This window comes from Anas acuta, chromosome Z (assembly GCF_963932015.1).
Source record: "Anas acuta chromosome Z, bAnaAcu1.1, whole genome shotgun sequence".
Lineage (NCBI taxonomy): Eukaryota > Metazoa > Chordata > Aves > Anseriformes > Anatidae > Anas > Anas acuta.
Window position 1 is genome coordinate 57366601 of NC_089017.1, and position 72089 is coordinate 57438689.

General features: G+C 43.2%; 1 long non-coding RNA gene and 1 pseudogene across 1 annotated transcript; one reads left to right on the forward strand and one right to left on the reverse strand.

The window, feature by feature from the left end:
• The first annotated feature begins 15087 nt into the window (after positions 1-15087).
• Positions 15088-31538, forward strand: LOC137848575 (kinesin-like protein KIF27; annotated as a pseudogene).
• A 28688-nt stretch (positions 31539-60226) lies between these two features.
• On the reverse strand, positions 60227-62762 carry LOC137848327 (uncharacterized). The gene is made up of 2 exons (XR_011091288.1): positions 61936-62762; positions 60227-60526 (listed from the first exon to the last, which is right to left on the reverse strand). It is a non-coding gene; the product is annotated as an uncharacterized lncRNA (long non-coding RNA).
• Between the last annotated feature and the right edge of the window lie 9327 nt (positions 62763-72089).

Sequence of the window (72089 nt, forward strand, 5' to 3'; positions counted from 1 at the left end):
ACAGTGGCACTACAGTGTGAACTCTTCAATTTTCTTCTCTTTTCTGACAGTAAAGAGGTAAAAGACAGACAAGGTGAGCTTCCACCTTTTTTCATTCTATTATGGAAGGCTGTATGTTATACATTAAAACATTAACATTAATCAACATTAATACATTAAAAATCCAACATAATGTTGTATCACAAAATCACCTGAAGTATTTACCTCCTTAGAACTGATAAATTTATAATTTCTTTCTCATATCTCATGTTTTATAATGATGATGATGATGATGATGATGATGATATTATTATTATTAAATAATAATTAATATTGATATGATTAATAATATTCATTTAATAATTATTTAATAATAATAAGAAGAAGAATAACAATAATAACAACAATAACAATAATAGTGGATTCCAGGACAGCGATTCCAAAACTTTTGTCATGAAGACTGGTTTCCCATGTACATGAGAGACGCATAAAGAAATCGCAACTCCTTTTCACCAAAGTAACATAATTTACTTGTAGGTATTACCTTTTCTATGTGAAGGTATATTTTCCTAGGCTACAAGCAAGGAACTTCTCCTCTGTTCCTGGAGCACCTCCTGCCCTCCTGCTGCACTGACCTTGGTGGCTGCAGGGTTATTTCTCACTCATCTCTCACGGCTGCTGTGCTGCTGTTGCACAGCTTTTTTTTTCCCCCTCTCTTGACTCTGTTCTCCCACAGGCCCACCCAGCATCGCCTACTGGCTCAGCTCTGTCCAGCAGCGGGTCCGCCTTTGGAACCAGCTGGAGCTGGCTCTGATCTGACATGGGGCAGCTTCTCGGCTCCGCTCACAGAAGACAACTCTGCAGCCCTCCTGCTACTAAACCCTTACCACATAAACTCAACATAGCTGTTTCCATCTTACTGGAAATTAGTGATGTTGCTCCTTATAAAAGTTTGAGTTCGGCATTAAAAGCTGTGTCCTGGTGCACGTGTCTGTGTGACAGGAAACAGTTTCTGAAGCTCAGGATTCAGTTATGAGACTTACTTGCTCTGCTCCTTCCTGTTATATTCTATGTTACAAGGTAAAATTCCTCACTAAATCCATTCCTCTACTTTTGTTCTTTTGTTTGTTTGTTTCTTTGTTTTGTTTTGTTTTTGTTTATAAGGGAAGAAATCCAGGTACAGAATTTTAGTTATTCTGTGCTCCAAAAGCTGATCAGGAAACTTGGACTGAATGAGAGGCATTTCCCTTTTCTTAACTAGGTAATGATTCCCACTAACCATTTTCACAGAATCACAGAAGAGCGCGTCAGGCACCTGGGAGATAGCAGTGAGGGCCGTGGGTCAGCACCTTCCCTACCTTTGCCCCACAGCCAGTAAGGCCACTCTGCAGCAGGTTCAGGAAGAGTGGGAAGATAGATAGCCCCAGGAAAGAGACCGTGGCAGAAGCAGAAGACATCCCACCCAGGATGTCTCCTGCCACATCTAGTGAGGCAGATCCCTGTCAACAGGGAGGCCACAGGGTGGCCTCTGTGAGGGGAGATGAAGGGCTGCCCCGTGCCAGGCACAGTGTAGTTCCAGGCACTTCCAACAGCCCCAGTGCAGGCAAGAGTGAGCCTGTGCGGGATGATGACAGCGCCTCTGGAGAAATGTCCGGCAGAGGGCTGCCACAATGACAGAGCGGGCCTGGACTAGAGCAGCCCAGAGGTGTCTCCTGACCCCCACCTTGCTGTGAGCTGGTGTCTTGACGGGAGGCTGCCGGGAACAAGGAGGCTCCACAGCAAGCACTCAGGCTTTGTGACGTGGGGCGGCGTCAGGCCACAAGACCATTGTGGCACGGCAAGCCTCCCCATGGTGACGGTGTGACTTATATGGCCCGAGCCCCCGTGGTGCTCACTCCCAGGAGTGCAGCGCCGTCAGGAGGCAGCAGCTGCCCTGGGTGCCTGTTTCTTTGTCTCTGTGAGAGGACAAAGGGATGCCGAAGGAGCAAGAGGCGAAGGCCTGCTCCCAGCCCAACAAAGGGCTGCCGAGCGTGAAGCACCACCACCAGGTGCGGGACAGGGAGGGAGGGAGAGGGCAGACACAGGAGAGAGAGTGCCAGGTGGCGGAGCATGGTACCGGGGCGCGAGGCCTGGCCCTGAGTGTCTGCGGTCCAGGCCCAGGTTCTCGTGCCCCAGGGGTTTCTCTGGGGCAGAGCTGAGGCCCGGGATGGCTGCGACTCGCGTGGGTCGGGCAGCACTCTGTCCGAAGGATGTGGCACTGAGGTGGGGCTGGGTGTCCAGGCACCACAAGGGATGCTGGTGGCAGCGCAGCCACCACCATCCCACACCTCCTTCTCCCCACAGGTGCAACCCAAACCGCCACAGGCAGGACCGCTGTGCAGCCAGACCCCATCCTCGTCCATCCATGGGGTGAGGCTGCCACAGCTCCACTGCCCACAGAAGTCACAGGCCTCTAGGAAGAAGAGCACACAGGTAGGGAGCCCAAGTGAGATGGGTCCAGATGCCTTCCCAAGCCCTGGGAGCTGCTGACAAGGAGGCGGCACGTGCTGGAGGGGGCAGGTGGGCAGGTGCTGGAGGTGGGCAGGTGGGAAAGGACTACGGTAACATCACCTTTCTCCTTGGCTTCCCTTGCAGACAGACAGCCTGAAGCTGAGGCAGGCACTGCCCGGCAGCAGTGCCACCGGTGAACGGAGAGATCCTCTACCAGCCTTGCCGCCTCTGCCAAGGCAGGCAGCGACACTGAGAGCTACACATCGGCATTCAGTGGGAGCTTCAACTATCCCCCGGCTGCCCAGTCTGTCAGTAGCAGGCTCCACCTCTTCTGTGCCATGCAGAGACTGCATCACGAGCACCAAGGCTGTCAGACTCCCCGAGGTCGTCCCACGTCCTCAAGGACACGTGAGAAACCAGCAAATGGCAGCAACTGCCGAGAGCCGGGGGACAGCCCTGCAAGCCCCCGCATCCATTCTGGCGCCTCTGCAGGCCAGACCCCAGCAAGACAACAGGCCAACCCCAAGCCATGCTGCAGCCAGGAGCCAAAGACCCAGGGGGCAGCTGAGGGTACAAAGGCACTACGCCCCTCCCAGCAGTGTGGCAACACCTGCAAGGACAGCCCAGGTGCCGGCCACCAAGACTGAAAAGATGCCAGCAACATGGAGACGAAAAGATGGCCATGCTCGAGAGGACACAAGAGCTGCTGCTGGGACCTCCAAGCCAGGAGGGAGGCAGCAGAAGGAAGCCACCTCGAACCTTCACTGGGACCCAGACGCAGCCCACCAGCAGGGGCCTGGCTCACCCCACAGCACTGGCAGAGATTCTGCCAGAGAGGCAGTCAGCCACGCACACAGCGCATCTCTTGCCATGTCAGGGCCAACCAATGCTGAGCCAGCAGATGCTGCGCAGGTTGCAGGTCCTGCCAGTGAGGGGGACAAGAATCCTATGGGTGCATCAGCACCCAGAGATGCTAAATCGCCTTCTCCCCTGGCTGCTGCTATGCCCGGCCCTTCCACAAGCAGCCAGAAAAGACTGTCGACATTGAAAGACCGGGTCGAGATCAACTGGGATATCTATGGGTGCTCCTCCTTTCGGCCAGCAATGCAGACCATTCCGAGCGGGGAGAGGGAAGGCCGCCAGTTGTCCCGGTGGAACGAGTCCTGGCCGAGCAGCGTGAAGGTTCCGAGGTTGCGAAGGATCTGGGCAGCAGACGACGGTGACACAGCTGACAGCACTGCAGCCAGTGCATCGGGCAGGCAGGAGGTGGCAGTGAGGACTGCGGGCCAGCGCCTTCCCTACTTTTGCTCCACAACGAGTAAGAGCACTCTGCAGGACATTCAGGAAGAGTGGGAAGAGAGCCCCAGGACAGAAGCTGTGGCAGAAGCAGACGACGTCCTGCCCAGCACGTCTCCTGCCCCATCTGGTGAGGCAGATGCCAGGCCTTCAGCTGCTCCTATGGCCGCAGTTCCTGGGCCCGAGGAGCTCCCCCCTGCCTGCATGCCCAAAGGTGGAAAAGCTTCAGCCTCTCCCCTGGCTGCGCACCCTGTGTTGGAGGCCAGGACAGCACCTCTCACCCCATCAGCATGTGAGGAAGAAGAAGCAGCACCTTCTCCCCTGGCTGGGGGCCTTCTGCAAGAGGTAAGCAAGGTATACCTTCCTCGTCCCACAGTCATGGAAGCCACAGACCCCTGTCGGTGGGCCTCGAGGCCCCTCATCACTTATCCATCTGGCATCGGGGGCATCGGGGCCCGGAGCATGGCCAAACAGTGGCCCACAGGGCTGTGGCTATTTCTGTCTTCCGGTAATCTAACTTATCCCTCTTTCTCCACGGAAATGGTGAAAATTCCTGTATATTTGATTTATATATAGCTTACTGGTCAAAATGTCAAGGTGATTAAAAAATAAACAAAACAAAACTTTGAAGATCATTTATAATTTTTCTCTGCTCATTCTATTGCTTATCTTTATCATTAACCAAATTACCTTTTTTTCCCCACATTTTTAATCCGATGTGTTTATTTATAGATAGTCTCTAAACCTATGCAGATTATATTCTTTGTAATTGCCTTTCCAAAGAGACAAAAAGTTGAAGTGCCTGAGTTCTATAATGATTAAATCAATAAAAGTAGCTAAGTAGAAAACAAAATTCAAAAGATTGATTTAGTTGGTGATAAAAACTTGAAGGATAATTCCTTTCTATTAATAAACTCGGATACTTGTTAGCAGATAATGCTTTAACAGAATGTTTATTAGTTTACATTCTTTTGGGGGGTATTGTCAAAAAGCTGACTTGACTCTCTTGATGAAATTTAACAGAACTGCCTAGGATTTGTAATACAGAGCTCAGTCTGTTTGGCACTTGTGAAGCTGTACCTTAAGCTGTCTGTCTTGTACGTGATAAACTGGAGAGAGTTCAGCAGAGGATCAACAAAAAGCCTCACTGGGTAGCACACGAAGTACAAAGATATCCTAAGAGATTTACATTTGTGGAGACTGAAAAGGAGAAGTCTAGGGACAAGGAAGAGGTGCAAAATGTGCTCTTTAACATCCTGATAGGCATCCAGAGTCTTCTGAGCAAATAAGATCAAATGAACAAGCTGCAGCAACAAAAAGGAGGATTTTCACCATGAGGATGGTTCAGCACTGGCACAGTCTGCCCCGAGAGGCTATGGGATCTCAGTCCCTGAAGGTCTTCACAGCTACAGGAGAAAAGTTCCTGAGCAACCTGCACTAGCTTTTGTGTTAGCCCTGTTCAGAAAAGGATACAGAACTAGAGCAATCCTCCTGATGACCCTGCCAACTGCATTTATTTCAGGATTGTAGTATGCCATACAAGACCAGCAAGGTATTTTCAGAACAGCAAACATCATCTGCAATAGCTTTTGTGAAAGGGGGACATCTTAGTAAAGAGTCTGCTTTGGTGGAGTTTGCCCTACGCATTTCAGGGCCTGGTGTCTATAGATGTGAAAGAGGAGCATTTCAATTTTAGTTCAAAGCTTTACTGTCAAAATTGCAGGCATTTTCCTATTTTGGTTGTCCAGATAATTTCTTAATACTCTACTTGTAGCAAAACTATTCTGTCTCCTAATCCACCAGTATGCCATGGGAATACTCATTTTTATATACTTTTGAAAATACTGTTTACCAATAAATTACAGTACTATGAGTAGTTAAAGGAACTTTGATCTTTCATCAGAAATCAGAAAATTATTTTTTTTCAGAGCTTCACAGAAACTGCACAGTACTTTCAATACAAAAATAAGGTGAAACTTTATCTACTCCTCCTCCAGCAGAAGAAAATAATTAGATATCAGTAGAAAACCATTGAAGTATAGCTGTATTTTCAATCAGGAGTGTTTTTAATTCCATTTATTTCTTCTCAACACTGTATCTAAGTAGTTGTTCTTGGATATATTTTTTTTGCATAAAAATGAAGCCAATTGCAGGAAACAGACCCTCGGACACTTTAGAGCAACACACTGCTGCAAATCATCACCTTAAACGGGTTATTTTCTTTGTAATACCTTAGTCACCTAGGTTGATTAAATTACCTTTATAATATTTCTGAAGAGGTTATATTCTATGAGGAAGGAACACCTTTATACATTTTTAAAAGCTTTTATATTTTTACTTTTTTTGTGTGTAATCTTTGCAACATTTTAAAATACAGTGGCACTACAGTGTGAACTCTTCAATTTTCTTCTCTTTTCTGACAGTAAAGAGGTAAAAGACAGACAAGGTGAGCTTCCACCTTTTTTCATTCTATTATGGAAGGCTGTATGTTATACATTAAAACATTAACATTAATCAACATTAATACATTAAAAATCCAACATAATGTTGTATCACAAAATCACCTGAAGTATTTACCTCCTTAGAACTGATAAATTTATAATGTCTTTCTCATATCTCATGTTTTATAATGATGGTGATGATGATGATGATGATGATATTATTATTATTAAATAATAATTAATATTGATATGATTAATAATATTCATTTAATAATTATTTAATAATAATAAGAAGAAGAATAACAATAATAACAACAATAACAACAATAACAATAATAATGGATTCCAGGACAGCGATTCCAAAACTTTTGTCATGAAGACTGGTTTCCCATGTACATGAGAGACGCATAAAGAAATCGCAACTCCTTTTCACCAAAGTAACATAATTTACTTGTAGGTATTACCTTTTCTATGTGAAGGTATATTTTCCTAGGCTACAAGCAAGGAACTTCTCCTCTGTTCCTGGAGCACCTCCTGCCCTCCTGCTGCACTGACCTTGGTGGCTGCAGGGTTATTTCTCACTCATCTCTCACGGCTGCTGTGCTGCTGTTGCACAGCTTTTTTTTTTCCCCCTCTCTTGACTCTGTTCTCCCACAGGCCCACCCAGCATCGCCTACTGGCTCAGCTCTGTCCAGCAGCGGGTCCGCCTTTGGAACCAGCTGGAGCTGGCTCTGATCTGACATGGGGCAGCTTCTCGGCTCCGCTCACAGAAGACAACTCTGCAGCCCTCCTGCTACTAAACCCTTACCACATAAACTCAACATAGCTGTTTCCATCTTACTGGAAATTAGTGATGTTGCTCCTTATAAAAGTTTGAGTTCGGCATTAAAAGCTGTGTCCTGGTGCACGTGTCTGTGTGACAGGAAACAGTTTCTGAAGCTCAGGATTCAGTTATGAGACTTACTTGCTCTGCTCCTTCCTGTTATATTCTATGTTACAAGGTAAAATTCCTCACTAAATCCATTCCTCTACTTTTGTTCTTTTGTTTGTTTGTTTCTTTGTTTTGTTTTGTTTTTGTTTATAAGGGAAGAAATCCAGGTACAGAATTTTAGTTATTCTGTGCTCCAAAAGCTGATCAGGAAACTTGGACTGAATGAGAGGCATTTCCCTTTTCTTAACTAGGTAATGATTCCCACTAACCATTTTCACAGAATCACAGAAGAGCGCGTCAGGCACCTGGGAGATAGCAGTGAGGGCCGTGGGTCAGCACCTTCCCTACCTTTGCCCCACAGCCAGTAAGGCCACTCTGCAGCAGGTTCAGGAAGAGTGGGAAGATAGATAGCCCCAGGAAAGAGACCGTGGCAGAAGCAGAAGACATCCCACCCAGGATGTCTCCTGCCACATCTAGTGAGGCAGATCCCTGTCAACAGGGAGGCCACAGGGTGGCCTCTGTGAGGGGAGATGAAGGGCTGCCCCGTGCCAGGCACAGTGTAGTTCCAGGCACTTCCAACAGCCCCAGTGCAGGCAAGAGTGAGCCTGTGCGGGATGATGACAGCGCCTCTGGAGAAATGTCCGGCAGAGGGCTGCCACAATGACAGAGCGGGCCTGGACTAGAGCAGCCCAGAGGTGTCTCCTGACCCCCACCTTGCTGTGAGCTGGTGTCTTGACGGGAGGCTGCCGGGAACAAGGAGGATGGACAAGTCAAGTATCTCCAAAGAAAGGAAGCATGCAGAATTCATGAGAAAAGCCACAAAGCAAATTGCCAGCTGATTCACAGGATGACACCTCCTGGGGTTTTCGAGAATTATGCAACAAAATAACCTTTTTGGTTACCCAACTTTTCTTGGCTTAAGCAATCGTTTAGAGGAATACTGATCTTCTTTTTAATAGTAGTAGTCTTCACTTGTGTAGTGGTACAGTGTGCATTTTGGTGCTGTATGAAGGACTAGATTATGATACCTGGAAGTGTATCTGAAACAAGCACCAAGTCAAAACTGGTAAGAATTTAATGAAAACTTTTAATCAAGAAGGATTGTAATAAGCCAAAGAATTTGCTTAGGCTCAAGAAAAGGGGGGACTTGAGACAGGGAACAAGATAAAGACTGGTGATTCCTAGGTCTGAGCTAGCACCATTGTATGTTAAGGACCCGAAAGACGAGGAAGTAAAAGACTGTGTCTTTTACTTTCCGCTGGCTCTTTGCTTGTAATACAAGCTTCACCATTCTAACTTGCAATTTAGGCAATCTTAAAACAACTGAACCATGACAGTAAAATATGAACTTCTTCGTATTTTCAAAAGTAGTCTGCAATTTCATTAGCAGAACACACAAAGCATATTCTTTGAATGTGACTTTAATGTACACAGGGATTTTTGTTATTTTTAAAGCTCATCACTTTTTTATTACATTGTATGATGCCCCAAAATATATTCAGAGGAAAGATAACTAAAGGTAATTATACAAAAATACTGAGCGCTTCTTACAAACGTTACAAACATATGGATTTGAAAAAGTTAGAAATTCACAGGGACATTCACCCTTCTACATTTCGCTACAGTTTGGCTGGGATGGATGTTTCCTCACAGCAAAACATGTCCTGGACTACATGCTTCTTTGTGTATTAGACACAGAATAATCTTCCCCATGCTCATTTACAGTCCAACCTGTGCAATACTCACGGTCACACCGCCACAGCATACTTTTGAGTAATGAACCTCTAGGCTTATTATCCTGCCTGCAGAGCTAATCCTCAATTCACTCTGGTAGCAACAGATGCATATGTGACCAGCATCTACGTGTTACAAAGACATGGCACTACCTCAAGTGTGACGAAATAGAACCATCAGTTAAGAGGAAGAATGAGTCACGCTGAGCCTTAAGACGAAACACGGGGCCAAGAAGGCTGCACTGTGCGTGTGAAGTGGTGGTGGTGGCAGGGTGAGGTGTAAGACAACCAAGATAATGACAATGATTAAACCATTTTTGCTCCTACACTAGAACTACTTCATTTTAAGTTTGAGTTGTGGTTAGTAGGACATGGAACAATCAGAAACTTTTAATAGTTGTTTGTTGGTCCTTTTTTTTTTTTTTTTTTTTTGGTCAAAGCATAGATCACATTAGGAAGCTTATCTTCTTACTACAAATATCTAGGTCTTTTAACCTTAATAAAGAATGATTTTAGTTAACTGGAAGTATGGACCTCCTCACTGACAATCTTCCAAGAAATAACTTCTATGAAATCAAGTGCTGGCAGCAAAATCAAGTTGATTTTGCTGTGATGAAAAAAGTGATGAGCTTTAAAAATAACAAAAATCAAGTTGATTGTTTAAAATACTGGCATCTAAAAGCATAGCATATTACACATTTGTTAATTATAATGCCATTCAGAGTCTTTCAGATAATAAAATACCGTTTTCTCAACCACAACAGTGTGAGACTGTAGCTTCTGAAATTATGCTCGAATCCACAGAAAACCAAACATGAAGTTAGAACAGTGTTATACCACTGCCTCTATTACAAACTGATGTTGTCTCTCCTTTGCAAGTGTGGGGAGATGTAATACCTTCCTGGATAAGAGTTAGTTCAGTAAAAATATGAGTTTTATGTCTATCTGATATACTTTTGTCTGTTTGCTACCCCTCAAATGATCTACTGACGAACACAAAAGCATTTTAAGATCATGTACTTACATTTAGTAGGTGCCATTAGTTGATGGGGTGACTCTCCAAAAAAGCCCTTCAATTTCTTCTTCAGCTCTCTGCTGGTTTTCTCTAGAATAAAAGAAGTCTTTTTCCAGTTGCTGGACTTTTACTCCATACTCTTTCAAGGTTTCTGCAATACCTTCACCATCTTGTTCTAGGGCAAGTAAAACTAGTATGAGAATCAAATCCTCACTTCACTTCTCTGTGCCAAAATCATAAGTTCTTGTGCAACATGACTGAGCACTTTTATCTGGTGCTTTTTCTTGCTGTAAAGATGCACCTGTAATCTTTTCTCTGAGCTTCAAGTTTCAACATATTTCGTGTCCAGCTAGTAAGAGCATGAAGTCTCTCAACTTTAACTAATTTCCTCAGCTGGTTAACTATATAGTTATTTAGCATTACAATATTTGTCAATGTATGCACACGTGTGCATATGTGCACGGTCTTGTCTGCACAAAAATCCAAATGCATCCTGTTCTGTCATTTAAAGAGTGACAAATATGAATTACTTATGATGTAGATATGATTGACCTATACTTTCTAGATACGGAGTTGTGGTCTGATCAGCTAATCTGAATATCAGCATCAAGTAGATTCACAGCTCAATGGCCGTTTTCTCCTAAGATGACCAGCTTCATTTTCTCTTCTTTTGAGAGAAATGGAGTTGAGTAACTTTGTGTGACGAGAATGCTCTTTTCTGTAACCTTTTTGTCTCCTGTAAACTTAAGAGTAGAGCATGATTCTTTCATCTCTGAAAAGTGAAATGACATATTCCTTTTAAATCATTATTTTGGGGAATGGTCTCTGCCATGCTATTGTTGCATGTTGACATACCTGAGTATATATGGAGCACCTATACAATTTTGGACTGGAGAACTTCTGGAGTTAAGTGGTAAAGAGAGCCTGTGGAAACTTCTGCGGAGTCTCATGTTCTTTTGTAATAGTACTTAATAAGGAACAGATTTGTAGTTATCTAGGAGATAACTAAAGAACTTGTTTCAAACTCTAAAGATTCCTTTTGAACAGGAATTTCAAGAAGTATGTATTATCTCACTACACCTCTGTCAGAACATGTCAGCATATCTAGATGTCTGTTTTCTATGAAGTTTGTAATCAGAGATGGATGTCATCACTTTCAATACTCTGCTGTTTGACCAAACTCTGCATGGAAAAACTGCAGTTCGACAAACATAGATACACCCAGGATCTAGCTTTAATGCTAGGTAAATGATTTGATCTTTAGAATGGTGTCACAGGGATGTATATGTTGCTTTTAGCTACAGGCAACAACAGAAGGCATAAGTGTTACTTGGTTCTGTCTCCCCCCAGCGTATCCTCTGTGTCTGGCTGTAAGAACAGGTGAACTTGATGTTTGTGGACGGTACCAGCTGAAATGCTGGGTTCACCTCCCTGTGGAGAAAACTGCTTGCTGAATCTCCAGTGCATTGCAAACAAAATTAAACTTCTTGTAAAAGAAGAGATAAGGCTGCTTACCCCAAACTGGAGCTTGCATATGTGTATCTCCTAGACCTGTTGCTAGAAAACAGAGAGGGTCTGGTGGGAGATGTGGTGATTGGTGGCCGCCTTGGTCATAGCGACCATGAAGTGGTTGAGTTCAAAATTTACGGTGACAGAAGGAAAAGTGCCACCAAAACCTCATCCCTAGATATGGGGAAGGCGGACTTCAGGCTGCTCGGGGAACTAGTCAGCAAGGTCCCCTGGGAAGCTGCTCTTGAAGGCCTTGATGTCCACCAGTGCTGGTCATTCTTTAAGCGATGCCTCCTAGAAGCACAAGAACAGGCAGTTCCTAAATATCGCAAGTCAGGCAGGCGCGGCAGGAGGCCGGCGTGGCTGACCAGGAACATTCTAATGGAGATTAGGAGGAAACAGAGAGTGTTTCGCTACTGGAAGGAGGGCCAGGTGACATGGAAAGAATACAGGGATGCTGTTCGTGTTTGTAGGAAGAAAATTCGTGTGGCTAAAGCACACCTAGAGTTGAAGCTGGCTGTGTCTGTGAGAGAAAATAAAAAGGGTTTTTTTAGATATGTGAATGGAAAAAGGAGAACCAAAGAATGCATAGGGCCGCTCCTTGATAGGGAAGGTCTCCTCACAGACAATGACATAGGCAAAGCAGAGACGCTTAATGCCTTCTTTGCCTCTGTCTTCAATGCCGATGATGGGCTTCGGGACCCAGGGTGCCCTGAGCTGGAGGACCGGGACGGTGGGGATGACAAACTCCCAACCGACCCTGAACGTGTGCGGGATTTGCTACTCCACCTGGATCCCTACAAGTCCATGGGTCCGGATGGGATTCATCCCCGGGTGCTGAAGGAGCTGGCGGACGTCATCGCGGAACCTCTCTCAATTATTTTTCAACGATCCTGGGAGTCTGGAGAGGTCCCGGTAGACTGGAAGCTGGCAAATGTTGTGCCGATTTTCAAGAAGGGTCAGAAAGAAGACCCTAGCAATTACAGGCCTGTCAGTCTCACGTCAGTGCCTGGTAAAATCATGGAGAAGATGGTTCTCGAACTTATTGAGGCGCACCTGGGGGACAAAGCAGTCATTGGTCCCAGCCAGCATGGGTTTGTGAAGGGTAGGTCCTGCCTAACTAACCTGATTTCCTTTTATGATAAGATCACCCGTATGGTGGACCAAGGGAAACCAGCTGATGTGATTTTTTTGGACTTCAGCAAGGCTTTTGACACGGTTTCCCATAGGATCCTACTGGACAAAATGTCCACCATACAGCTAAATAAAAACATCATACGATGGGTGAGCAATTGGCTAACGGGCAGGGCCCAAAGGGTTATGGTGAATGGGGCTGCGTCAGGCTGGTGGGCGGTCACCAGTGGGGTCCCTCAAGGCTCCATTTTAGGGCCGGTACTTTTCAATATTTTTATAAACGATCTGGATGTAGGAATAGAAGGTATTTTGAGCAAGTTTGCTGATGACACCAAACTTGGAGGAGTTGTGGACTCTGTTGAGGGTGGAAAGGCCTTGCAGAGGGATCTGGATAGGTTGGAGAGCTGGGCGATCGCCAACCGCATGAAGTTCAATAAGAGCAAGTGCCGGGTCCTGCACCTGGGACGGGGAAACCCTGGCTGCACGTACAGACTGGGCGATGAGACGCTGGAGAGCAGCCTAGAAGAGAGGGATCTGGGGGTCGTGGTAGACAACAAGTTGAATATGAGCCAGCAGTGTGCCCTGGCAGCCAGGAGGGCCAACCGTGTCCTGGGGTGCATCAAGCACGGCATCGCTAGTAGGTCGAGGGAGGTGATTGTCCCGCTCTACTCTGCGCTGGTGCGGCCTCACCTCGAGTACTGTGTGCAGTTCTGGGCACCACAGTATAAAAAGGACATGAAACTGTTGGAGAGTGTCCAGAGGAGGGCCACGAAGATGGTGAAAGGCCTGGAGGGGAAGACGTACGAGGAACGGCTGAGGGCACTGGGCCTGTTCAGCCTGGAGAAGAAGAGGCTGAGGGGAGACCTCATCGCAGTCTACAACTTCCTCGTAAGGGGGTGTCGAGAGGCAGGAGACCTTTTCTCCATTAACACCAGTGACAGGACCCGCGGGAACGGGGTTAAGCTGAGGCAGGGGAAGTTTAGGCTTGACATCAGGAGGGGGTTCTTCACAGAGAGAGTGGTTGCACACTGCAACAGGCTCCCCAGGGAAGTGGTCACTGCACCGAGCCTGCCTGAATTTAAGAAGAGGTTGGACTGTGCACTTAGTCACATGGTCTGAACTTTTGGGTAGACCTGTGCGGTGTCAAGAGTTGGACTTGATGATCCTTAAGGGTCCCTTCCAACTCAGGATATTCTATGATTCTATGATTCTCTTCCTTGGCTTCCCGCTGCTCGGTTCTGTACAACAAGGCTTTTTGTCAGCTTCCCAAGTTTCTCGGCTCGGAATGGACAAGCCCTCAGTGCAAATGGGTGTGACTGAAATGCCAGAACTCTTCTCTTTGCAGCCACAGAAGACTTGTGTTTCAATCTGGGTGCATTTTCATGCAGGCGGAATTGGATGTGCTTAGCTGGTGAGTTCTGCCAGCTGGGTAACGGAGCCAAAAGGCTGCGTGGGAGTTCAGCAAGAAGGAAGTTCAGCAAACTTTCCTTTGCATGGCAAAGCCTCCTTGACTGAGAATCAGCAAGAGAAGAGCAGAAGATGTGTTTGGGATCCGGCAGCATTTGATACCCATCGAGGCTTTGGAGTGTTTCTGGTAGGCATTTGTAAAGAAATCCTATTCGATGCTTCTTCTTGTGCTTCAGAATTAACAGATGGGGGGCAGTATAAGGAGCCACGGTTGCTGAAATATATAACTAATAAAAAATAGTTCCATATGGGCATAAACAGACGGATTAAAATCAGAGGAATGCTTGGTGTGTAGTAATCACAACTATTTAAAATCATACCCACCATGTAAGCAACACGACAGCTTTCTGTGCTTCTGAAATTCTAAATACTTGGCCCTTGTAAGCAGAAGATGGCTTTCAAGCACGTGTGTGTCTATAGGTATAAATTCAGGATAAAAAGGTTTTGTTTGAATAATTTCTGTTGCCTATGCATCGGTACTGTAGCAGTGAGAAAATAAGGTTCATTGTAAGTCTATGCTTTATCAACAGGTCATTAACAAGATCTTACACTATTGTTGCTTCATCCGGCAGTATAACATCCAATTTGGTCTGACCACTTTCAGACCAAAGGTTAAGTCTGCTAGCTTAGAAGGTAATAGAAGCAAAATTAGTTTCTGCACTGGTTTAACAGTTGTTAACATATCTGCTTTTTTATCACAGTTCCTTTCCAGGGTGTAATGATGCTTGTGTATTCTTTGGGAAACTCTTCAACATTCTGTTTCATCAGGGAGTTAATTCTTTCTTCTTTAACTCAGAAAACATTTTTTCTTAGGTGCAGAAAATTGCAAATGAGGTGAACAGAGGAATTGTAACAGATCTTCCTGAATACTGAGTGGGGAGCACAGAGATGGAGGCCGGCATGGAGGAGATCCTGGTTAAAGTTGCAGTAAGGGTCAGACCTCTGCTTTCCAAGGAAGTACTTCATAACCACCAAGTATGCGTGAGATTAGTCCCAAATACACAACAAAGAATCATTGGGAAAGACCGTGTCTTCACTTTTGATGTTGTATTTGGCAAAAACTCAACCCAAGAAGAAGTTTACCCAGTTTGCATGAAACTTCTTCTAGTGTCTTTGGCTGAGGGGTATAATGCTACAGTATTTGCATACGGACAGACAGGCTCTGGGAAGACTTACACCATTGGAGGTGGTCACATTGGTACGTTGTAAAAAGTCTTTTTTTGTGTGTGTGTGAACAATGTAGTTCTGCAAATTAAGTCTTTAATACATAACAGATGATGCTTGAGAATTTTTAAGAGATAATGAAAAAATGTATAGCAAAAAAAGACATATATATTCCAAAGTTTATGTGATGGTTGTGTTCTAAACACAAATTCTGTGTTTAGGCAATGCCAAAAGTATGAGAGAAAAAAAAATAAAAAAGTGCTCTTTCCCATTCTCTATTCTAACAGGCAACTTACCCTACTTTCTGAAACACAGTGCTTTAGAAATTTTTGCTCCATTTATCCTACTTAGAAAGTATCTGCTTTAGGTAATTGTATGAAGCAAACTGACTCTTGGACTTTTTTCAGAGACTGACAAAGAGATTTCATATCTAAATTTCATGGAATAGAATCCTAGAATGGTTTGGGTTGGAAGGGACCTTAAAGATCACCCGGTTGCAACCCCCTGCCACGGGCAAAGATGTCACCCACTAGAGCAGGTTGCCCAGGGCCCCATCCAGCCTGGCCTTGAACACCCCCAGGGATGGGGCATCCACAGCTTCTTTGGGCAACCTGTGCCAGTGCCTTGCCACCCTCTGAGGAAAGAATTTCTTCTGACTATCTAATCCAAATCAACCCTCTTTTAGTTGGAAAGCCATTCCTCCTTGTCCTATCATTACAGCACCTGCCAAAGAGTCCCTCCAGAGTCCCTCCCCAGCTTTCCTGTAGGCCCCCTTTAGGCACTGGCAGGCTGCTGTAAGGTCTCCCCAGAGCCTTCTCTTCTCCAGGCTGCACAACTGCAACTCCCTCAGCCTGTCTTCGTAAGAGAGGTGCTCCATCTCTCTAAGCATCCCTGTGGCCCTCCTGGACTCTCTCGAATACTTCCACGTCCTTGTGCTGGGGGACCCAGAGCTCCAGGTGGGGTCTCACAAGAGCAGAGCAGAGGGGGTCAATCACGTCCCTCCCCCTGCTGGCCATGCTGCTTTTGATGCAGCCCAGGATATGGTTGGCTTTCTGGGCTGGAAGCACACATTGCTGGCTCAGGTGGAGATTCTCATCAACCAACACCGCCAGGTCCTTCTCCTCAAGGCTGCTCTCAATCTGTTTTCTGTCCAGACTGTAGTTGTGCTTGGAACTGTTCCAGCACAAGTGCAGAACCTTGCATATTGGCCTTGTTGAACTTTATGTGGAATTCAAATTTTGCTTTTTTCAAGGCAGATATCTGAAACTCTACTATTCGACTTACTTGGTATTTCCAAGTCAGTGTTCCTCAAACACCTGAGACTGGAAACTACTTTTTTTCTGTATTGGTTCGCAGAAGAATTCTTCAGCTTCTGCATGTATCCGATTTTGCTTTCTGACTCTCTCTGGAATCCTGTATCACCAGCTCTTGTTATCTTCCCTTCCATATGGAGAAGTCACAATTTGTTTGTCTGTTGTGCTGAAGAAGACAGAAGAAGTGGAGTAGCAGGAATTAGAAGACTCTCTGGATTTTTCTTGGTCCTTGATTCTGAATTTGAAACCCTGAAAATGATGTATTCATTCTTTCTGCATAAAGGATTTGCAGTTTTATCATTAATTCATGAGCAAGTTCAAAATATTTTTTTCTTCTAGCGTGATTTTTTACTAATTTAATTTTCTTTTAGTCTCATACCCGCAGAAAGTAGTAAAGTTCTGTATCATTTCCATGCATTTCTGATCAACAGAAAAGCAAATCTTTACATGAAAACTTGGGAAAACTGAGCTCTTCCTATTCCTTATATTGAGTGATAAACCTCGCAGACTTCTCTTTAGTTTTAGTCTTTGTAATTTGTGTGACAGAATGACTGCAAGTGTCTGTGACATCTGTGTTTCTATTGACATCAGTTTCAGAGGATGAAAAAGGCATAATCCCACGGGCTACTCAGGAGTTATTTCAGCATATTTCTGAAAACCATAACATCGATTTCCGTGTGAAAGTATCTTATAGAGAGGTTTACAAGGAAGAACTTTGAGATTTATTGGAGTTGGAGGCCTCTGTGAAAGATTTACATATCCGAGAAGATGAAAAGGGAAATACAGGTAGGATTTCAGCTCTAGAACTTCGTGCATTTGATTTCTGTTGTGTGCACAAATTACTGTTTCCACCTCTTGAAAAGAGAGCTTATCGATGACTAATACTAGACGAAGTCACGTTTTCAAAATATCAATTCAGTTTAGCTGATCTGAAGCAGCCTTCATTTGAGATTCCTATGAACAATATCAATGTTCCTCCAGAAGCAGCATCAGGCAGTAAGGTAGTACTGTTACTGTTTCTGCAAATTCAGCATAGAAACACAATTGTGCATGATTATTCAGTTGAATGAATGCTTTAAGATTAAGCCTTTGCTTCTCACTTCAAAGTTATATTTGTTAAGCTACTTATGCTGTAAATATCTGCTTCCATTCCACTAAGAACTATGTTCTTAACATAGGCTGGGAGTCACTTTTACGACAAACTTTCAAAATTTCTGTCTTATTTTTTTTTTAACTGACAAAGTAAGCTTTGAGCTAGGTTTGCTCATACTTTTTTTCTAGATAGCACTAGGTTGCAAATTGCATAAGACGATGTGTAGACACCTAAGTCTGTGTATTCTGTTTACGATATTGTTTCAAATGCTGTGACAAAATACACCCATATATTCTATTTCTGCAGGTGTCAGATGTGCTGTACTTCATGCTTTCCACCTACTGTTTTATTTTATTTGGCTGTGTGCTACGACCTTATAATAATGCAGGCTTGTATGCTTGTGTGATTTGTGTTTATAGATTGACTCTTCATAATTGCAGTAAACTTTTACTGAAAAGTTTAAAATTAATGTAATTATTCTGATTTTCTTTTGGTGTTTGAAGTGATTGTTGGTGCTAAGGAATTCCAAGTAGAATGTGCAGATGAAGTGATGAGCCTGTTGGAAAGTGGCAATGCAGCTCGTCACGCAGGCACAACACAAATGAACGAACACTCTAGTCGATCACATGCCATTTTTACTCTCAGTATTTGTCAGAAACAATCTGAAGAGTCTCAAAAAAAATAGGGATCCACAGGATTCATCTTGGAAATCAGTCCAGATGATTGCTTCAAAGTTCCATTTTGTGGATTTGGCAGGATCCGAGAGGGTGACAAAGACTGGAAATACCGGTGAAGGATTCAAAGAATCAATTCAAATCAATAGTGGTTTGTTGGCCTTGGGAAATGTTATCAGTGCTCTTGGAGACCCAAAAAGGAAAAGCGTACATATTCCATCCAGGGATGCTAAAATCACTCGCCTTCTGAAAGACTCCCTAGGAGGGAATGCCAAGACTGTCATGATAACATGTATAAGTCCATCCTCATCATACTTTGATGAATCTTTAAATCCGCTCAAATATGCAAACAGAGCCAAAAACATTAGAAATAAACCAGTTGTCAACTACAACCCTGATCAAGACCGGGTTGATGAAATGGAACTTGAAATCAGATTGCTCCGAGAAGCTTTGCAGAACCAACAAGTTGGTAATCAGTGTTGACATGACTTAAATCAAGAAAGAACCCGAATCAGTTTGCTAGAAGAACAGCTCACCCGGCTTCAAGTTCAGTGCTTCAGCTACAGAAACTGTTTGGACGAAGCCTTCCCATTCCTGGTTGATTTGAATGATGATGTTAGCTTAAAAAGCAGGAAGCTCTCACCGTGCAGCAAATTGACACTGGAACTGGCACCATGCAAGAGTCCCATCATATCACAATTCTTCAGCTGAGGAGAGAACTAAAGAAATGCCAGGTATTTCATTCTAAGTTGATTGTTTAGGTACCTATGAACAAATCAGGAAAGCTAATGTGTCTGTCTTGTAGCAGGAGGAGATAGAGTTCCAACAAGTTAGAATTTTATAAAATCAACCTATTTTCATTTTTCACACTGAATTCTGGTAAGCCTGTAGATTGTTACCTCACAATTGCATACACAACTTCTGGCTTTTCTTGGTTCTCATCATCCTAAATTACAGCTCTGTGATTTATTCTTCATTTTTTTTCTCTGGCTTATTGTAAAGCTCTGCTTCCCAGGTTCAAAACAGTGTAAGAGCTGGGTTTAAACTGAAAGCTACCCGGGTAAGCATGCCATCCACAGCTAGGAGGAGATGGTTAGGGAGATGCTAAAATAAACAGGGCAATAAAGGCTCTTGAGCAGCTCTTAAGAGTTGTATTTACTTGAAAGATATAGGTTGTACAGAAAAGATAGAGTTGTACAGAAGTATCTGTCTTTAGAATGGTAAGACATAGTGTGTCTCTACTTTGCATTTGGCTCCTAAAGCTTTTCTGGAAGGCCAACTACATTTGGAAGTAACCTTCAATCACTATTGGATCACTTACCCAGAAAAACATCTGAAAAAAAATAACATTATAGTTTCTTTAATCTTTAGGCTCTTCTTTGAGATGAAAAATGAGGAGGGCCATCCTTATTTTTTTGTTTGAGAAGTGTATTAATATTAATATTATGATTGATGCTGAGATTTTACAGCCACATCTCACAGCACACCGAAGAAAGTAATTGGATTTAAATACCCACTTTGTAAGGTAGTGTTGGTTATGGGTCCATTATTTCCTTTGGGAGAAAGAAACTTGTCAAAACAAAATCAATAGATGAGAAACAGAAGTAAAGAAACAACTGGTGGAAAGCACTTTTGAAGGGAGCAGCTGATTCCCCAGAGGGCCATGCTGCCATAACCACAGGGACCTTGACAGCCTAGAAAGGTGGGCTGACAAGAACCTCATGAAGTTCAGCAAGGGCAAGTTCAGAGTCCTGCACCTGAAGAGGAACAACTGCAGGCACTCGTGCATGCCGGGGGCCACCCCGCTGGCAAGCAGCCCTGCAGAAAAGGAGCTGGGCGTCCTGGTGGCCACCAAGTTGAACATGAGTCAGCCATGTGCCCTTCCTCCTAAGAAGGCTACTGGTTTTGTTGGCTGCACTAGGCAAAGTGTCACTAACAGGTCAACAGATGTGATCCTTCCGCTCAGTGAGGCCACAGCTGGAGTAGTGTGTCCAGTTGCAGTTGCAAACTGTGTTTTGTGGTGCGTTATGAACAGCATAGGCAGCCAGTCAAAAGAGGTGATTCTCCCACCATATTTAGCATTGATGTGGCCTCACCTTGAGTATTGTGTGCTCAGGGGCTCCCCAGTTGAAAAAGGATGTGAAGATAATTGAAAGTGTACAGAGGAAGGCAACAAAGCTGGTAGAAGGGCTGGAAGGCAGGTCCTCTGAGGAGAGACTGAGAACACTTGTGTTGTCCAGTCTAAAGAATAGGAGGCCAAGAGGCGATCTCATGGCTCTCAGCAACTTGCTGAGGAGGGAAGGTGCTGGTCTCTGCTGCTGGTAACTGAGGGAAGAATGCATGGGAATGGCACAAAGCTGTGGGGGATGTCCAGTTCACACTGGACATCAGGGAAAATTTCTGTACCATGAGGATGGTCAGACACTGGCAGCGGCTTCCTAGCGAGCTGTTTGGTGCCCCATGCCTGTCAGTATTCAGGAGGCATTTGGGCACTGCCCGCAATAACATGCTGTAACTTTAGGTTAGTCCTGAAGTGGTCAGCCAGTTGGACTTGATGATCTTTGTAGGTCCTTTGCAACTTTTCTACTCCATTCCGCTTGATTCTGTTCAGTTCCGGGCTCCCCCGTGCAAGAGATTCAGGGCCATCCTGGAAAAAGTGCAGCAGAGGGCCACAAAGATGCTTAAGGGACTGGAGCACCTCTCCAATGAGGAAAGGCTGAGAGAGATGGGACTGTTCAGTTTGGAGAAGAGGAGGCTCAGTGGGGGATTTTAGCAATGTCTTACAAATACCTGAAGGGAAGGTGCAGTGAACGTGCAGCCAGGACAAAAGGCAGTGGGCATATACTGGAACACAAGAGCTTCTAGGCAAACATCTGGAAGCACTTGTGTACTGTGTGGTGGCTGTGGCTGTGCACTGGAACAAGTTGCCCAAAGAGGTGGAGTCATCCTCTGAGACCTGCAAAAGCCACCTGGACATGGTCCTGGGCAACCTGCTCAAGGTGGCCTTGCTTGAGCCAGGGGTTAAACCAGGTGACCTGCAGAGGTCCTTTCCAGCCTCAGCTGTTCTGTGATTCCATGGTGGGAGAATTTGCCATATGTACGTCACAACTTTGCAGTTCCAATCACATCTTTGAACAACAAATAAATATCTGTATGTATTTAATTTTCCATCTTCAAGAATAACAATGCCTGCTTTTCCACGGGCTGAATTTTCCTTTTATTATCTATCAGGCTCTAGCTATGGATGAAGAAGTATTCAGACAGAAGGATCATGAGTTGAAGATATTGCAGAATCAGATAAAGACATTAATACAGGAAAATGAAGAGCAACTGGAATCTTTAAAGAAGGCTGAAGAAACACATAGATTACAGGTATTTTTCCTCTGGCATATATTACATGTATCTATATCAAACCATCCGTCCACTCTAGGAATGTACTCATGATTTCAAGACAGATCCTTCAGAATTTTTTTGGATGTAAACACCTACCAGTCTTACAAGCACCTTGTTTGAATTCGAGCTGTATTCCCTAATGAGCTGAGATCATCTAGTGGGTGAATCACAATACCGTGATTCCTGAAGTTTGTGTATCAGCCTAACTGTGCCATAGCCCTCCTGTATGATATTAAGTGATTCATTCACCCTCTCTTTGCTTCCTGCCTTCCTCCAGATCTGTATTGTTGCTAAGTTGTTTCAGGACGATTCATGATTTAGGACTTGAAAGGCTTTTAAAGATTGTTTAGAATCTCAAAAAGACCATCAAGTTCCTACAGAATGCTTTAATTGAAAGGCTGTGTAGAAACATGCTTTGTTATGTCTTTATTCAGTGTGAGAGTAAAGTATTGTTGCCTTTTGACTTTTTAAGACAGAATTTCATCCTAGTATTCTGAGAGTTTACTATTACAAGAAGCTGAGTGACACAGTGGAAACACTGCTTGCCTCCTTCCCTCTCTAGATCTTGTATATGCTAATGAAATTGTAATGGGTAGTAAGTGAATAGCATTTCAAGATCCAGGAGACCATATATAGGATAGCTGATAGATCTGACTTTATAGGATGATAGATCTGACCTTTTTTAAAGGGAACAGCATAAACATGGCTAGTTAGTACTCTTCTCCTTATTCTCCTTTTTCTCCTTTTTCTCCTTTTTCCTCTTCTTTGCTGATGGCTTGGGGAGAGTCAACGAATGAAAGGTAAGTCTACTGGTCACCATCTTTTCCTTCCCTCTGTAACTTTTTTTCTGTTCTGTCATCTCTGGATAGGCTTTTTTTGTGTGTTTTCCTTTTTTAACCCATACTGCATATTGTCAGCTTATTAGACTGAAACAATCCATGCTTATAATACACATAGATGCTTATATAGGATTATGCTTCTAATTGTATCCTATGGAGGATACGAGGCAGATGATATGAACAGAAACAGTTGTACTGTAGGCAAAAGATCGCAGCTCTCACCTTTACTTAAAAACAGACAAATCAGTATAATAATTAAATCAAATGCTTATGTCAAATGGCTTAAAGTTGTATGCACAGGAAAGTGTCGTTTCAATGATACATGATAGAATAAGAACTGTAAAAGTAAAAGTAGCATGTAGATGTTTGTACACATGTATTTATGTAACAGGTTACGCACTATGGGGTTGTATGTACAAGGGCATAAGGGACAGAGTCTTATAGGGATTAAAAAAAAAAAAAGTTGCAAGGTGGAGTTCCCCATTACTACTTCCACAATCATAAAATGTATGGTATTCACATATATATTCTTTTTGCTATGACACAGAAATATTATGTATTGTATTCCAACAAAATGTCAATTTGTGGGGCATTGTCTATGTATGGGGAAAGGACTTGCAGTCTAAGAAGATGAGAAAAACAGAATAAATAAAAATATATGATTCAAAGTAGGAGAATGCATACTTTAGTTAACTATCTCTAGCTGTTATTCAAATTTCCTGTTGGTAGGCAAGATTTTCGATGTATTCTGAAAGGAACAGAGAAGACTGAAAATTGTATGGTCTTGGCCTTATGGATAAATCAGTTCAGTGAAGATATGTAATTTTGAACAATGCACAGAGATTGCTGTAGGAAAGGCAAGTAAGTTCTTCAAACTAGCATTACCGACAAATTTGAGGCTGGGTAGAAAAGAAAGTAACGGTTGATACAGGGGATCCTGGGGTCACGTACAATTTTATGAATGTTAATTAATAAAAATAATCTTTCAAGTTGGACCGCTCCAAGAGGAAGAGGAAGCCTACATGTATGTACATTTCATTCTTTAAACTCAGACCATGTGCTTCATTTGAACATTTTTCTTGAATTACCGTTTTATTTATCCATGAACACACAAATAAGGCAAGCAAGGGCTGATAAATATGTCATCTACTTCTTGCTAGATGTCTAAATCTAGCTGACAGTTTATATAGGACAGGTCCTTTAGAGACAAAAATGTCTCAAAAAAATGATTGGAGTTTGGGGAGAGGTAAGATTCTACCTGTCATGGCAGAGAATTTTCAGTTTGTTGCAGAATTTGCCTGTGCACTGCAGAAGAATTTAGAGTTGGTGAATGATATACAAGAAGACTGACTGACCTTTATAATGAATTTAGAAAGGTATGATGCAAACCTGATGATCAGCAACTGTTTTTGTTTTTGTTTTTGTTTTTTTCATATGAGAATGAAAAAATGGTGGAACAGCAAATCCTTATTGATCAGCTAAAAGAAAAATTAGAGAAGTTGATGGTTGTGAAAACTTGGGACTTCTCAAGTGCTTGTGGAGATGGGCCTGCTGTTACGGCATCTGCAAGAAGGCCATACAGTGTCCCACTCCTAAAGAGTATGCCCTTTACCCATCTTCAGGGACAGAGACAGGAAAGGTAAGGTCTAGCTAAGCATTACATTTTTTTTAACAGTTATCGTTCAATAATTCTATTTGGCGTGACAAATTATGGTGACCTATTGTCAGCTGCTGTTTAGCTTTGAAGCATTTTAGCATTGAAGACTGAAAAAGTACTTTCGAATGTCTTGCGACACATGCTATGTCCCAATTGTCCAAAATCTATGGGCTTCCATTTTGAATCCCAGAATGGCTGGAGTTTGAAGGGACCTTTAAAAATCATCTAGTCCAACTCTGCTATGGACAGAGACACCTTTCACTAGATCAGGTTGCTCAAAGCCCCATACAAATTGACTTAAAACACAGAATTTATCACAGTCATAAAGCTGTAGTCTTTAGTGATCTTTTTGTGCAATGCTTAACAGTTCAGATAGGAAGCATTCCCAAAATGAATGATTATTCAGTACTGATAAACTGAACATTTTGGGTAATAAGTTGGTAACAGTACCTTCTTTTGCACTTGGGACAAATGTTCTAAGCAGAACCTTCTCTTGTAAAACCTTCTGGTACACAGGTACTCAGAAATATTATTTAAACACCTGCAATTTTGCATACAAGGTCAGGTAGTGAAAGACTTTTCAACTGAAATACTATTGGAATATCTATAAAGAATTACTGAACTATTCCAAGTGTTTTCTGGGTGCTTTTTGGCAGGTGTATACCAGTCCCCCTGCTTTTTCCCTGGCTCGGATGATGGCAGGATTCCGTGCTCGTAGCCAGATGATACTGAGCTACATAGAAGATCAAGATGAAGTCCTTCACTGCCACCTCTCTGATCAGAGTGATGAAGAGAAAGAAAATACAGACAGTCAAAAGTAATTTAAGTTTTTTTTTTCTCATTACTTAATTAAGTAATTTTTTCTTTAATTTTTGTTACAGATAAATAGATAGCAAATATACTATGACTGCCTAATCCTACTGTAATGTGAGGCCATTTGTGATACTACTTAAAATAAATTTGCAGGACCAACTAGGCATATTATGAAACTAGTTTAAAAACCACATTTTTTTGATGCGATAAAGATTGCATGATCTTTGTTTTGGGGACATCATCCAACAAGATCAAGCAAGGGAAGAAGAAGGTGCAAATGCTTATGTAAGCTTTCTCAGTTTGGCACTCTTCTTTTTAATATCATGTACTTTATATAAAGTTAGAAGAAAAAAAAATCCCTTTGTGTTTAGAATGTATCATGTTTTCCATTCTTTCTTAGGCATTCAATAAACCAAAGATGGACACGAAAACAGGCTTCTCCGTGCTTTCCCTTTGAGCAAAGTGACATGAAATGTCAAGTTGACAAGTCCAGCTTATGTGACAAATCTGTGCCACAGACTGATACAGCCACAGGTAAAATGGAAGTCATGAGAGTAAATTGTGTTAGATATAATATTAGAATATGCAATAATGTCTTTATCATATATAATTATTTTTCTCATCAAAATGTCTTTATTTGCTACAAATACTTTTTTCATGATAGCTCAACATAAATTTATTTTAAAATTATTTTCCTTTTCCTTTTCTGAAATTGACGTCAGTGACCTTAATGTTTAAGTACTACTTACTAGCGAGAAAGCACTTGACATACAAGTCTAGTACTAGTTCAAGAAAAGGAAACATGCTGTTGTTTCATCAGAGATGCACTGAAAATGCTTAAAAATATATATATTTTTCTCTCTCAGGTTAGCATTCATTAGCATTCTTGAAATGCTAATGCATGCTGTCATTTCCATATTTAGACGGCAGGGAAAAGACTCTTTGCAATACTCTCTCCTTTTGGCTCTTTTGCTTCATTTGTAAGAATTCTATACATACTATATTTCAGATCACTGTCTTTTGGCTAAAGAGTGTATTCCTTTTATTCCTTTTTTATTCCTTTTTTTTTTGGTCTCCACATTGCTTTGTTTTCTTTCAAGGTGAAGAAATCGACTGCCTCCAGAAAAGTCATGTTTTTAACATGCAGAAGTTAAAGAATTCAGAGTTGAGACTCACTGAGGCCAAGCAAAAAATGAGAGAACTTGCACTTCACATCAAAATGAAAGAAGAACTTATTAAGGAATTAGTAAGAACAGGTAAGTGACTGAAAAACTGAAATGAAGACATTCAGAAATAAGCAAGAAAAAAGACAGAAGACTTCTGAAGACCTGCATATCTTAGTTTTCGGGTAATTTTCTTCTGCGGGAATACTTCTGGTAACTTACAGTTTCCTAACTTCTATGAATTACTTGCTATGAGTGCATTGAAGGCTGCAAATTTTTATTGTGTCCTGCTCAGCTGTGATCTGCAGATTTGTTTGTTAAATATTTTCTTGTGTTTTGTGGCTTATTGTGTTTATCCACCTATAGTGTAATTTTTCACGTATGCTTAGTGCAACTGATCTCTTCATGGACATGTGTTTGTCACCCAGTGTCTGGGATAGGAGAGAAGATACGACACTGTGCTGGGAATGCTTGCATTGCCATCATAGCAGTAGAGAAGCAGGAGTCAGAAGTGGATGAGGGAAAAGGTCAGTGTCCCTGTTAGCCTATATCATTACACACCTGTCCTGATATATATATGCTTGCCAGAAACTTATCATTATGATGACCCTACAGATCTGTGCTTACCTGTTTTAATCACACTCTTCTAGTGTGTACATATTCTCCTGAGGCAGTCTTTTGGCATTGAGAAACATTGTGCGCCCCCAGTAACAGTACTTACGGAATCCCAAACAGAGCAAATCAGATTGCCCGAACAGGGCAAATCAGTAGAAACACAATCGAGAGTTTTTTGCTGATTACCAAGTTGAAAGCTGAGAAATATGTAGCATATTCTTCTGGGGAAAAACAAACAAACAAACAAACAAACAAAAGCAAAACAACAACAACAACAACAACAACAACAAAAACATAATAATACAGGCAAGCTATTTTGTCAAGGACTGCAGTAGGCAGAAAATTTTCACTTGATGTGGCACTCAGGTGTTACTTTCTTTGGTGACATCAGACGATTTATGAAGAGTTCAGATTTAAGATTCCTTCGTTCATCTATATTTCAGTGTTATAAGGGAGCTGTTTGTTTAGGTTTGGAAAATGTCTCAGAAATTTTTGGTTTAATCAGGATGAAGTAAGTAACAATTCAATTACAGGTTTAAGTAATACATTGCAAATTATTATCTTGCTGTTTTAAAACTATTTGGATATGATGTCTTTAAGGTAAGGATGCAGAGTGTGTAAGCAGGCAATATTCTTTGAAGATAACTAAACCGGAGCAAGAATCCGAGCAGGCCAAAATGGAACTGGCCGAAACTGAAAAACAGCTTCAGGAGCTGGAGAATAAGGAGCTGAGAGAGCTTCCTGAGAAAGCCAAGCTACAAAAAGAGTTCCGAAAGAAGATGGATGCAGCTAAGCTGAAAGTGCAGGTATTTCCAATCTGACCATTAGGATTTGCAAATTCCTGTCTCAGCATCACCTTTGAAATCCGTACACTCTGCTTGTGAAACTCTCACCAGCTTCCCACAATCGAAGCTAGTTGGATTGAAGTAGCCAATGAGACCCTTCACACAGTTATACCCACTACTATTTAACAACTAAGTAGTTAGATAGTTCTGTCTTTGATGATTTTACGAATCAAAAGGCTCAGAGACCTTAGAAATAATGTGTGATTGTTGGGGCAAAGTGTAGCAAGTCTTGCTCACTGTCCTAACTCAGTGAAATAGAGAATTAACCTGAGTCAGGTTTTAGTTTTAAGTTTTCCTGTTGTTAAGCTGAAATTTTCCATGAACATTTAGGCCTTACAGAAGAAGAAGCAAGACACTAAGAATCTGGCTTCTCTATCTAACCAAAGTGACAAACGAGCAATAGAACTTGAGCAGAACGTGGCTCAGATGAAGCATCAGCAGACCCTGCTAGAGAAAAGACTGCGTGAGGAGAGTGAAAAAAAGAAGCAACTAGAAGCAGAGCTTCAGCGGGACCAGCTACAAATTAAAGCAGGATTCTTTCTGTTTCCTTATGACAAAGAATAAGATCAACCAGTTTGACCTTTGTTTTCCCAAAGGCAATGTACTGTACTACCAGATTTTGTCCTTTGAAGTAATTGCTTACTTGACACTGAAGAAATTGTGTATAAGTATTTTCACAGAAATCTTCATTCTTCCTTTCTCTTCAGCTATGTTTTTAAATGTTATTATGTGATGTCTAGCCCTGAGTTGCAATTTTGCATGCAATTTTGCATGTTCAATATTTCTGATTTCATGATTGTGTAGATTCTGTCATTAAATGTGTTTGAAAAACACACTGATAGAGGCAGAAAGAAAGTTTTGTTTGTTTGTTTTTGTTCATAGGAACTTCAGCTTAAGATGGAACAGCAACAGAAGATTCTTAAACTTAAAGACAGCGAGATTGCTGCATTTAAGAAGAAGAAAAATAAGTCGGTGGGAACTTTACAGAAATCAGAGGTAGGTAATCTATTCCAAATCTGTGTGGACACTGAAAAGAAAGGTGTCTTTATTCACCCTGTGTCATCTTTGTAAAGCGTTTGGAAGAAGAGTATTCCGTCCTCCCTCCCCTGTTTTTTTTTTTTAAATTGTTATTTTTTTGTTGTAGCAAAACCTGAGACAAGTCAAGAAGCTCTTTAACTGGTTTTGAATGAACGAAAGGAGAGGGCTGTAATGTCTTTGTTTTTTCTATGACTTGTCAAAGGTAGTAATTCAGATAGCTGGAAATTCAACAAGTTTGGTTGTCTGGTAGGTTTGAAGGTGATTCTGATGAGCTCTGTTATAAATGTTGCACGGTTTGTTTGTTTCTTTTCCCATCTGACAAATATGACAGACGGCTATGGTTTTGGTTGTTCATGACAGTGTTAGAATAGTAGGTTTCCTGTGCAACAGCGCTATCTGCATGATTTCAGAACTAGACATTGGAACATGAGAGTTTCATGAGTTAACCAAAGTCTTTAGAGGTGAAAATAAATTTAAAAAATGAAATAAAAGCAACTTTTTAGCCATACCAGCAATATGCCCACTGATAAACCATTGCTTCAGAAGAGACTTAGAATAGACTCTGATAGCAGGATCAGAACTCCCATTTTTTCTTTCTTTCAGCATCACAGTTTCTCATCACGATGTGTTTTTCCACCAATCTTGGTCTTGGGCAAGAATCATGCAATGAGGATGGGCTAGCTGATTTCCTGTGGTACCTTTCCAACTTAGTTGTTGTCATTCTATATATGACATCTATTTATATAACTGTTTGTAGGAAAATAATACATTTCCTTAAAAGCATCTGATAAAATTGTTTGCATAAGATGTAGTAATATAACATTGCTGAGCCTCTCCTTAAGTCAGTCCTATTTCTGTAGTATCCTGAATCAGGATTCTGTTGAACAATTAATGTTAAGAATTGAAATGTTGATTTCTCACGTTTTATCAGTTACTCTAAAAGAGGAAAAACATAGTCATGCTCTCTGGATCTCTGTTTAAATTGTAGAAATTAGAAGAGCAAAAGAAATGGCTGGATGAAGAAATGGAAAGAATTCAACAGCACCAACAGTTAGCGGAACTAGAAGAAGATTTAAAGAAAAGAGAAGCCATTGTAGCTAAAAAAGAAGCATTATTGCAAGAGAAAAGCCACCTAGAAATCAAGAAACTGAGATCTAGCCAGGTGATTTAAGAAAAATAAAAAAGAAAGCAAGCAAGAAAGCAAGCAAGAAAGCAAGCAAGAGAGAAAAAGAAAGAAAGAAAGAAAGAAAGAAAGAAAGAAAGAAAGAAAGAAAGAAAGAAAGAAAGAAAGAAAGAAAGAAAGAAAAGAAAGAAAGAAAGAAAGAAAGAAAGAAAGAAAGAAAGAAAGAAAGAAAGAAAGAAAGAAAGAAAGAAAGAAAGAAAGAAAGAAAGAAAGAAAGAAAGAAAGAAAGAAAGAAAGAAAGAAGGAAAGAAAGAAACTTAACACAATTGTAGAGCTGCCTGAAAAGACTATGGTTTAAGAAGAGGTTTAAGCCATGCAACTTGTATCTGTAGCGCTGCCATTACATTATTGTGTGGCTTGATCAAATCAACATTTTAAACATGAATAATAGAATGTAATAACCTTTATTTACATGATATCCCCGAAATTCTAACAACAAAACAAAATCTGACTTCCAAAGTTCTGTTATTGCAGCACATTAAATAACGATATCTAAAAAATTGCTCAATGCCTGCAAACTAGAGAACGTGGCAGAGAAACATTCTGTATTATTTACTTTGGCTACTGAGAAACAGAAATTGAAATGTCATTGTCACCGTAATGACTAACTCATGTAAGATATGTAGAAAACTGCACATTGCTTTTCTTTGTTTTCTTTCACCTTTTGATTAAATAGTAAATTTTATGGTAGCTATCTACTTAGCCTAAATGGCGTCCCTTTACAAGAAGTAGACAGGTCTTCCACTTTAGGATGCGACAGTCTCATGTACATGTTTATGGGGAAGGAGATTTATACTTACGGTTTCTTTCATTCTTCCTCTTATTTCTTTCTCTCTCTCTCTCTTTTTTTTTTTTTTTTTTTAAGGCTTTAAACAAAGATAGTATGAAATTGTCTACCGCTTAAGTATGCTGGACCAGGAATTGTGTGATAAAGGTATGCAGCTTCAGGACAGCACTACTGAAGATAAGACAGACATTCTGGAAAAAATTCAGGTTCTTCAGAAGGAAAGGGATCAGCTACTCAGAAGAAGAAATAGTGTGGATGAGAAACTGAAAGAAGGTAACTGAAAAGTGTTGTCAGCTGAAGTAAGTAACTATCTCCGAGATACATCAAAGTTTTAGGCAATGTTTAGGCAATGACACCAGGAGGGGTCATCTTGAATTACCTTACGTAATCACCTTAGACTAATCACCTTATTACCTTAGTCTTTCCCCAAATGTTTTCGTGCTCAGTCTCAATTCCTCCTGCCTCATTTACACACATACAGCAACTAAGATTGATTCAAGTGCATCCTTCCCCTTGGGAGGCAAATAAAAGGTCTAGTGCCTAAAACATTCTTCTTGATTTGTTCTAGTTGCTTGCACCAAACTGTAAGATGTTGTTGCAAATACTGGTTTCCTAAATGTGTTAGCTCTTCTCCTTTGTCCGGCATTTGGTAAGGCCTGCCATCCAATATCTCCAAAGGGGCTTAGTTTGACCAAGTTTACATAAATTATGTTACTTTGGTGAAAAGTGCGTGTTTTCACCACAATGATATCACAACAACTCAGACTTTGGTGAAAAGAAGTTGCGATTTCTTTATGCGTCTCTCATGTACATGGGAAACCAGTCTTCATGACAAAAGTTTTGGAATCGCTGCCCTGGAATCCATTATTATTGTTATTATTATTTTAATTATTAAATAATTATTAAATGATGATTATTTATTAATTATATTAATATTAATTATTAAATATTTATTATTATTATCATTAATAATAATAATAATAACAAAAACATCATCATCATTATAAAACATGTGGATGTGGCCTGGAGGAAGCTGTGGCCCATGGAGAGCCCCCACAGGAGCAGGCCCTGGGCCGAAGCTGCAGCCCATAGAGAGGAGCCCACGCAAGAGTACTGCATGGTAGTACTGCTGCAAAAACCTGTGCACCCTCTAGGCACTAGCAGCATGGAGATGGGGACACCCTGCCCCAGGGTCTGACCGCAGCAGCTGCACACGCAGCCCACAGACACCCATGCACGCAGAACAGAACAGAAGAGACAGCCCTCATCTATGAAATAGTTCTGAACAATTTTATTCAGAAGCCCCGTCCTCGGGACCGAAGCTTCCATCTGTGGGGAGCTCCCTGGTACTGTCAGCCTCACGTTGCTCTAGGTCTTCTGTGATGCAGCTGAAGTAGAAACTCCTGCGGAGAGCCCGAAGTGCTCTCCTGAAGAGGCGGGGCAATCGCGAGCGAGCCACAGCGTGCGGGAGGGCAGCAGTGCCTGTGGGGGTCAGAGAGCTGTACGTGAGGGGCTGGGATGGAACTGGGCATGGTCCTGCCTGCCCCCGCCACCAAGGCTTTCCCTTGGGGAGGGGACAGTTGGACATGGAGGGACCCTGTGCGTGGAGTGCTGCCAGCCTCTGTGCCGTGGGCTGGGATGGCTCCATACTTTAGGACATACCTGGCCCTTCCTCTGGCACCGATTGGAAGTGTGAGGAACGCTGTGCACTGCTTCTATGCTCGGAGGAAACCTGCATGGGGAGAGAAAACCACAGCCCTGTGGGCCACTGTTTGGCCATGCTCCGGGCCCCGATGCCCCCGATGCCAGATGGATAAGTGATGAGGGGCCTCGAGGCCCACCGACAGGGGTCTGTGGCTTCCATGACTGTGGGACGAGGAAGGTATAGCTTGCTTACCTCTTGCAGAAGGCCCCCAGCCAGGGGAGAAGGTGCTGCTTCTTCTTCCTCACATGCTGATGGGGTGAGAGGTGCTGTCCTGGCCTCCAACACAGGGTCTGCAGCCAGGGGAGAGGCTGAAGCTTTTCCATCTTTGGGCATGCAGGCAGGGGGGAGCTCCTCGGGCCCAGGAACTGCGGCCATAGGAGCAGCTGAAGGCCTGGCATCTGCCTCACCAGATGGGGCAGGAGACGTGCTGGGCAGGACGTCGTCTGCTTCTGCCACAGCTTCTGTCCTGGGGCTCTCTTCCCACTCTTCCTGAATGTCCTGCAGAGTGCTCTTACTCGTTGTGGAGCAAAAGTAGGGAAGGCGCTGGCCCGCAGTCCTCACTGCCACCTCCTGCCTGCCCGATGCACTGGCTGCAGTGCTGTCAGCTGTGTCACTGTCGTCTGCTGCCCAGATCCTTCGCAACCTCGGAACCTTCACGCTGCTCGGCCAGGACTCGTTCCACCGGGACAACTGGCGGCCTTCCCTCTCCCCGGTCGGAATGGTCTGCATTGCTGGCCGAAAGGAGGAGCACCCATAGATATCCCAGTTGATCTTGACCCGGTCTTTCAATGACGGTTTTTTCTGGCTGCTTGTGGAAGGGCCGGGCATAGCAGCAGCCAGGGGAGAGGCTGAAGCTTTTCCACCTTTGGGCATGCAGGCAGGGGGGAGCTCCTCCGGCCCAGGAACTGTGGCCATAGGAGCAGCTGAAGGCCTGGCATCTGCCTCACCAGATGGGGCAGGAGACGTGCTGGGCAGGACGTCGTCTGCTTCTGCCACAGCTTCTGTCCTGGGGCTCTCTTCCCACTCTTCCTGAATGTCCTGCAGAGTGCTCTTACTCGTTGTGGAGCAAAAGTAGGGAAGGCGCTGGCCCGCAGTCCTCACTGCCACCTCCTGCCTGCCCGATGCACTGGCTGCAGTGCTGTCAGCTGTGTCACCATCGTCTGCTGCCCAGATCCTTCGCAACCTCGGAACCTTCACGCTGCTCGGCCAGGACTCGTTCCACCGGGACCGGCCTTCCCTCTCCCCGGTCGGAATGGTCTGCATTGCTGGCCGAAAGGAGGAGCACCCATAGATATCCCAGTTGATCTTGACCCGGTCTTTCAATGTCGACGGTCTTTTCTGGCTGCTTGTGGAAGGGCTGGGCATAGCAGCAGCCAGGGGAGAGGCTGAAGCTTTTCCATCTTTGGGCATGCAGGCAGCGGGGAGCTCCTCGGGCCCAGGAACTGCGGCCATAGGAGCAGCTGAAGGCCTGGCATCTGCCTCACCAGATGGGGCAGGAGACGTGCTGGGCAGGACGTCGTCTGCTTCTGCCACAGCTTCTGTCCTGGGGCTCTCTTCCCACTCTTCCTGAATGTCCTGCAGAGTGCTCTTACTCGTTGTGGAGCAAAAGTAGGGAAGGCGCTGGCCCGCAGTCCTCACTGCCACCTCCTGCCTGCCCGATGCACTGGCTGCAGTGCTGTCAGCTGTGTCACCGTCGTCTGCTGCCCAGATCCTTCGCAACCTCGGAACCTTCACGCTGCTCGGCCAGGACTCGTTCCACCGGGACAACTGGCGGCCTTCCCTCTCCCCGCTCGGAATGGTCTGCATTGCTGGCCGAAAGGAGGAGCACCCATAGATATCCCAGTTGATCTCGACCCGGTCTTTCAATGTCGACAGTCTTTTCTGGCTGCTTGTGGAAGGGCCGGGCATAGCAGCAGGCAGGGGAGAAGGCGATTTAGCATCTCTGGGTGCTGATGGGATAGGATTCTTGTCCCGCTCACTGGCAGGACCTGCAACCTGCGCAGCATCTGCTGGCTCAGCATTGGTTGGCCCTGACATGGCAAGAGATGCGCTGTGTGCGTGGCTGACTGCCTCTCTGGCAGAATCTCTGCCAGTGCTGTGGGGTGAGCCAGGCCCCTGCTGGTGGGCTGAGTCTGGGTCCCAGTGAAGGTTCGAGGTGGCTTCCTTCTGCTGCCTCCCTCCTGGCTTGGAGGTCCCAGCAGCAGCTCTTGTGTCCTCTCGAGCATGGCCATCTTTTCGTCTCCGTGTTGCTGGCATCTTTTCAGTCTTGGTGGCCGGCACCTGGGCTGTCCTTGCAGGTGTTGCCACACTGCTGGGAGGGGCGTAGTGCCTTTGTACCCTCAGCTGCCCCCTGGGTCTTTGGCTCCTGGCTGCAGCATGGCTTGGGGTTGGCCTGTTGTCTTGCTGGGGTCTGGCCTGCAGAGGCGCCAGAATGGATGCGGGGGCTTGCAGGGCTGTCCCCCGGCTCTCGGCAGTTGCTGCCATTTGCTGGTTTCTCACGTGTCCTTGAGGACGTGGGACGACCTCGGGGAGTCTGACAGCCTTGGTGCTCGTGATGCAGTCTCTGCATGGCACAGAAGAGGTGGAGCCTGCTACTGACAGACTGGGCAGCCGGGGGATAGTTGAAGCTCCCACTGAATGCCGATGTGTAGCTCTCACTGTCGCTGCCTGCCTTGGCAGAGGCGGCAAGGCTGGTAGAGGATCTCTCCGTTCACCGGTGGCACTGCTGCCGGGCAGTGCCTGCCTCAGCTTCAGGCTGTCTGTCTGCAAGGGAAGCCAAGGAGAAAGGTGATGTTACCGTAGTCCTTTCCCACCTGCCCACCTCCAGCACCTGCCCACCTGCCCCCTCCAGCACGTGCCGCCTCCTTGTCAGCAGCTCCCAGGGCTTGGGAAGGCATCTGGCCCCATCTCACTTGGGCTCCCTACCTGTGTGCTCTTCTTCCTAGAGGCCTGTGACTTCTGTGGGCAGTGGAGCTGTGGCAGCCTCACCCCATGGATGGACGAGGATGGGGTCTGGCTGCACAGCGGTCCTGCCTGTGGCGGTTTGGGTTGCACCTGTGGGGAGAAGGAGGTGTGGGATGGTGGTGGCTGCGCTGCCACCAGCATCCCTTGTGGTGCCTGGACACCCAGCCCCACCTCAGTGCCACATCCTTCGGACAGAGTGCTGCCCGACCCACGCGAGTCGCAGCCATCCCGGGCCTCAGCTCTGCCCCAGAGAAACCCCTGGGGCACGAGAACCTGGGCCTGGACCGCAGACACTCAGGGCCAGGCCTCGCGCCCCGGTACCATGCTCCGCCACCTGGCACTCTCTCTCCTGTGTCTGCCCTCTCCCTCCCTCCTTGTCCCACACCTGGTGGTGGTGCTTCACGCTGGGCAGCCCTTTGTTGGGCTGGGAGCAGGCCTTCGCCTCTTGCTCCTTCGGCATCCCTTTGTCCTCTCACAGAGACAAAGAAACAGGCACCCAGGGCAGCTGCTGCCTCCTGACGGCGCTGCACTCCTGGGAGTGAGCACCACGGGGGCTCGGGCCATATAAGTCACACCGTCACCATGGGGACGCTTGCCGTGTCACAGTGGTCTTGTGGCCTGACGCCGCCCCACGTCACAAAGCCTGAGTGCTTGCTGTGGAGCCTCCTTGTTCCCGGCAGCCTCCCGTCAAGACACCAGCTCACAGCAAGGTGGGGGTCAGGAGACACCTCTGGGCTGCTCTAGTCCAGGCCCGCTCTGTCATCGTGGCAGCCCTCTGCCGGACATTTCTCCAGAGGCGCTGTCATCATCCCGCACAGGCTCACTCTTGCCTGCACTGGGGCTGTTGGAAGTGCCTGGAACTACACTGTGCCTGGCACGGGGCAGCCCTTCATCTCCGCTCACAGAGGCCACCCTGTGGCCTCCCTGTTGACGGGGATCTGCCTCACTAGATGTGGCAGGAGACATCCTGGGTGGGATGTCTTCTGCTTCTGCCACGGTCTCTTTCCTGGGGCTATCTATCTTCCCACTCTTCCTGAACCTGCTGCAGAGTGGCCTTACTGGCTGTGGGGCAAAGGTAGGGAAGGTGCTGACCCACGGCCCTCACTGCTATCTCCCAGGTGCCTGACGCGCTCTTCTGTGATTCTGTGAAAATGGTTAGTGGGAATCATTACCTAGTTAAGAAAAGGGAAATGCCTCTCATTCAGTCCAAGTTTCCTGATCAGCTTTTGGAGCACAGAATAACTAAAATTCTGTACCTGGATTTCTTCCCTTATAAACAAAAACAAAACAAAACAAAGAAACAAACAAACGAACAAAAGTAGAGGAATGGATTTAGTGAGGAATTTTACCTTGTAACATAGAATATAACAGGAAGGAGCAGAGCAAGTAAGTCTCATAACTGAATCCTGAGCTTCAGAAACTGTTTCCTGTCACACAGACACGTGCACCAGGACACAGCTTTTAATGCCGAACTCAAACTTTTATAAGGAGCAACATCACTAATTTCCAGTAAGATGGAAACAGCTATGTTGAGTTTATGTGGTAAGGGTTTAGTAGCAGGAGGGCTGCAGAGTTGTCTTCTGTGAGCGGAGCCGAGAAGCTGCCCCATGTCAGATCAGAGCCAGCTCCAGCTGGTTCCAAAGGCGGACCCGCTGCTGGACAGAGCTGAGCCAGTAGGCGATGCTGGGTGGGCCTGTGGGAGAACAGAGTCAAGAGAGGGGGAAAAAAAAAAAGCTGTGCAACAGCAGCACAGCAGCCGTGAGAGATGAGTGAGAAATAACCCTGCAGCCACCAAGGTCAGTGCAGCAGGAGGGCAGGAGGTGCTCCAGGAACAGAGGAGAAGTTCCTTGCTTGTAGCCTAGGAAAATATACCTTCACATAGAAAAGGTAATACCTACAAGTAAATTATGTTACTTTGGTGAAAAGGAGTTGTGATTTCTTTATGCGTCTCTCATGTACATGGGAAACCAGTCTTCATGACAAAAGTTTTGGAATCGCTGTCCTGGAATCCATTATTATTGTTATTGTTGTTATTGTTGTTATTATTGTTCTTCTTCTTATTATTATTATTAAATAATTATTAAATGAATATTATTAATCATATCAATATTAATTATTATTTAATAATAATAATATCATCATCATCATCATCATCATCATCATTATAAAACATGAGATATGAGAAAGAAATTATAAATTTATCAGTTCTAAGGAGGTAAATACTTCAGGTGATTTTGTGATACAACATTATGTTGGATTTTTAATGTATTAATGTTGATTAATGTTAATGTTTTAATGTATAACATACAGCCTTCCATAATAGAATGAAAAAAGGTGGAAGCTCACCTTGTCTGTCTTTTACCTCTTTACTGTCAGAAAAGAGAAGAAAATTGAAGAGTTCACACTGTAGTGCCACTGTATTTTAAAATGTTGCAAAGATTACACACAAAAAAAGTAAAAATATAAAAGCTTTTAAAAATGTATAAAGGTGTTCCTTCCTCATAGAATATAACCTCTTCAGAAATATTATAAAGGTAATTTAATCAACCTAGGTGACTAAGGTATTACAAAGAAAATAACCCGTTTAAGGTGATGATTTGCAGCAGTGTGTTGCTCTAAAGTGTCCGAGGGTCTGTTTCCTGCAATTGGCTTCATTTTTATGCAAAAAAAATATATCCAAGAACAACTACTTAGATACAGTGTTGAGAAGAAATAAATGGAATTAAAAACACTCCTGATTGAAAATACAGCTATACTTCAATGGTTTTCTACTGATATCTAATTATTTTCTTCTGCTGGAGGAGGAGTAGATAAAGTTTCACCTTATTTTTGTATTGAAAGTACTGTGCAGTTTCTGTGAAGCTCTGAAAAAAATAATTTTCTGATTTCTGATGAAAGATCAAAGTTCCTTTAACTACTCATAGTACTGTAATTTATTGGTAAACAGTATTTTCAAAAGTATATAAAAATGAGTATTCCCATGGCATACTGGTGGATTAGGAGACAGAATAGTTTTGCTACAAGTAGAGTATTAAGAAATTACCTGGACAACCAAAATAGGAAAATGCCTGCAATTTTGACAGTAAAGCTTTGAACTAAAATTGAAATGCTCCTCTTTCACATCTATAGACACCAGGCCCTGAAATGCGTAGGGCAAACTCCACCAAAGCAGACTCTTTACTAAGATGTCCCCCTTTCACAAAAGCTATTGCAGATGATGTTTGCTGTTCTGAAAATACCTTGCTGGTCTTGTATGGCATACTACAATCCTGAAATAAATGCAGTTGGCAGGGTCATCAGGAGGATTGCTCTAGTTCTGTATCCTTTTCTGAACAGGGCTAACACAAAAGCTAGTGCAGGTTGCTCAGGAACTTTTCTCCTGTAGCTGTGAAGACCTTCAGGGACTGAGATCCCATAGCCTCTCGGGGCAGACTGTGCCAGTGCTGAACCATCCTCATGGTGAAAATCCTCCTTTTCGTTGCTGCAGCTTGTTCATTTGATCTTATTTGCTCAGAAGACTCTGGATGCCTATCAGGATGTTAAAGAGCACATTTTGCACCTCTTCCTTGTCCCTAGACTTCTCCTTTTCAGTCTCCACAAATGTAAATCTCTTAGGATATCTTTGTACTTCGTGTGCTACCCAGTGAGGCTTTTTGTTGATCCTCTGCTGAACTCTCTCCAGTTTATCACGTACAAGACAGACAGCTTAAGGTACAGCTTCACAAGTGCCAAACAGACTGAGCTCTGTATTACAAATCCTAGGCAGTTCTGTTAAATTTCATCAAGAGAGTCAAGTCAGCTTTTTGACAATACCCCCCAAAAGAATGTAAACTAATAAACATTCTGTTAAAGCATTATCTGCTAACAAGTATCCGAGTTTATTAATAGAAAGGAATTATCCTTCAAGTTTTTATCACCAACTAAATCAATCTTTTGAATTTTGTTTTCTACTTAGCTACTTTTATTGATTTAATCATTATAGAACTCAGGCACTTCAACTTTTTGTCTCTTTGGAAAGGCAATTACAAAGAATATAATCTGCATAGGTTTAGAGACTATCTATAAATAAACACATCGGATTAAAAATGTGGGGAAAAAAAGGTAATTTGGTTAATGATAAAGATAAGCAATAGAATGAGCAGAGAAAAATTATAAATGATCTTCAAAGTTTTGTTTTGTTTATTTTTTAATCACCTTGACATTTTGACCAGTAAGCTATATATAAATCAAATATACAGGAATTTTCACCATTTCCGTGGAGAAAGAGGGATAAGTTAGATTACCGGAAGACAGAAATAGCCACAGCCCTGTGGGCCACTGTTTGGCCATGCTCCGGGCCCCGATGCCCCCGATGCCAGATGGATAAGTGATGAGGGGCCTCGAGGCCCACCGACAGGGGTCTGTGGCTTCCATGACTGTGGGACGAGGAAGGTGTACCTTGCTTACCTCTTGCAGAAGGCCCCCAGCCAGGGGAGAAGGTGCTGCTTCTTCTTCCTCACATGCTGATGGGGTGAGAGGTGCTGTCCTGGCCTCCAACACAGGGTGCGCAGCCAGGGGAGAGGCTGAAGCTTTTCCACCTTTGGGCATGCAGGCAGGGGGGAGCTCCTCGGGCCCAGGAACTGCGGCCATAGGAGCAGCTGAAGGCCTGGCATCTGCCTCACCAGATGGGGCAGGAGACGTGCTGGGCAGGACGTCGTCTGCTTCTGCCACAGCTTCTGTCCTGGGGCTCTCTTCCCACTCTTCCTGAATGTCCTGCAGAGTGCTCTTACTCGTTGTGGAGCAAAAGTAGGGAAGGCGCTGGCCCGCAGTCCTCACTGCCACCTCCTGCCTGCCCGATGCACTGGCTGCAGTGCTGTCAGCTGTGTCACCGTCGTCTGCTGCCCAGATCCTTCGCAACCTCGGAACCTTCACGCTGCTCGGCCAGGACACACCAAGCCAGTAGGTGATGCTGGGAGGGCCTGTGGGAGATCAGAGTCAAGAGAGTCCCCACAGGAGCACGTCCCAGGCCGAAGCTGCAGCCCATGGAGAGGATCCCATGCAGGAGCAGGGGATCTGGGGAGAGCTGCTGCCCGTGGGAAGAGCTGCTGCTCATGTCAGATGGACCCCATGGTAGCGAGCCACGTGGGAGCAGTTCTTGAAGAGCTGCTGCCTGTGAGAAGCCCGCTCAGGATCAGTTTGGGAAGGACAGCATCCTGTGGGAAGGACACCACATTGGAGCAGGGGAAGAGAGTGAATATGGAGTGGCAGATGACAAAGTGTTACAGACTGACCACAACTCTTATTCTGCATTCTCCTGAGCTACCTGAGGTGAGGAGAAGGTGGATGATATTGGAAGGTGTCTTTAGTTTGCTTTAAGTTTCTTACTGCTCTAGTCTGTTAGTAACAGACAATAAATTATATTAATCTTCCTACCCTGAGTCTGTTTTGCCTGTGATGGTGATTGGTGAGTGATCTCCCTGTCCTTATCTCAACTCTTGAACCCTTTTCCTTCATACTTTCTCCCCCTTTTTCTTAGCGAGCGATCTCTGTGGTAGAGTTTAGCTACACAAAGTATTGGAAAGATTCCTAGGGTTTTACAGATTGTGGACAAGTTATTTTAAAATACATTATCAGCAGCCATGAAACTTGATGAGAAGTAACTTCAGGTCTGTTATATTGGTAGATTCGGACTGATTGATTCTGGAAAATATTGCAAACATTTTCTGCTACTTACTTATTCTTTGACTGTCAATGACTCTATCAGAAATCAAAGAAAGTATCCGTTGGAACTGGTATTTGACTGAGATATTTTTCATACTATGAAATCTTATTAGAGCCACTATATGTACATTTGACCATGGCAAAAAAAAAAGTTTTTGTGCACATGCACTCACATGTATGTGAGTGTGTGTGTTTGTACAATTTCTGTTCTTTATATATGCATACAATTTCAATGTTTCAGGTATGTAGAAAGTCTGTATTTCACAAATCATTTAGACAGAAAGGAATCTCTGGAGGTTTGTCTCCCATCTTAGGCAGGGTCTGCTAGAGCAGGCTTTCCAGGATTGTGTTCCGTCCTGTTTTGAATATCTCCACAGCTGGAGAATCAACAATCTGTCTGGGCAACCCACTCCAGTGTTTAACTACCCTTACAGTAAAGAAGTGTTTTTTGGTGATAATTTCATGTGTTTTACTCATTGCCCACTGCCTCTTATCCTGTCAGTGGGCACTGTGGAGAAGAGTCTTGCTCAATCTTCTTTACAAAGGCAATATTCCACAACATATCAGCCAGCTCGCTCAGAGCTCATGGGTGCAATCTGTCAGACACTTTCTATATAAGTACATTTAATTTTTTTAAGTGCTTCTTAACCTGGTACCCCTCCACCTTGGGTAAGTCTTCCTTGTTCTAAAGTGTTACATGGCCTCAGGAGCCAAGGATATGTACAAATGGATTTAAAAATGCATGCATTAAAGAATCAACTGCTCTAGAACAGTTTTTTACTTTGTTACACCCACAGAAAGCTCTCTCATTTCACCATATTTGTAAAGGATGCCAATCAAGAATGAGAAGTTTGAACAACTTCAGTGTCTTTTTAACCTGAAGAAGGGAAGGCTCAGCATTCATTCAGTCATTATCAGACTTTTCAAGATCCCCTAGATTGCACCAGCTTTGCATATTTTCCTTTTTTTTTTTTTTTTTTTCACTAGTACTTTAAGAAAGATTTCACAAACCTAAAATAGCCCGGGTACACAGAATATAAGCAAGGAAAACACATAATAAGGCATATTTCCCAAAATAAACCAAGGTAAAATAAACTGGTTATAAAATATATTTCAATTTATTTAATGCATTTAAAACTAAGTTGTGTTTCAACTTCTAATCACTGGAGCTTCAAAATTTTGGATTTCTTAATGTCATATGAAAAGAGGCCAAGTCTGTAAGGTAAACCCTGTCTCCCATTAATATGAATGTGTTTGAAGGAAAATGAAGATTAATACCAGTCTCATAAAAATAACCGATTCCTAACAATTAAACATACCTTTTGCATTTTTTTTTCTTTTTTTCTCTTTCTGTTAATGCAGATCAATACTAAAACATTATTATTTTTTCTGCTTTTGATACAGTGATATAGAAGAAAGCAGAACAGAGCATCTGACAAGTACCAATTAGACTTACAGGTTTGAGTTGAGATAGGCCTGTCTACTCAAAATGAAATGTACAGATTACATTTCAATGCTTCACTGCTTCTGGAGATAAGATAGTTCATTTAGGTTTCTTCTGTCCCATGTTAATATCCATTTTTCAGTTTCACTAGAGGCCAGTCCAGCCATAATACAGCATTTTGAAAATAGACTGTGTGGATTATTTTGAGTTGCTACTATCTGAAATGAGGTAAATCCAGAGATCTGAAGTATTAATATCAGTCCTTGAAGAAAGCCTTCTACAGCTTGTGGAAAAAAACAGAGTTGTTTAATGACTTGGAGATAGGTATTTCTTCCATTCGTTTCCACATCTCTTTCATTTAATTTTAATTTTGTCTCCTTTTAATTTTCATCAAGTGTTTTAGCTTCCATTTAGAGTAAATCACAGTTTAGAATATTAACACAATGATAGATTGGAAAGAGCTATATGTAGCTTTTTTTTTTTTTTTATCTTTATTTGGAGAAAGGGAAAAAGAAATTGAATAGAAATCACAGTGTCATATTGTTTATTTTCAAATTGCAGAAGAACTTTATATTGTAAAGTAGGAGGAAAAATTGAAAGCAGTACACATACCTGTATTGTTCAACAGCCACACACAGTCCTTATCTGAAAACTAAAATGAACTGAGGTGCGGAGTGTTTAATAAAGTTAATATTTCCTAAGTTTCAGTGCTAGTATAGCTATGCAAAACACTTTAAGCAATTTAAATTAAAATAATAATAATAATAGACAATCTCCTAGCAATATGATCAAAAGCTTTTTCATAAATTGTCCTTAAACTGTCCATGAATTCTATTCTTCATGTGAAACCACGTGTTACTTGAATAGCTACTGTTGCACTCATAGGAGGTGGGGCTTTAGGGCTGTCTAGATAGGATGAGTCCCTACAGTTCTTAAACCAAAACCCCTTGGGAAGAAAGATGTAACAGGCTCTCTGAACTACAACAAAAAAGTAAAGAGATAGCGTGTCGTTATGAAGCAAATAAACCACCACCATCACCACCAAGACAACCAAACAGGGGCCACAAGAAAATTAGAAAGAGCTAAGAGTTTCTTTTCCTTTGTTCCATGACTCAGGTAAGAAAGCAGTCACCTACGAAAACAAGATCATCGTAATAGCATATGCTATATGCTGTTGAACTTAATAATTTAAATATCTTTACCTTTACTCAGTTAAGAAGGTTCATTCCTAAAACTTTTTATTTAATAAAATTCCTACTTTGACAGTCATCTTGATATTTGGTCCACTGACCTAAAATTTGTTTCTGAACAGTTAGTTATTTTGCCAACTTGACCTTTTCTATTATGAAACATTTTGGATATTATTTCATTTATAGTAGTGGCTACAGCATAATGTGATATTTCAATTGAATATGACAGATTTACTGTGTCTCCTTCTGTCTAGGACACATTTTATGGACACAATGCAAAAGTTAATTTAAAATGTATAATAAAAACAAAACTGAGCAACTTTGTCACTGAGATGTATTAAATTGCTTCAGACAGTTACTATTAAATACAAATAGAATGTTACAAACTCCCATATTATGTATTTTTTCCGGATAAATTTTAATGAGCTGAACAATCAAATTATTCAGAATAAGTATGCTGTTGAAATGGAGTGAGGAAGCTAGGGAATACTTGACATCTGTTCAAAAGCTGTGTGCTCATGGGGGTCTCAGGGTATGTTTTCCTGTGTCTATGTAGCTTTCATTGACAGAAGAAAGATTGACAAAGAGTAAAAAGTAGATATAATATGACTGGAATTATGGAAACATATTTACATATAGAATTCATTTCTTGAGCAGTACTTTTAATGGTGTCTCCAAAAAACTTAATTTACAAGACCAGGTTAAAATCAACAAGGTAACGTCCTATAAGGGGAATCAGGTATTGGACTAAACTGAAATCTCAAATGGCTATAGTTTTAACATAAGTATGAGATGACATATAAATTGAGTAAGGCCTGCTCAAACGAAAAATGCAAGAAAATTAGTGGGAATTAGGGTAATATATTTTTTTAATGTTCAGAAGTGTATTTATCATAACTGCTGTCTTTTAAATTTTCATTGAATTTATTCAGAACAAAAAATTATTTATGCATCAAGATGCATATGTCCTAGTTTCAGTAAACTGAAGAATTTTGCAGTTTTGTATTCAAAATAACATCCTGATATTTTGACAATATGCTGTGACTTTTGAAAGGCACAATAAGATTTCAACACGGAGAAAAAGCTCCTGAAAATATTACTTCTCCCTAAGAAATATTTGTGAAGTGAAACACAGTCATATTTGTAAAGTTGTAATGACAAATCCTAGCCATTGGCTATATTTATGCTACATTATTCATTTGCAGGCTATAACAAGGGATACAGGTTGTCATTAGCAAGATCTCTTGCCTGCAGGACTTACATTAAAGTTTTGTATGGCAAGAAATTTCAATCAAGTCAATACAGAAAAGGTAACACCTGTGCAATGGATCTTGCATAGTATTTCATCATAACTTCACTTTTAACCTCAATTGCATTGCATGCAATTCAGGTTGAAATCTAAACTGAGTATCTGTTGACTTTAACACTTTTCTAAGTATTTGAAATCAGATCAGAATTACAGCAATAACAGAATAATTCATGAATACTAGTCCATTTTAATGTAGTAAAAAATTAAAAAACAAAAACAAACAAACAAAGAAAAAAACTTTAACCCCGAATACAATTCAGCTTCATTAAGCGTTAAACAAAAGAACCCTTGTAAGAGAATAACTGGAAAATACTATTTATATTACTAATAATAGAACAAGTTAAATTTTAGGAAGGTGGGAGTCAAAGGAAAGAAATGTGATAATGGGAAAACAGATAAAGAAATGAAGGGAGGCATGGGATGTGTCGTTATACTTATGAGAGTATCTGTGATGATTCTCAGGGTTTTTGTCTTATTGTCAGCTTCTAGTTTTTCCTCCATCTAGAGCATTTCATTCATTTCTATGGACTACTTGCTTTATTTTGATTATGAAGTTTTTGCATTACTATATTGTTAATCCCTTATATTAAAAAAATAGAAAAGAAAAAAAAAAAAAAAGAGGAGACTGGGAGATTGATTTTATCTATGCATCTCTGCCTGATATCAAATCTTGCTGATAACATGATAGATGACAACCTGGGCTCTTTTCACACTCAGTCAAATACAGTGGAAGAACTCATTTTAACAGGGACACAACCAAATCTGTTCTTGGTTCACAGGACTTCAGACTTCATCTCTATTGAAAATCATTTGAAGACATGTTAACAGAATCTAGAGTTTATAGAACTAGGGTTCTATAAAAGGCAAGAAAATGCAGTGAAATATACCAAGTCACTCACTGAAATCATGAGTATGAATACATGACTACATGAATCATGAATACATACCGAACAAAATGTACCCATTTAACAGTAGTCCTGTGATAATGCCTTTTCACTCCTCTGCCAGTTCAGAGTGGCAGTTCTGGAGTTCAGAGGCATTTCTAATCCTGTATCATAATAATGAAGTTAATCAGCACCTGTGGAATCCCTAAAGAAGCCCTGGACTTTTGACATTTATATCAAATACACGCAGACTGATTAAAATGAAAACCAATAGATACTAGTAGAAAATAAGACTCGTATTACTTGAATGCATGACTTCATAATTCAACCATGTTTTCAATATATATACATATATTTCAATAACAAAGAGGACAAAACCATCAGGGTTTTTAGAAGTGCAGCTTTTAAATGTTTGACAGGTCAAACTCTTTTATTTTCCAGCAAGACATGTTAACAATACTTGCACGAAGGAAAAAATGAAATGAGGACAGAATTGCAATTCTAGCACACACACGCACACACAAAAACACAAAGAATTCATACAATATTGATGTCAATACTGAGAAAAGCCTTACTGTTCGTACTCCAGCTATATTGTTTTGTATGTTGAACTCTCATGAAATAATTACCTTAGCATAGCATAAAGATGGAGTAATAACTCTCCTGAGAGAAAATGATTTTCATTACCTACTGTTGGCAACCAAGGCATAATCTGAAAGTTTTTTAACATCACAGAACCCAGTATGTCTTCTGCTGATAGAGTTTTATACTTTGGAAGATGACCTAAAGTGATATTTTGCATCATTTTTTTTTTTTTAATTTTAGTTACACAGACATGAATAACATGTAATTCACAAATCCAGCAAAGCATTGTTTTTCCAAAACAATGAATATTTTAACAACTGTATTAAGGGATAAGTTATTCACACGAGTATTAACAAAGTGTAGCTGAAACACCTAGACTGGTGCAAATAATTCAATTCAATAAAAAATGAGGCTACAACTGTAAAGTAACATGTTGTAAAATGCTAACACATTTACTAATGCTGTGTTAATCAAATGTTCTATTTTTATAGCTCTGACAGTGAATAATCACCACTAATGTTTTAATCATCTAAAATACTTGAAGTCTTTAAGCTGCTCTTCGTAATAGAAGTTCATTACCTTGTGCAGGAAAAATCTTTCACTACACTCACTAAAGTGTACTGCCATTAAAAATGTGTTTAATACATTGATTTCAATTGCATGGTAGTTTTATATAAGATGCAGTATAGTTACATAGTGAAAGAGTTATTTTTTGTAAGTAACTCCAGTTCACAGAATTGGAAAGATGTTTATATGACAGATGCCTTTATTATTTTCCATTTGATGTTTTTTGTTTGTTTGTTTGTTTGTTTTTAATAACTATTACAATTCAGGTTTTATTCACAAGATTATAATTATGGTGGTGTGATTTTTTTTTTAAATTTAAATTTTATTTATTTATTTATTTTCCACTAATTTAATTTCTTTCTGGTCAAAAAGTATAATTGCAGTATAACTGTTCCGAAATTTCTGCTTGCACATTACAGAGCTGAATTGAATGTTTTGATCGCTTACAAAATTATTTATGGTAATGATAAGAAGCAAAAAATGAAAGAAAATCTAAAACTTTTTAAATATAAGAAATTATATTCATACATCTATTCTCAAATAATAGAGGAGTAAGAACAACTACACTAAACAGCAGTGATTATCTTCGAACTGAATTGAAAAATATTTAACAGAACAATTAGATTGCTGTTCATCCATTGCTTCTGTTTTTAGATTGACAGAAAAGTTATACTGAATTAAGAAACTATCAACAAACGGAGGCTTCCTTTGATATTTAAAAGATCATCTTATCTAGACAGTCCATTGGCTAAAAAGTTTTATCAGAAGTGGCTCATCGTAGAATTATGATGCCAAAATCAGAGCCGTTTTATTTGTGTGGAAAACCAAATTGAGCTGAAGTTACCATTTATAACACGGTCAAACAAAAGAAGTTGTAGTAAAAATCCAAAGCCAACTATAATATCCTTTGTCTGGAAAATTTATCAAGATATTCCTGGAACTGCAGAGTGTTATATTACAGAAAAATAAATGTATCCTGCATCTTATCCAAAAGGCATCAAGATTTGATGCACTTTTATGTTGCACTTTTTAATGAGCAGAGAAAAGAGAGCATTTCATTTTACTCAAAACAAAACAAAATAAAACATTGTATTTGTTGGATTTTATTTTTATTTTTCTGCTGTACAAATCCCTTCTGACAGAATGAAAGCTAACACTGGAATCTACATCCCTCTTTGCATTGTATTGAGTGATACAATATTTATTGGGAATAAAAAAGTCTTCAAAAAGTGTCACATCTGTTCAGCTGTCTAACTAATCTTTCACTGGCAGGTTGACTATCATCTGCTCTTGTAAGTATCAGCTCATGAGCCAGATGTTTCCACAGGATAAGTTTCAAAGTGAAATCATATTAATTATTTTTCCTGCTTATATTCATTTAAATTGTGCATCAGGTCACCATAGGTTTTCCAAAATTCCATTGAAGCAAGACCAACTCAACATAGAAGTATAGAAACATATCACATACACAGAAACAACTGATAAATGTGGAAATGGACCTAAGCTGACAGGTGAGAGAGAGTACGTGTTTTAGCATTTAGTGGGAGAAGAGAGGATGCAGAAGGAATAAGAAGGGAGAAACAAGCAGCATGTTAAAGCAAACTTGAAGTGATTTTTACATTATTTCCTAGTAGGTTTTCTTAAGGAGAATGTAATATAAGAAGATATTTAAATAAAAGTTGTCTTTCTTGACTGTTTTTTAAATTTCAGTTATTCATTACTACTACTATTTTTTCTTGACATACTATAAATCACTTTGTCTGTCCACTAATAGAACATACTATATAGACCTGTGTGAGAGCTAGTTTTAGCTAAATGGACACTGCTGCTGGAAACCTTTGCATTTGTGTTTAATGGCTTATCATTATTATTATTATTTTTTTTTTTAAAGATTTTACAAACACTCATTTCACCTGAAAACAGAAGCTTTTGAATCCTATAACATTTTTATACCGCATCATCTTTGATTTTTTTTATTTTCATGGATACTTGACTCTTACTACAAACAAACAAACTACTGTCTTTTAGAATCTTAAAAGACACTAGTTGTATCTGTAGGTACCTAAATATCTTTGAAAAGCTTCTATCTAGAAAACTTAATTGTAAGATTTCCCTTTAAATCTTTAATGGAAAATGTGTCCTCTTAACAATGTGTACAATTTTGCTTGTCTTGTTGGAGCTCTCCTCTTAGCTGCAGATCATAAATCATTGCAAAATTACTGACAGTCTTTATCATTAGCATACTGTACCATATTCAGGGATTTAATTATATCCAATGGCAATTCTGTAAAAAGATTTTGTCAGCATTTTCAGTAAATATTAATTTATTAAAGGTAGATGAAGACTTAATACGTCAGTAATTTCAATATTGTACCTGCTTGAACAGACACGAAAGATGACAAATAGGATTTTATTTTACTTGTCCAGGATATATTTCCATTTTGCTTATTTATTTCCAGTAGGAATTCAGAACAATACAGCAAATTGTCTGCATTTTTAAAAGCTCCTATAAAAACAAAACAGAAAAAAAAAAAAGCACAAAACATCACCACTGGCAGCAAAATAAAATAAAATAAAATCAGTATTGTTTGCTTATTTAACAACTAATTATAGCTATGATAAATGGCTGTTGAATAATGAAGTGTTAAATATATTCAGTGCACATAAAGTAGTGCTCCACGGTGGGAAGGAACGTTATCAAAAATAATTACCTGCCAGTGGTGTCTCCTGGGAGCAAGTGAAATGACATCATGAATTTTAGATATTTTTTTTTTGCCTTTAAGAGTGTTGTGAAAAATACAGAAGTCTTTACAGTAACAGGCATAATACATACCATATTTCTTGCATGTTTGTACATCAAGATTTTATTCGTTTTGGATTTCTCCCTGGTATTTATTAATAGTTGTTGTTGTAGTCATTCTGATGATTTTATATTGATATATACTGTAGGTGTTTCTAGTTTGGGAAATCATTACTTTAATTTAAACTGATTAACACTTTAGGTATTTCTGTTGGTTCAATTTTTCTGATTGAGGCACGAGTTAGAAAAAAGTAAAAAATAAAAAGGGAATAAATGAGGTAGCAGAGATTTCTTTACTATTAAAATGTTGAATGAATCATCAAGACTCACAATTTGACTGGTGGAAACAGTACTGATGGTGGTGACTACTAATTATTAGGTGTTGATAGGTCAGGTAAAATGTTACTTTCAGCATTAGTTGTAATAAAACGAATCATATCTTGGACATTCTTCTCCCTCTTCATTCTGCAGCACCAAAGTCAATGATAAGCATTCATACAGCTGGCTGTTGGCTCAATATAATATCCATTGGGGGCACTCTGACTGACATTGTTTTATACATAGATATCCTCCAAATTCAACTTAACAAGAAAGATATCTCAGCATATTTGGTAGAACCACCTTTTCTACCTTCCTCAATCAATTTTTCTCATGAAAAAGAACACAACTTGCCTCACAGTTATGTGGAGAACTTTTTTTTCTTTCTTCTGAGTATGGGAAAGCTTCTTTCTCTAAACCCTAATTAAATTCATGCAAAATACCAAGAGTCTTTGGCAAGGAAATTATGAGTCAGTATCTTTCGTAACTAATTTACCTTTAATATTCAGAAGAATTCATAGATTTCTCTTCTTGGCGTTTTTTTTTTCTTTTTTTTTTTTCCTCTCTGTCAGCCCAGCTTCCTCTAAGGAGTTCCCTAAGGATGTTTCCTATGCAAAACAAGCAAAGAAACAAACAAACAAACAAAAATTATATTGCCTTATTTGGAACTTACTCATATTCTGAAGATGCAGCCTCCAATACCAGAATTCTGACCCATCTCATTGTATTTTCAGTGCTGTGTTTTATTCTGAATTTATGTTGCAGCTTTCAAAAGCAGAATTCAGCAAAATTCACAACTTTTTATTATAAATGCTGAAATCTTTCATTTTCACCTATATTGGTCTTACAAGTGTTATTTTTCATTTCTTTTGCTCTTACATTCACTTGTGAGTCAAAACATTAATTGGCAACACTCCTGTATTATTCAGCCGCAGTGTTTCATATGCTAGTATAAGGAAAGCTAACACAACTTTTCAAAAAGAATGAATCCTTGATAAAGATTTTACAACTAGACTTTTAAAGCCAGGTTTCCTACAGCTTTTTTTTTTTTTTTTCTTTTTTTTTATGGTAGTAATCAGCCTCATAAGGAAGTCTATAAAACTTAGGCAACAAAATGAGAGCACAGATGAATCCAAACCATGATAAATCACCAGGGATCAAATTGCAATGCTTATTTTAGATGAACCAAACATGTCTGAGCTACTGAAAAATCAAATCAAGTGCTTGTGCATCTCAGGGGAAAAACTAACCACCAACCAACCAAGCAAACAAACAAAAAACCACAACAGCACATCAAATGAAGCCCATAAAAGGTAACTGGACAGAGCAGCATCATGTTCTTCTGTCAGAATACCTTTTTGGCTTCATCAAAGAACACGCATTTCTTTCTTTCACAGAAAAATATCATCTTAGAGGAGGATGATATGCTATATGAAGAAAAAATCAGTTAATAATAGGACTTCATGTTACACAAATTTGGCACAAGAAGTACACAAGAGTCTTCCTGACATGAGTTTGCCTCATAGGAAGAAATACACCAACAGACACTCTGTCTTCAGTTCCTAATTCTGGCATCCTGTTTCAGATATACTCCTGTTTCAGCTTAATCAATTTCCTAAAGTAAGGTGCAAGGACTTGAGATCTTGTTTTGCTCAGAATGAGAGCACTATGTGAAAATAAGACTAAAGTATAATCATAGAACCATAAAATGACTTGGGTTGCAGTGACCTTATAGATCATCTAGTTCCAATCCCCTTGCCACGGTCATGGATGCCAGCAACTAGTTCAGGGCATCCACAACTTCTCTGGGAAACCTGCTTCAGAGCCTCACCACCCTCTGACTAAAGAATTTCCTTCTGATATTGTGGTGTAATTGCCTGAAGTAACTAGGAAAATAAAACTAACATTCACATTTTTAAGGAAACGGCACAGCATTGAAGAGGCTTTCAGGGTAGGGCATAACTGCATTACCTGAGCATTCCCTAGGCTCCCAACCTTAGATGCTATCGCGCTGGGGAAACTTGGTGTGCTAGCCCTAGGGAACACCACGGAGCGTAGAGTGGAGTGGAGACACCACGGCTAGGCTCTGTAATCAGGTGGGGCCTCGATTGTTCTTGTGCACAAAGCTGCACTTTTTGCCACCCTAAGCCAAAGACCTGTCATGTTTTGACAAATGCTGTACCCTAGTGTACTTTTTGCTCATTATAATATCATTATAATACCAAAACACGCCTCCATCCCAAAAGCTATCCGCCTCCAAGGTGCGACCACCCCTCACTGAGCATGCGCCCTGAATTTCTCGGAGCCTATTACTTTAAACGGAGACGGGAAAACTTTACACCAATCATAACTAAGATATGCTTGACTAGAGCCACTCAAGCTCCACCTAAAAGATAGAAAATAATATAAACTGGCCCGAGAGAGAGGGGATGTTAGGGAAGATACCACCGTCAGGGGAGATACCATCCCGAGGACATACAACATCCTTAGGACCTCCTGACTCCTGGGATCAGTCGACGGGCTGAGCCTCTCTTCCCCCCCATTGGGACGCCTTTGGGTGAGATCTGAATATTTGCTTATAAATCTCTATAGAGTCTTTGATCCTTTTGACGCGTTTATTTCTAGGCTGTGCACCTGTAACACCTATAACACCTGTAACACCTGTAACACCTGTAACACCTGTAACACCTGTAACATCTGTAACATCTATAACACCTGTAACATCCGTAACACCTACAACACCTATCACACCGGTAACATCCGTAACACCTATAACACCTGTGTATTTCATGCATACTAGCTTGCTTTTGCAGATAGTCACTATCACCGGCAATCCAAAAGAACCTGATTATCTGTTGCTGTAATAAACCATACTTGATTGCATTGTGATAGCTCTCATTAAGTGCAACTAGGGTGAGGGTGGTTATCCGTGATAGTTCAGTGTTCTGAATCCAACCAGACCCCCAGACAGTTAATGCGTTTTTGGTGAATGTCTGAACGGACCCCCAGACAGTTAATGCGTTTCTGGTGAATGTCTGACTGGACCCCCAGACGGTTAATGTGTTTTTGGTGAATGTCTGACTGGTTCAGTACTCTGAATCTGACCGGGCCCGTAACGGTTAATCAGCTACAGCCCTTTAACGCGACAGATATCTAATCTAAATCTCAATTTATATATATATAACTATTTCCCTATGTACTATCACTATTTGAGTGTGTAAAAAGTCACTCTCCATCTTTCTTTATGTGGGCCTACTTCTCAAACTTACCCTGGTGCCTTTGAATGGCTATTTTCCTTCTGTTGTATCATCTGCACCACTCAGCTTGGTGCCATCTGAAAATGTGTTGAGGGTGCACTCCATCTCATTGTCTATGTCATTGATAAAGGTATTGAAAAGCACTGGTCCCAAGACAGACCCCTGAGGGACACTACTAGTCACCAGCCTCTACCTGGGCATTGAGCTTTTGACTGCAACACTCTGTGTGGCCATCCAGCCAATTCCGTGTCCACCGAGTGGTCCACCCATCATATCCATATCTCTCCACTTTGGAGATAAGGATGTCATGTGGAACCATGTCAAAGGCCTAACAGAAGGCCAGGTAGATGACATTGGTTGGTCCTCTTTTGTCAACTGATGCCGTCACTCCATCACAGAAAACCAATCGAGAGTTTTGGCATGATTTGCCCTTGCTGTCTGTCTCAGATCACCTTCTTGGTTTGCCTGTGCCTTGATACTGTTTTCAAAAGGATCTGTTCCATGATCTTTTCAGGCATAGAGGTGAGGCTCACTGGTCATCCTTTCTACCTTTTTTAAAAATGGAAACGGACACCCCTTTTTCAAGTCACCATGGATGTCACCTGACTGCCATGACATTTCAAATATGATGGAAAGAAGATTTGCAACTCCACCACCCAGTTCCGTCAGGACACTGGATTGCATGGCATTGGACCTCCTGGAATTGTACCTCTTCTCCATGTCTGTTGTTACCAGTTATCATTTCTCATCCATCAAAGGGTACACTCTCCTTGGTCTTCCTTTTCTGACCAATGTACCTATACAATCCCCTTCATGTTAGTCTTTTCATCTCTTGCCAAGTTCAGTTTCAGTTTGATCAAATTATATTGTCTACATTTCTTTCTAATTCCTCTCTATTTACAAGTACTCATCTCAGCAGTGCTGTGTTGATAATAACAGCCAAAGATTATCCATGTGGCATTTATACAAAATCAATATTTCAAAAAGCAATATTTGTGCCCCCAGCACAAGGAGGCTGTAGGACTGTTAGAGCCAGAGGGTCCAGAGGAGGGCCATGAAGATGATCAAGGGACTGGAGCACCTCTCCTATGAAGACAGGCTGAGGAAGTTAGGATTGTTCAGCCCGGAGAAAAGAAGGCTCTGGTGAGACTTATTGTGGCTTCCAGTACCTAAAGGGACCTACAGAAAAGCTGAAGGGCTCTTTTTCAGGGAGTGTAGTGATAGGATAAGGAGTAATGGCTTGTTCTACTCTAAGACAGGATAGATTTAGAATAGGTATTTGGAAGCAATTATTTACTCAGAGGGTGGTGAGGCAGTTGCACACCATAAACTGCAGGTTTCTGTGCTTTTCAATTCAATGTAGATGATCAAGCTGGGGATTGGTCTGCATGAAAATGATACCGAATCTGTGGTGGGTATTTTAAAGAAAGAGTTAAAGAAGTCTGCGTTGTTGTGATATCATTGATGCTGCCTGAAGAAAGTTCTTGACCAGGAAGTTTCCGAAGTTTTCCACAGGTGTCTGAATTCAAGGATTGCATTGCTTTGCCAGAGAAATGAACTTTAGAAGAAAAGAAAATCCGAGGGAAGTTAGAGCAGAAAGGCTTATACCATGTCAAAAACCCTGAATATCCTGGGATAAATGCTTAGCTCGACAGACAAAATGAGGTTTCCATACAGGGAAATTGTTTGCCTGAATTTTCTGGAAGAGTTTCCCAGTGACTAAGCAAATGAATGGGAAAGGACTCTCTTGAGAACGCCCTTTGTTCTTCCAGGTCCTATTTCAATCCATACTCTGATCCGTCCAGAGGGAAATCCGTTTCATCCTCATGTGGTTTACTTTGCTGTGAGTCTGATCAACGGAGACACAGGGCAGCCATGCACAGTAGTCCTCTCCGCTAAGAAAGCCTTCTCCTTCCAACAGGGATGTCAGGGTGAGCTCTGTAGTGAGACAGGGAACAAGATGAAGGCTGGTGATTCCTAGGTCTGAGCGAACACCATTGCAGGTTACCCACCCGAAGATAAGGGAGTACAAGACTCTGTGCAGAGATCACGGAAACAGCAAGAACTGGCTGACTGCGGAAGTCTGTCAAAGACAGGAAAGGCTGAGAGGTGGAGAAAGAAAGCTCTTATTCAAATCCAGTCTGTTCCTTGGTAAGTTATGAAGGAAATTAAAAATACATAATAAGTAGGTCAGAATCCTTTTTTTATTTTATTTTATTTTATTTTATTTTATTTTATTTTATTTTATTTTATTTTATTTTATTTTATTTTATTTTGTTTTATTTTATTTTATTTTATTTTATTTTAATTTCTATACACAGCTCTGTTTTTTATGTATTTTTACCCTAGAGTCAGCTTTCAGTTTATCTTATTTTTGGACTGAAAATGTGTAACTATCACAAATTATAAAAAAGAAGTTGAAAAGTAAACTGCAGTTCCTGGCACCAAGATGAGTTACAAGTGCTTAAAAATGTAGAGTAAGAGCTAACCCAACAGACTGGTTTTTGCTACAGCCTTTCTCTGATGAGCCCACCTCTCTGGTAATTTCTCACTCATCTTCAGCCGTGTCTTAACCTTACTTCTTCTGTCCATAAGCAAACCTGATTGTTGAAGAGAATCTTGTCTTTATGTCCTTGGTCTTGCTTTCAAGCCATAGCCACTGGAAAAGAGTGGAGTCTGGGAAGAAGACCCGAAGAGAAACTTTCATAGGAAGAAAATGAACTGGTTTTACTGTCCATCAGTGTCACCATTTTACTGTGCTGGAGAGAGTGAAGCAATGCAACAACAACTCTGTCAAAATATGATCTTGTCCTTGTTCTTTCCTCCTTTGAAAGAAAGTTTGTCTTGCAGTCTCCTGTTGGATATCCTCTTTCATCCCAGTGTGTTAGTTGTCATGCCAGAATTGGCACTCCCATTTCCATCCAGTAGAACAGCCGGGCTTGTCGAAGAATGCAGCCAAAGCTGGTTGCGATACCACCACCTCCAATCCCAGCAGTTTCTGTACTTCCCCGCAGGTGTTTGTCTTCCATGGGGGTGACAGCTGAATTGTGTGCAGAAGGATTGACTGAGGCTGGCACAGATCCAAAGGCAAGTCTCCTCTTGGCTTGCTGTCTTCCTCTGGCCAGATGTTGCCACTGTGGAGCAGAGGCTGCTGGAAACCAATTCTTGTTCAAGCAGTCAGTTGCTCAGTTCCGACAACAGGCTTCCAGCACTAAGTCTTGAGCAATCTTCACTGGGAAAGCTATGTGTTTCTGCAGCGAGGCTCTTTTTTCTTTCAGGGGCTTCTGCTCTGAGACAATCTGGAGTAGAGAGAAGCATTTTCTGAAAGACTCTTCTGGGCAGAGGATCTTCATTGTTAGTCTTGTAGTAGCACATGCTCTGAGATTTCCATCAAATTAGGTTTTGGACATAGATGTAGAGAAGATTGTCATGGGGTTTCTAGGTCTGTATTTCTTGATGTCCACTTGGTATGGAACAAATCAAAGAGGCATACTGTATTCTTGTGCCTCTTTCCTCCTAATGAATTAATCCTTCCCTTTTTCTACAAGAATGGGTGAAATAAGTGTCATGCTCGTGTAAGGTGATCTACAGCTTATCTTCTGGCACAACCGCAATGTTGTCATCTGAAATCCAAGGTTACTCTGCACTGTAACCTAGTCATCAGCTGTCACCCAACTTGCGAGCATTTCTAACCAGTCCTACCTTACCAGTCAGGCGTTTTTGTTAAATGCTCCAGGGAATTCTATACAGATTGTACAAGTGTGACTTTTGCTTCAATATGCACATTACAGACCCTTCACTTCAGAATGAGAACTACCAAGAATTCACGAGCTTCTTCCTCTAAGCCCAGAATGCACGGTGATGTGTTTGCGTTCTGCTCTGCAAAATGGCATGGCAACTTTACAACAGCTACAGACTTCTGCGTAGTAGCTTTTTACTTAGTGTCAATCCCAGCTAAGATGCTTGCTTTTCCCATGAGTCTTGTTTTCCCCATTCTTATTCCACTTCAAGAAAGACATTTGGTTATCTCTTTTCCTTTATCCGCACGGGACACTGCTACCTGTGTTTTTCTCACATCTATTTCATGGCTGATCTTTGTCTCCACTTCCTCTGTTATAAATCCCTACATCTGTTAGATTTGGACTCCTGCTTTCAAACACCTTGGTAACTTTTTGCTTTTTGAGATGCTTTGACTTTCTTGAAGAAGAAAGACCTGGATGGACAAGTCAAGTATCTCCAAAGAAAGGAAGCATGCAGAATTCATGAGAAAAGCCAGAAAGCAAATTGCCAGCTGATTCACAGCATACCTGATCATTTTGTTTTCCAAGATATTAAAAACACCACTGCTGTGCTGGCCAAGAGGAAATGTGGCAATTCCCTTCGGGCTTGGAGTACTTACGACACTCAAGGTACTAATGCTTATCCGGTATCTTTTCAATATTGAGTACCTTGTGTTCTTTTGCCCAAGGTGAAGACAGGCAGTTTTGGAACCAACAGACTACACCTGGGTAGCCAGATAGCATACCAGATAGGTATCCTTCTTCACTTCTATGAAATTCTGAAGTGGTTCACCTGGGAAATACAACAGCAGCATAGTTGTTAGACAGCCAGTCATGTGAAAGGCTTTGTTCAATTGACTGCTGCTTGTAAGCAATAATTACATCATGACAGAAAGTGACAGACTGACATCATTGTTTAGAGCATAACTCCGGTCTCTGTGAGAGACTCCGATTTCTCTGTGAGAATTTTCTCATCCAAAGGCAAAGAGTTTCTGGCTTTCAGGTGCCACAGGCAGGCACAAAAAAGCATCCTTTAAATCTAGTACTGTGAACCAAACTTGACTGGAATTGACACTGTTCCTGTAAATTGACACTGTTCCTTTCATTTCATTAGACCAACTACACAGAGTTGTATAGAGAAGACTATTCTTGTGAAGAAGAGTTGTATAGCACAGCCTAAGTACCCTCAATCGAAGCAGGTAAAATCATACCTAGTAAAGAACATGTCTTTCTTTCATGAGCTAAGTGTAAGAGCATTCCCAAAATTCCGTCCTGACTTGGGGAACAACAAACCAAAACTGTGCAGAAGAAATCATGAGCCACTGGGATGAGTGCTCTGGCAAGCAGACCCAGATTCTTCAGATTCTTTGCAGCAAATCTACCCAGGCTATCATTTGCACTTCCTATCTACTTCAGTGCAACCAACTTTTGATTTATCCTCGGAGTATTTCTCAAGTTTTTCAGTCCTTCCCCAGACCTCTCCCCTTCACACGGGCCATGAAGCCCACCTTCAGCCAGAGAGGAGGCATGGCCACCCTGAAGAAAGAAAATGAATGGGGACAGTCCCTGCCACCTCATCCTAGTACGACGTACTGGGACCAGGTTGCCATAGGCGTCTGTCCCTGGAGTGGAGCAGGCTGGAGCATTAATCAGAAAGGAATTTGTCTCCATTGCCGAGAGCAAGCCACATTCCTCATGGGTATCACAAGTCTTCTTTTCATTCCCTGTGGAGCTCTTGAAGCCCTCTGCTCAGGGAACCTCACTGCTGGAGACCCCTGTATGTTCTACAGGGACTCCTGGTACCTCAAGTGACCTGAGGCGTGGATTTCACAGCTCAACTGGAAGCTTGAGCCATGCATAAGCCTTAGGTATTGCAACCTGTTCCTTCCTTAGATCTCTCCTTACCTACGTATGGACAAGATTGTCAGGTGTTGTTTTTGAACCTTCCAGTACCCACTAATCACCGAATTGAAAAAGCCAATCTGCAAGCAAGGACTGGATTTCCAACAAAAAACGGAGAGAAGCCCTGGCAAAGCTGTTGTGAACAATAGCCCCCTCTTGTGTGTTAAAGGAGCAGCAGGGCTGTGTCTGCATAGGCCTGAGCTTTGGAGCTTTACGCAAACTTGGTAAACTTGTGAGGAAGCAACCAGTGCAAGTGGCTTCCCCAAGGGGTGACTGCACAGAAGCGAACGCCTGACAGTGGCTGCCCAAGCTGACGGCTTAGCTCTGGTCTGGATATATCATAAGCTTGGTTGTGCAGGGTAGAAGTGAATTTCCGTCATGAAAAACAGCCCAGTGCTGGATGATATCATGTTTATTTCATAAAGAAGCAAGGAGGGAGGAAAACATGACTGCTTTCTAAGACTCTTGCACATCCTCAGCACATTGAGCATGTAGGTCCTAGCACTGCACTAGTAAGGGAAGACCTCAACCAGGAGCAGATTATTCTTGATTGATTTAAACTGGGGGAGCGGGTATCACACCAGACAAAGACGTCCTTTTCACCAACATAGTTTATTTTGCCTGTCATGGCTCTATACGAAGACAGTAAAAAGGCAACAAATAAGGCAATATTCCCTCCTTCCCCTTCCCTCTCCTCCCCTCCACTTCCTTCCCTGGCTCTCTCCTCCCCTATACTCCCGTACACTCCCCCCCCCTACGCTCCCCTACACTCTCCTCACCTACACTCCCCTACACACACCTCCCCTACACTCTGCTCCCCTACACTCCCCTTCCCTACACTCCACTCCACTCTCCTCTCCTACACTCCCCTGTACTCTCCTCCCCTACGCTCCCCTACACTCTCCTCACCTACAATCCCCTCCCCTACACTACCCTACACTACCACACACTACCCTACACTCCCCTACACTATGCTCCCCTACAATCCCCTACACACACCTCCCCTACCTTCCCCTTCACTCAGTTCCCCTACACTCCCATACACTACCCTACACTCCACTACACTCTGCTCCCCTGCCCTCCCCTGCCCTCCCCTGCCCTTCCCTCTCCTCCCCTTCTCGTTTTTACCCTTCCCTCCCCTCCCTCCCATTCTCTTCGTTCCCTCCCCTTCCCTTCCATCTTCTCCTTTTCTCTTCTCCTCTCTTCTCCTTTCTTTCACAAATTGCAATGGAGAACAGGGAGAAGCATCACTTCCAGTCACTTCCGTCGTTCTCGTAGCTTGTGTCACTGCCTGATTCGTGGCAATCCATCAGCAGGATCCAGAAGCGTTCCAGCTGCTGTGCTACTAGGTGAGCAGCAGTCTCCAAGTGGCAATCACGGATTTCTTGCTGGGGCTCGGACACGGGACTTTCAAGTCCACCCCGGCTTGGCCACGTCCTCTTGCTCTGTCCCCACCTACATTACAGTTCTGCTTAGAAGCCGAAGCACGCTGCTGAAGTACTTCCACTCCTTCCATTTGCAAGGATTGAGTTTGTCTAGCCAAGTGGTTTCTGTCAAGAGAACACAAGAAAGAGGTTTTGCTTAGAAACAACTCAAGGAGGACTTCTTTTCCACATGGGCAAGGAATAGTCACGCTTTTCTAATGGAGACTCCAGTGGAAGAGAGAATGACAGATCATGCCGAGAGCTTTGAAATATCCCTTGGGGATGCCTAGTGCAGAGGACCAGAGGAAAGCTGTCCAAAGGACACCAGAGAATCACTCGGAATTACTTCCTCACAGACACATGTCCTTACTATGTCTGATATGGCTTCATGTCTGATATGGCTTCAGCTGGTTTCAGGGTTCTTGTTCACCTAAAACCTAAATTCGGAGTTGTAAATGAAGATGGAAAGATTGACAAATGTATAAATCACTGATGGGGAAAAAAAAAAAAAAAGTGCTTGGAGAACTTTGGCCATTAGCCCTGGAAAGCATCAAAGTACTGTCCTCTGAAGCAAATGCCTTCTTCTCTTGATACCTAAGGAGGTAAATCAATCCAATGTTGTAACATTAGAAAAGCAAACACTAAACACAAGCAAAGGAGAAGAACAAGTAAGCAATTGCAATGCCTATGGGGCTATTGCAGGGTTAGGCAAAGAACTATTGTGCCATGAAATCTTGGCATAGAAGAAATATTATGTGCATTTTTTACTGTTTCATTTGTTGAGCTCTGTTTGGAAGGGAGTGAATCTATCAGGATTAGATATCTAATTTAGAAGTGGAATTCAAATTGTTTTCTTTTTTTTTTTCCTCTTGAGTTCACTCCTTCCTATAGGATCTCGTAATAGAATAGGTATAAATTAAAAAAAAAAAAAAAAGATTCCAAGCAGGTAATCATATTCACAATTATTTTTTCAATCCAGAAACAATAGCAAGGATGAGCTGAAAAGTATTTCTATGCCATTAGAGTGTCAAGGTGTGTCCCATACATTAGTAACAGTCAGAGGATTCATTTTGGAGAACAAAAGCTATCTTGAAAGAAGTAAAGACAGAAGTAAATATGTATGCATGTATATCTCCCTCTCTCTACAGAAACCTAAGAAACTCGTCTGCAGGTTAGCTTCTTGCTCTCTCTTCTCAAAGTTCTACTGAATACAGCATCAGTGTGTGTTCCAAACATTACCCTCAGTCCAGCACGGATACACACGAGAGGCCAGTCTGCAGGTTGTGCAGGCCAAGAAACTGCTCTGGCTTGATGGGAAGCGCCAAGGCAGAAGTTGCTGTCAGAGAAAAGATGCTGTCAAAGCGTGTCACATCCATGCTAGAGCCTCTCTACCACCATCTAGCTCTACTGCATCTAGATGCAGCTATACTAGAGCGTCGCTACTTAGCCAGTCTGGGGGATCTTAGGAGCCTTCTGAAGACCCAGAGGAGGGGCTCTTTGTCCTTTCTGTTTTTACAGCCAGTGAAAACTCTTACCGTTTGACACAGAGGGGCTGAAAAACACAAAGTGGACTTGCAATCTTCACAGCTTCGAAGCAAGTGGAGATTGTGGAGGTTGTGGAGTAACCAAGGAAACTGTTGATCTAGAAGCAGCCTACAGATTGTGTTTAGCCAGGGCCTTGTATTGCCCTTCTGGCTGATCTGCCAGCAATTCAAGAAAGTCTCCCTGGCAAGCCAGCCCTGGAGTCACCCAAAACTTGGCGAAACCCATGCGATTGGAAAGGAGACAGTTGCACTCCATAAACTGCAGGTTTCTGTGCTTTTTGCTTGCTTGCTTGCTTGTTTTCCAGGCTGAATTGGATTAGCTGGACAAGTTGGCAGCTGCCTACAGACAAATACCTTATCAGGAGTCTAAACTACGGGATTGCTCTAACTGAGAACAAGGAATTGGACTTGACGTCCTTAGGAAGTCTTTCCAGCTACGCTTTCTACCACTACAGAAATGCACCTGATTCTTTCACAAAGCTTATGCGTGCTGACTGCAAATAGTCCTCATCATTCTCCATTGCCTTCCTCATCTCCATTCTCTTTTGGCCCGTGAAGCTTTTCCGAGCAGAGATGAAGATCAGCTCTAATACGCAGTCTGGCATTCTGCAAAGGAAAAGAAGAATCCTCCTGAAAACTCTTTGCAACCTCACCCGCCATCCCCAAAGCAAAGAAGAGCAAAAGAACAGCGCTTGATCACAGCAAGCAGAAACTCGAGCATAGGTCTCCTGCAAGTGTAGCGGGGTTCAACAGCTGCCAAACAAGCTTAAGGAGCACACCCAGAATCAAGTCCATCCAACAAGTGCTTGAAACAGTTAGGTTTTCTTAGGCGTGAGGAATGAAAAAGAAAGCAAGAACTGACCAGTTACCAGCACACAGGTTCCCTCGAGCTTGCTTGGCTTCATTCCGCACCTGAGGCTGGGCTCCCAAGCAGGATTGAGCAGCATTGTGCAGAAACGCCAAAGCCTCCCCAGCCGTGCTGGATCTTCAGCCCCAAGGGCTTTGGCTCTGTTGCCTCCTCAGCAACATGGGCAATTGCCCAGGCAAGCCGGTGTCCAGCAGCTCGACTCAGGAAGCGCAGCCCCCCCTTGCCACCGCTTGCCGCTCACACCAGGAGCCCCCGCGGCGGTGGCACCGTTGCGCGGCGCTTGGTGCGGTGCGGTGCGGGCAGAGGGCTGCGGGCTCCTTCTCCTCGGGGGCGGCTCCGCCATGGGGCGTCCGCCGCGGGGCTGCTGAGGCGGCGGGGGGCTCCATGGGGGAGCGGAGGGCGACGTGCGCTGGGGCTGGGATGGGCCTGGGGCTGGGGCACCGTGCCGCCGCCGCCATGCCAAGCGGCACTCCTGGCATCTGTGCTGCAGAGCCAGCCAGTGTGACGCCTGGGTGTTTGTGACTTCACAGAATCACAGAATGTCTACGTTGGAAGAGACCGCAAGACCATCGACTGCCAAACAAAGGCAACTCTGCATTTCCTTTTTAAACACACGCTTTCTTCAGAAAAACAAAACAAAACAAAACAAAAAACAAAAACCACAGAACTTCATCCCTCACACAGGATTCCCAAAGTGTGCCTGCAGGGGCTGCCAAAGGCAGCAGCTCCTCAAGCACTGCTCCCACACGGCTCCCTACCACGGGCTCCATCCATCCCCCAGGAGCAAACTTGGTCAAACTAAGCCCCTTTGGAGATATTGGATGGCAGGCCTTACCAAATGCCGGACAAAGGAGAAGAGCTAACACATTTAGGAAACCAGTATTTGCAACAACATCTTACAGTTTGGTGCAAGCAACTAGAACAAATCAAGAAGAATGTTTTAGGCACTAGACCTTTTATTTGCCTCCCAAGGGGAAGGATGCACTTGAATCAATCTTAGTTGCTGTATGTGTGTAAGTGAGGCAGGAGGAATTGAGACTGAGCACGAAAACATTTGGGGAAAGACTAAGGTAATAAGGTGATTAGTCTAAGGTGATTACGTAAGGTAATTCAAGATGACACCTCCTGGGGTTTTCGAGAATTATGTAACAAAATCACCTTTTTGGGACAGACCCTTGAGGATGTCTGGCTCAACCACTGTGCTGTAAATTGTAGACCTCATCTTAGTATTCTTTTTAAAAGCAGTTAATAAGCAATGACTTTGATTAGAACACTAAAGAACGTCTCTTCATCAAAGGCTGCCTCTACTCAGATGTGGGGATGGAGCAATAATCTATTTTTGCAACAAATGAGTATTTGTTGTAACAAATGAGGATTTGTTCTTGGTGCTCTGTGCGTGAGTGAATGAATGAAGCGGCCCTGTGGCTGCTGCACCTTCTGTGATGATGGTAGCAAGGAATGCCTATGTTTCTGCCGGAGCTCTTTCTAGATTGTGAATTTATCCAAACTGTGTTCTGTTCCCTTGGAGGTACAGTAACGAGCAAGACAGTCCAATTGGAGAAGATCAGGAGACCAAAGCAGCTAAGGCTAAAGGCCTTACGTATTCGTCATGTGGTTCCAGCGTATATGAGCATTGGACTAGATTCATTTGGCACCATTGGAAGAAAATGCCTGCAAAATTGCATTCAGATCTATTCATAGAACAGGTGATTAGTTTGGCTTTTGATCTCCCGTTTCGGGGTTGCAATACATTGATTTTGCACCTGAAACAGATCTCTCACTTCTGTTTCTTTAGAGAGAGCAGTCATTCAAGTACCACTAATCCTCTCTGAAACTACAGCTGCATGGAGTAAATGTGATGACTGGAGATTTATTGCAAAACTACATTCTTGCTCCATCCCAGCATCTACTAGAGATGCAGCCTTTGAGGAATAGATTTTCCTTAGTGTTCTAAGAAGAGCTGCAGCCAAATAAACTTCCTTCTCCTAGGACCGCTACAAAAATATTTCTGCTCTCCATAGCTTGTCTAGCACAGGGAGTCTTGGTCAGAGCACAGTCGCCTCTGACACTTGGTGCATGACGCTTAACAGAGACTCACAGTTTACACTGAGGTCAAGCTGAAAAGGAGAATCGTGTTGGAGATGAGAAGGTGACAGAGACATACTTAGGGTAAATGAGTCATTTCTGTGCCCATTTCTTCCATGCCAAATAGGAACGGAGGGAATTCATTTAACACTTGTCAGTAACTTAGATCACAATAGATTTGATTTCCTAATTGTTCTGATAGTACATTTTCCTGTCCACTGTGGGTCTGTTCCACTTCCTAGAGCAGTCCAGATGGATTCTGCCATTTGTCAGCAGAATTTTACATAAACTTCTACTGAGCACAGTCTACATGGATAGAATAGAAACCATGTTTAACTTCCTCCATCCCGCCAAATGAATAAGTATTTTTTTAAAGGACTAAGCATCTTTACTTTTCTTTTTTTTTTTTTTTTTTCTTTTCTTTTCTTTGGGGGGGTGGGGGTCTATTTTCTAGACTTCACAAAATAGATCATGGCAACATTCTATTGAAAAATATACAAACAGTTATCTTAAGCAACAAAAATGAATATGAAATGAATGAATGAATGAACTGAGTGAAGGGGAGGGTAGGGGAGCAGATTGTAGGGGAGTGTAGGGGAGGTGTATGTAGGGGAATGTAGGTGAGGAGAGTGTAGGGGAGTGTAGGGGGGGGGAGTGTACGGGAGTATAGGGGAGGAGAGAGCCAGGGAAGGAAGTGGAGGGGAGGAGAGGGAAGGGGAAGGAGGGAATATTGCCTTATTTGTTACCTTTTTACTGTCTTCGTATAGAGCCGTGACAGGCAAAATAAACTATGTTGGTGAAAAGGACGTCTTTGTCTGGTGTGATACCCGCTCCCTCAGTTTAAATCAATCAAGAATAATCTGCTCCTGGTTGAGGTCTTCCCTTACTAGTGCAGTGCTAGGACCTACGTGCTCAATGTGCTGAGGATGTGCAAGAGTCTTAGAAAGCAGTCATGTTTTCCTCCCTCCTTGCTTCTTTATGAAATAAACATGATATCATCCAGCACTGGGCTGTTTTTCAAGACGGAAATTCACTTCTACCCTGCACAACAAAGCTTATGATATATCCAGACCAGAGCTAAGCCGTCAGCTTGGGCAGCCACTGTCAGGCGTTCGCTTCTGTGCAGTCACCCCTTGGGGAAGCCACTTGCACTGGTTGCTTTCCTCACAAGTTTACCAAGTTTGCGTAAAGCTCCAAAGCTCAGGCCTATGCAGACACAGCCCTGCTGCTCCTTTAACACACAAGAGGGGGCTATTGTTCACAACAGCTTTGCCAGGGCTTCTCTCCGTTTTTTGTTGGAAATCCAGTCCTTGCTTGCAGATTGGCTTTTTCAATTCGGTGATTAGTGGGTACTGGAAGGTTCAAAAACAACACCTGACAATCTTGTCCATACATAGGTAAGGAGTTATTTCTCACTCATCTCTCACGGCTGCTGTGCTGCTGTTGCACAGCTTTTTTTTTTTCCCCCTCTCTTGACTCTGTTCTCCCACAGGCCCACCCAGCATCGCCTACTGGCTCAGCTCTGTCCAGCAGCGGGTCCGCCTTTGGAACCAGCTGGAGCTGGCTCTGATCTGACATGGGGCAGCTTCTCGGCTCCGCTCACAGAAGACAACTCTGCAGCCCTCCTGCTACTAAACCCTTACCACATAAACTCAACATAGCTGTTTCCATCTTACTGGAAATTAGTGATGTTGCTCCTTATAAAAGTTTGAGTTCGGCATTAAAAGCTGTGTCCTGGTGCACGTGTCTGTGTGACAGGAAACAGTTTCTGAAGCTCAGGATTCAGTTATGAGACTTACTTGCTCTGCTCCTTCCTGTTATATTCTATGTTACAAGGTAAAATTCCTCACTAAATCCATTCCTCTACTTTTGTTCTTTTGTTTGTTTGTTTCTTTGTTTTGTTTTGTTTTGTTTTGTTTTTGTTTATAAGGGAAGAAATCCAGGTACAGAATTTTAGTTATTCTGTGCTCCAAAAGCTGATCAGGAAACTTGGACTGAATGAGAGGCATTTCCCTTTTCTTAACTAGGTAATGATTCCCACTAACCATTTTCACAGAATCACAGAAGAGCGCGTCAGGCACCTGGGAGATAGCAGTGAGGGCCGTGGGTCAGCACCTTCCCTACCTTTGCCCCACAGCCAGTAAGGCCACTCTGCAGCAGGTTCAGGAAGAGTGGGAAGATAGATAGCCCCAGGAAAGAGACCGTGGCAGAAGCAGAAGACATCCCACCCAGGATGTCTCCTGCCACATCTAGTGAGGCAGATCCCTGTCAACAGGGAGGCCACAGGGTGGCCTCTGTGAGGGGAGATGAAGGGCTGCCCCGTGCCAGGCACAGTGTAGTTCCAGGCACTTCCAACAGCCCCAGTGCAGGCAAGAGTGAGCCTGTGCGGGATGATGACAGCGCCTCTGGAGAAATGTCCGGCAGAGGGCTGCCACGATGACAGAGCGGGCCTGGACTAGAGCAGCCCAGAGGTGTCTCCTGACCCCCACCTTGCTGTGAGCTGGTGTCTTGACGGGAGGCTGCCGGGAACAAGGAGGCTCCACAGCAAGCACTCAGGCTTTGTGACGTGGGGCGGCGTCAGGCCACAAGACCATTGTGACACGGCAAGCGTCCCCATGGTGACGGTGTGACTTATATGGCCCGAGCCCCCGTGGTGCTCACTCCCAGGAGTGCAGCGCCGTCAGGAGGCAGCAGCTGCCCTGGGTGCCTGTTTCTTTGTCTCTGTGAGAGGACAAAGGGATGCCGAAGGAGCAAGAGGCGAAGGCCTGCTCCCAGCCCAACAAAGGGCTGCCGAGCGTGAAGCACCACCACCAGGTGCGGGACAGGGAGGGAGGGAGAGGGCAGACACAGGAGAGAGAGTGCCAGGTGGCGGAGCATGGTACCGGGGCGCGAGGCCTGGCCCTGAGTGTCTGCGGTCCAGGCCCAGGTTCTCGTGCCCCAGGGGTTTCTCTGGGGCAGAGCTGAGGCCCGGGATGGCTGCGACTCGCGTGGGTCGGGCAGCACTCTGTCCGAAGGATGTGGCACTGAGGTGGGGCTGGGTGTCCAGGCACCACAAGGGATGCTGGTGGCAGCGCAGCCACCACCATCCCACACCTCCTTCTCCCCACAGGTGCAACCCAAACCGCCACAGGCAGGACCGCTGTGCAGCCAGACCCCATCCTCGTCCATCCACGGGGTGAGGCTGCCACAGCTCCACTGCCCACAGAAGTCACAGGCCTCTAGGAAGAAGAGCACACAGGTAGGGAGCCCAAGTGAGATGGGGCCAGATGCCTTCCCAAGCCCTGGGAGCTGCTGACAAGGAGGCGGCACGTGCTGGAGGGGGCAGGTGGGCAGGTGCTGGAGGTGGGCAGGTGGGAAAGGACTACAGTAACATCACCTTTCTCCTTGGCTTCCCTTGCAGACAGACAGCCTGAAGCTGAGGCAGGCACTGCCCGGCAGCAGTGCCACCGGTGAACGGAGAGATCCTCTACCAGCCTTGCCGCCTCTGCCAAGGCAGGCAGCGACAGTGAGAGCTACACATCAGCATTCAGTGGGAGCTTCAACTATCCCCCGGCTGCCCAGTCTGTCAGTAGCAGGCTCCACCTCTTCTGTGCCATGCAGAGACTGCATCACGAGCACCAAGGCTGTCAGACTCCCCGAGGTCGTCCCACGTCCTCAAGGACACGTGAGAAACCAGCAAATGGCAGCAACTGCCGAGAGCCGGGGGACAGCCCTGCAAGCCCCCGCATCCATTCTGGCGCCTCTGCAGGCCAGACCCCAGCAAGACAACAGGCCAACCCCAAGCCATGCTGCAGCCAGGAGCCAAAGACCCAGGGGGCAGCTGAGGGTACAAAGGCACTACGCCCCTCCCAGCAGTGTGGCAACACCTGCAAGGACAGCCCAGGTGCCGGCCACCAAGACTGAAAAGATGCCAGCAACACGGAGACGAAAAGATGGCCATGCTCGAGAGGACACAAGAGCTGCTGCTGGGACCTCCAAGCCAGGAGGGAGGCAGCAGAAGGAAGCCACCTCGAACCTTCACTGGGACCCAGACGCAGCCCACCAGCAGGGGCCTGACTACACTGTATTACCTTAGGTAACTAAAGAAGAATACATAAAAACAAACAAACAAACAAAAAAAATCTACCAAACACATTTTAGGCTTATACATTCGCTCTTGAGAGATTTAGTGGAAAAAAGGTGGCTCTAAAAGAAGCTGGTCTTCATGTTCTGGGCGGAAAAAGACACAATAGAATAGAATAGAATGATTTAGTGCTTAAAAACTCTTTCAGATGCCATCCCCGGAGCCTGACAAACACAATTTAAAAATGAAGTAGATAATCATAGAATCATAGAATCATAGAATATCCTGAGTTGGAAGGGACCCTTAAGGATCATCAAGTCCAACTCTTGACACCGCACAGGTCTACCCAAAAGTTCAGACCATGTGACTAAGTGCACAGTCCAATCTCTTCTTAAATTCAGTCAGGCTCGGTGCAGTGACCACTTCCCTGGGGAGCCTGTTCCAGTGTGCAACCACTCTCTCTGTGAAGAACCCCCTCCTGATGTCAAGCCTAAACTTCCCCTGCCTCAGCTTAACCCCGTTCCCGCGGGTCCTGTCACTGGTGTTAATGGAGAAAAGGTCTCCTGCCTCTCGACACCCCCTTACGAGGAAGTTGTAGACTGCGATGAGGTCTCCCCTCAGCCTCTTCTTCTCCAGGCTGAACAGGCCCAGTGCCCTCAGCCGTGCCTCGTACGTCTTCCCCTCCAGGCCTTTCACCATCTTCGTGGCCCTCCTCTGGACACTCTCCAACAGTTTCAAGTCCTTTTTATACTGTGGTGCCCAGAACTGCACACAGTACTCGAGGTGAGGCCGCACCAGCGCAGAGTAGAGCGGGACAATCACCTCCCTCGACCTACTAGCGATGCCGTGCTTGATGCACCCCAGGACACGGTTGGCCCTCCTGGCTGCCAGGGCACACTGCTGGCTCATATTCAACTTGTTGTCTACCACGACCCCCAGATCCCTCTCTTCTAGGCTGCTCTCCAGCGTCTCATCGCCCAGTCTGTACGTGCAGCCAGGGTTTCCCCATCCCAGGTGCAGGACCCGGCACTTGCTCTTATTGAACTTCATGCGGTTGGCGATCGCCCAGCTCTCCAACCTATCCAGATCCCTCTGCAAGGCCTTTCCACCCTCATTCGAGTCCACAACTCCTCCAAGTTTGGTGTCATCAGCAAACTTGCTCAAAATACCTTCTATTCCTACATCCAGATCGTTTAAAAAATACTGAAAAGTACCGGCCCTAAAATGGAGCCTTGAGGGACCCCACTGGTGACCGCCCGCCAGCCTGACGCAGCCCCATTCACCATAACCCTTTGGGCCCTGCCCGTTAGCCAATTGCTCACCCATCGTATGATGTTTTTATTTAGCTGTATGGTGGACATTTTGTCCAGTAGGATCCTATGGGAAACCGTGTCAAAAGCCTTGCTGAAGTCCAAAAAAATCACATCAGCTGGTTTCCCTTGGTCCACCATACGGGTGATCTTATCATAAAAGGAAATCAGGTTAGTTAGGCAGGACCTACCCTTCACAAACCCATGCTGGCTGGGACCAATGACAGCTTTGTCCCCCAGGTGCGCCTCAATAAGTTCGAGAACCATCTTCTCCATGATTTTACCAGGCACTGACGTGAGACTGACAGGCCTGTAATTGCTAGGGTCTTCTTTCTGACCTTTCTTGAAAATTGGCACAACATTTGCCAGCTTCCAGTCTACCGGGACCTCTCCAGACTCCCAGGATCGTTGAAAAATAATTGAGAGAGGTTCCGCGATGACGTCCGCCAGCTCCTTCAGCACCCGGGGATGAATCCCATCCGGACCCATGGACTTGTAGGGATCCAGGTGGAGTAGCAAATCCCGCACACGTTCAGGGTCGGTTGGGAGTTTGTCATCCCCACCGTCCCGGTCCTCCAGCTCAGGGCACCCTGGGTCCCGAAGCCCATCATCAGCATTGAAGACAGAGGCAAAGAAGGCGTTAAGCGTCTCTGCTTTGCCTATGTCATTGTCTGTGAGGAGACCTTCCCTATCAAGGAGCGGCCCTATGCATTCTTTGGTTCTTCTTTTTCCATTCACATATCTAAAAAAACCCTTTTTATTTTCTCTCACAGACACAGCCAGCTTCAACTCTAGGTGTGCTTTAGCCACACAAATTTTCTTCCTACAAACACGAACAGCATCCCTGTATTCTTTCCATGTCACCTGGCCCTCCTTCCAGTAGCGAAACACTCTCTGTTTCCTCCTAATCTCCATAAGAATGTTCCTGGTCAGCCACGCCGGCCTCCTGCCGCGCCTGCCTGACTTGCGATATTTAGGAATTGCCTGATCTTGTGCTTCTAGGAGGCATCGCTTAAAGAATGACCAGCACTGGTGGACATCAAGGCCTTCAAGAGCAGCTTCCCAGGGGACCTTGCTGACTAGTTCCCTGAGCAGCCTATGCAGACACAGCCCTGCTGCTCCTTTAACACACAAGAGGGGGCTATTGTTCACAACAGCTTTTCCAGGGCTTCTCTCCGTTTTTTGTTGGAAATCCAGTCCTTGCTTGCAGATTGGCTTTTTCAATTCGGTGATTAGTGGGTACTGGAAGGTTCAAAAACAACACCTGACAATCTTGTCCATACGTAGGTAAGGAGAGATCTAAGGAAGGAACAGGTTGCAATACCTAAGGCTTATGCATGGCTCAAGCTTCCAGTTGAGCTGTGAAATCCACGCCTCAGGTCACTTGAGGTACCAGGAGTCCCTGTAGAACATACAGGGGTCTCCAGCAGTGAGGTTCCCTGAGCAGAGGGCTTCAAGAGCTCCACAGGGAATGAAAAGAAGACTTGTGATACCCATGAGGAATGTGGCTTGCTCTCGGCAATGGAGACAAATTCCTTTCTGATTAATGCTCCAGCCTGCTCCACTCCAGGGACAGACGCCTATGGCAACCTGGTCCCAGTACGTCGTACTAGGATGAGGTGGCAGGGACTGTCCCCATTCATTTTCTTTCTTCAGGGTGGCCATGCCTCCTCTCTGGCTGAAGGTGGGCTTCATGGCCCGTGTGAAGGGGAGAGGTCTGGGGAAGGACTGAAAAACTTGAGAAATACTCCGAGGATAAATCAAAAGTTGGTTGCACTGAAGTAGATAGGAAGTGCAAATGATAGCCTGGGTAGATTTG